At 43.1% G+C, this 72089-nt stretch overlaps 3 protein-coding genes and 2 pseudogenes across 3 annotated transcripts; 2 read left to right on the top strand and 3 right to left on the bottom strand.

The window, feature by feature from the left end:
• Positions 1–5334: 5334 nt before the first annotated feature.
• LOC149443719 (E3 ubiquitin-protein ligase TRIM39-like) lies at positions 5335–7199 on the bottom strand (annotated as a pseudogene).
• An 8176-nt stretch (positions 7200–15375) lies between these two features.
• Positions 15376–32188, bottom strand: LOC149443718 (C-reactive protein-like). The gene is made up of 3 exons (XM_089655367.1): positions 32131–32188; positions 30722–30783; positions 15376–16459 (listed from the first exon to the last, which is right to left on the bottom strand). Exons 2-3 carry the CDS (start codon positions 30777–30779, stop codon positions 15807–15809), a joined length of 711 nt encoding a protein of 236 aa, XP_089511493.1. The 5' UTR covers positions 30780–30783; positions 32131–32188; the 3' UTR covers positions 15376–15806.
• Positions 32189–39983: 7795 nt separating this feature from the next.
• LOC149443717 (C-reactive protein-like) lies at positions 39984–51222 on the bottom strand. Its single transcript, XM_089655366.1, has 4 exons — positions 51071–51222; positions 49446–49507; positions 41692–41937; positions 39984–40701 (listed from the first exon to the last, which is right to left on the bottom strand). The coding sequence occupies exons 2-4, from the start codon at positions 49501–49503 to the stop codon at positions 40052–40054; spliced, it is 954 nt and encodes a 317-aa protein (XP_089511492.1). The 5' UTR covers positions 49504–49507; positions 51071–51222; the 3' UTR covers positions 39984–40051.
• Positions 51223–54900: 3678 nt separating this feature from the next.
• Positions 54901–56789, top strand: LOC149443716 (E3 ubiquitin/ISG15 ligase TRIM25-like). The gene has a single exon (XM_089655363.1). It carries the CDS (start codon positions 54916–54918, stop codon positions 56482–56484), a length of 1569 nt encoding a protein of 522 aa, XP_089511489.1. The 5' UTR covers positions 54901–54915; the 3' UTR covers positions 56485–56789.
• Positions 56790–60922: 4133 nt separating this feature from the next.
• Positions 60923–61038, top strand: LOC149443715 (U2 spliceosomal RNA; annotated as a pseudogene).
• The last annotated feature ends 11051 nt before the right edge of the window (positions 61039–72089 follow it).

Here is a 72089-nt window from a genome sequence, read left to right as displayed (position 1 = left end):
GCCTACATTAAATTGATAGCCAAAAAAGACAAAGACCCGCTGGAACCGGGCTCGTATCTTCCTATATCACTGCTGAATCTCGATGCTAAACTCTTATCAAAAATCATAGCATCCCGCCTAGCATCTATCTTACCTGCTCTTATACACCCCTCCCAAGCGGGATTTGTACAAGGGCGCTCAGCAGCGTCAATATTCGGAAGGTGATATCCGCTTTGAATCAAGCCACGACAGACACACTCCCAGACGCGGCAATAGTTTCATTAGACACCGAAAAGGCTTTTGATAACGTTCGTTTTGAATGGCTTGTTTTAGCGCTCGAAAAGTTTGGATTTGAAGGCCCGTTTATGCATTTGATTCACACCATGTACTCATCTCCAACAGCCCGAGTTGTATCAGCAGGACACATATCTAACCCCATTTATCTTCATAAAGGCACTAGACGGGGGTGCCCACTGTCCCCACTACTTTTCATTCTAGCCCTAGAACTGTTAGCACGCTTCTTATTGTTTAAGTCTGATCTACTTGGCATCAATATTGGACAAGAGGAACTGAGACTCGCCTTGTTTGCGGACGATATTTTAATTTTCACCTCACACCCTTCCCTCGACTTGCCCTATATCCAACATATTTTCTCCTCCTTCCGCATTAATTTTTCACAAAGCGAGGTGCTTCCACTATTCCACTCCCGCCTCCCGGTATGGTCTCAAAATTTGCAATTCAAAATCGCTCCCAAATATATGACCTATTTAGGTATAAAGATAGGGAAACTTGCTTCATCCTTATACACGTTAAATTATATGCCAACAGTTACAAAGATTATTGGGGAACTGGACATGTGGAAGGAATTACCACTTTCCCTCCTGGGCAGATCACACCTCTTCAAGATGGTCATCTTTCCAAAACTCCTCTGCCCACTCCAAACCATACCTCTCCTGCTCAAACACAACAACATAACGAGGCTGAACAGGGCAATATCGACTTTCTTGTGGAAAGGCAAACGTCCCCGTATAGCATTGGATAAGTTGTTTCTACCAAGATGTGAGGGAGGCTCCGGTCTCCCGAATATCTGCATTTACAATCTTTCTTGTCTACTCTGTATAGGCCTAGAAAGGATCACCCAATCCTCCAAATATTCTAACTATCATTTGGAATCTACACTAGCATATCCTTATAATCTCTTGGCCCTGTTATACTCCAATGTTAATTCTCTGCCACCCCACTTAAAATATAACCCACTCATCCGCAACACCCTTATTACATGGAGGGAAGTCAGGCGTAAATTGGGGGTCTCTCCGTGGCTTTCACGCTTCCTTCCTATTCACCATAATCCCTCTTTCCCTCCTCCTCCATCTCACGATGCTTATGATGCTTGGCAATCTCAACAACTGACTTTGGTACAACAATTATATCACATCTCTACAGGTTCCCCGAAACCTCATAATAGTATTCTACAAACCTATGGACTTCCGGCACATCACTTCTTCTATATACTACAAGTGAGGAACTTTGTCAACTCCATGGCTCCCACTAAATCTACCAGATTTCAATCGACATTCATTGACGTCTTGGCGAACTCTCGCAAATACAACATCTCAACCATATATAGTCCGCTGAATCTTCTTTTTACCAAGCCTTTAGAGACATTCAATACAGCAAAATCCTGGGTCAAAGATTTCAATAATGCACTCACAGCTGACCAATTATTGTCAGGCTTCCAATCAACTTGTGCCTTTAATAGCAATGAGTTCTGGCATGAACAACAGCCCAAGATTCTGCATCGTGCCTACATACCATGTCTCTACTCCAAAACAAATCCGGCTCTGTCTACCTGCCCTCTGTGTGGAATTCAAAAACCATCTCTACAACACAGATTCTGGACCTGTCCTGCTATCTCTACATTCTGGCAGCAAGTGGTTCATTTCATATCCGTCATCACAGCTTTCCGACTACCCATCCACCGTTGCTCTTCGGATTTCTGGAACAGCCAGTCATTGGTCTCTTCTCTTCATAAACATCATCCTTCAAAGACAACAAATCCTGGATATCAACCTGTCTCTTAATTGCAAGACGTCTCATTCTCCGCCAATGGGTATCCAACTCCCCTCCAACCATGACGGATGTCAAACAAGAACTCAATTCTCTCTTACGCCTGGACAGGCTTCACCTAATCACCTCTCCGACGACATCAAAGGAATCTCATTACTTTAGAAAATGGAAATCATATATTACAGGCTCCCTATCCATACAGGAGCAGGCTTTCTATACCCAGATACGGACTCGCTATAACTTCATCTGTTAATCGGCCGTGTGCATTGTGTGCGTTGGCTATTTGTCTAATTGCTCTTGATTGTCTCTAGTTTTCACTATACTTTGACTCCATAATTATTTTCTCGATCTATGTTCTTTTACAAACTCGACACTCTTCTCACACCATAGACCCTCATTAGCCAGATGGAGAATGACATTTCCTTCACATCACATCACGCATGGTGGAACCTGTAATCATACTAGTACTAATACTAATACATATACAATCTATAATTATTTCATTCATAATTACTACTCTCCAATTTCTCTTTGCCACTTTCAAAATACGGATCACTGACCTGTATCTTTTTGCTCTTTTCATATCTCAGTCTTTTGGTCTCCTATTTCTCTATATTATCTCTACATCTTCGAATATAATCTTCATTATTTCTGTGAGTTTACTGATTCGATTCCATACCATCTTATCGCTTCCATTTTTCACATTCACACCAACTTCTTTAATTATTCACCAACTTCCCCCACCTTTCCTATTAATTTCTTTTCTCTTCTTTCTTCTCACGTTTCTTTTCTCACTGTCATTTACTCCCGCCACCCGATTCCTCAGATATTCTTCCCTGTACTGTATTTTGGACACGGTATGGGTGGTATACTGTGGACGTCTATGTACATCTCCATTGCTCAACACCAGCTACTGGCAAATTACACCATCGCCAGCTCATAGTCAGAATGTACAATCCCTACTGGATGTTATTATTTTCTCTACGCACAAACCTCTTCCTTCACACCTCCTCAAACTACTTTTCCTAACTGTTTATCATCACGACTAGTATACCTTAGTATCGTAATAACGCCTTTTCCTAACGGCTAGCACCGCTCTAGGGTTGTGTTCTGTTTATTTGCCATACTACTATATCCCGCTAGAATTGATGTCACATGGGTACCATAACTGCTTCATCATTTCTATGTGTTTGGAATTTGTTAAAACCTAATAAAATGTTTCTTAAAAAAAAAAAAGAACATCCATGTCCTCCATCTCTAAAGACGATTTCCAATATCTCATAGAATCCAACATCGTTTCTTCACGACTTCCCCCCCCCCCCCCACCAATTCTCACATTCCCCCTACATGTACCAATCACCATTGTTTTACTAGAAAATTATTTAGAACTCCTAAACATTATATATATATTAAGATGAGACCCAAGAGGATAAAATGGTGGGTGATGCAATTTTTTTTGTCACACGGTATTTACGCTGCAATTTTTCAAACGCAATCTTTTGGGAAAAAATACACTTTAATGAATCTTAATGGAAAAAAACACAATATATAACCAATTTTTGTAACATAAAAAGTAAATAGATACGTAACATGTTACACTTTAAAATTGCGTACATTTGTAAAATGGCGCCAAACTACGGAACTTAAAAATCTCCATAAGTGTTGATTTAAACATTTTTAGGGGTTACCAGTTTGGAGTTACAGAGGAGGTCTGGAGCCGCCATCATTGCTCTTGTTGTAACGTTTGTGGTGATACCTCACATGTGTGGTGGGAACAACGTTTACATATGTGGGAGAATGAATGAGATGTTCTATTACAGTCCATGCCAAGACAAAGACTTGATTTCTAGTTGTGGATGGTGTGGGGAAGGAGGAGAACCCCGGCTGGCTTTTCCTACTATAGGGGGCTCCGGGACAAGGAGTGAGGGCCAATCTGTACCAGGGACACAGACATAGAAAGATCTGACAGGGGCCCCAAACCTTCCCCTTCTTTACTCCACTAAACATAGGATTCTTATTTCACTCTGTGTTTCTGTTGGAGAGTTCCCCTCATTTCCTGTCTAGGAAAATGTTGTCACCGGCACAGGAAGTGAGGAGAAATCTCTCTAACGGAGCCCCAGATAGGAAACACCTGACCGGGGATCTAATCCTGACCCACTCGGCCTACAAACTAAGTCTTCAGTCCCACTGGATCCCACTTTGTAATCTGGAAACGTCACTTGAAGTCGCTCGATTCCAAAGTGGGATGTCAGTGCGACTTCAGGTGCGACTTGCAGGACATCTGTGTGACTTTATATACAAGTCTATGCAAGTCGCAGCTGAACTTGGAAAAAGTAGTGCAGGAAGAACTTTCATAATCGGTGCGACTCGGATGGAGGGGGATTTGTACCGGTATGACCGCTTCCATTGTGGGCAATAGAGTGCGACTTGTCATGTGATGAGAAACTATCAACTCACATGACGAGTCGCACCGCTGTGACCGGGGACTAAGAAACACAGTCTGGGCTCTCTGGTACATCAGATTATTTCTTTCAGTAGTAAATCTGTAGAAGACGTCTTCATATATTTCCTCTCAGATTGTTACATTTATTTCCATCTCTTTGTAGTATAGATTGTATGGAGGAGGGGGAGGGGCAGAGAGAAGAGGGAGGGGCAGAGAGAAGAGGGAGGGGAAGAGTGGAGAGGGAGGGGTGACCTCATCCTATCCCATCACAGTGACCGCACCCCACCCTCTATGTCTGATCATGTGCCACCCCACACAGAGGAACCACATGGGGGAGGGGCAGGGGGAAGGGGAGGGGCAGAGAAGAGGGGGAGGGGAAGGGAGGAGAGGTGACCCCATCCTATCCCATTCTAGTGACTGCACCCCACCCTCTATGTGTGATCATGGTGCAACCCCATATAGAGCGACCACATGGGGGAGGGGCAGTGAGGAGGAGGAGCAGAGAGGAGAGGTGATCCCCATCCTATCCCATCACAGTGACCACACCCCACCCTCTATGTCTGATCATGGTGACACCCCACACAGAGGGACCACATAGGGGGAGGGGCAGGGGGAAGGGGAAGGGCAGAGAAGAGGGGGAGGGGAAGGGAGGAGAGGTGACCCCCATCCTAGTGACTGCACCCCACCCTGTATGTCTGATCATGGTGACACCCCACACAGAGGGATCACATGGAGGGAGGGACAGGGAGGGGGGAGGGGCAGGAAGAGATGGCTGGTGTCACACTGTGATAACTCTGCTTAAAAATTACAAAGTATCATGTCAGATTGTCGATAGATGGATGGATGGATGGATGGATGGATGGATCGATTGATCGATCATATCATCATCATCATCATCACTGACCATTAGGACCAATGTTATTGTGACTCCAGTAATTGGACAGAAATTCTACCCAATCACAGAGATCGGTGACAGAGGAGAAATCTCACATTTATTTATAGTACAAATCTTGCAGGAAGCCCCGCCCACCTCTATATACTATTGGAGGAATATGAAATGAATTCCAATTCTTCATCTGACATCACCAGACTGTGGGCGGAGTTCTCACATCTCCCCCCTCCCCCCACATATCTTTATACAACCTCCCCATACACCTACCCCAGCATGGAGGGGCTCAGTGAAGGTGGTGGTGAAGGTGTGGAGGTGTCGGATCGGGTCACACAGATCATAGAAGGAGATCCGCCCGGCCTCATAATCCAGATATATCCTGACTCTGTTTCTGGAGGGATTGGGGGGTAATGGGGTCTTATCATTGTCATGTATCATTCACTGCATACTGATCACCAGACCTGTCCAAACTCCAGGACTTGTTATTCCATCCAATCAATGACCGCCCTCCTCTCCGGTCTATACTGGGGTAACACATCCCGACTATCCAGTACCGTGACCCCCCGACATCCACTTCCCAGTAATGTCTCCCTGAGGAGAACCTCTGACTGCTCATCACCTGAGGATATTGGAATCTCTCTGGTGTTTCTGGACGATTCTGGTCTATATCTGACCTGGACACAGTTTTCCCGTCATCTGATATCTGTAGATCATTACCAGCTGTGTTTCCATCCAGTAATATGTCTGCAGCCCCCTGTATATAGAAGGATACATTTACCCCTGTTATTATTTCAGATAAACCTGTGTGTAAGACCCCCGCCACATCCAGCCCCCCTCCATCATGGAGGAGGTCCTCATGTCTCTCTCTGTCCTCATCATCTCCATCCTCAGTATCACACAAGTCACCTGTGTCTGATTCCTGTAGGACAGTCAGTGGATCCGTCATGTTACACATCTCCTCAATGTCACGCATCTTCCTGGACAGCTCCTCCTTCTTTATTTCCAGATCCCGGATGAAGATGGAGACCCGCTCTGCCCTCCCGGGGATGTCCCTCAGGACTCTCTTCTCCAGGTCTTCCAGACGTCTCCTGAGGTCTATAAACAGGGCAGTGACTCTCTCGGTGTCACCAGCTTCTTCTTCTTCTACTTTCCTCCTGTGTTCCTGCAGACTCTGGACTCTTTCCTCCATCTCTTCTCTCTTTGTCAGAAGTTTCTGCAGAACATTCCTCAGTGTCTCCTTCTTCTTCTCAGAAGCCCCATCCAGTGACACCATCTTATGTCCTTTATGTCCTCCAATCACATAACAAGACATACAGGCAAAAGTCTCATCCTCAGTGCAGAAATACTTCAAGACTTCCTTATGGACGGAGCATTTCCTGCTCTCCATGGACAAGGTGGGGTCACATAAGATGTGTTCTGGGGACTTTATGTGGACTTTCAGGTGTTTATCACACAGAGAAACCTCACAGTGTAGACAGGATCTAACAGCAGGTACAGGAGAGTCCACACAGTAAGTACAGAAGACCCCGGAGTCCTCCTGACCTGGCTGAGCAGACAGGAAGTTCTCTGCTATGTTACGTAGTTTCATGTTCTTCTGCAGTGGAGGACGACCCGGAAACTTCTCTCTGCATTCAGGACAGGAATATCCTCCAGACCCCTCCTGTGTATCCAGCACACGATCAATACAGACCAGGCAGAAGTTGTGTCCACATTTCAGGGTCACAGGATCAGTATAAATGTCCAGACAGACGGAACATTCCAGCTCAGCTCTCAGAGCAGAAGACGCCATCGCTGACAGCAGAAGAGAAACGAAACTAAAAGTCTCTGACACCGGAGAGGAATGCAGTGGGGGAGGGGGGACACCCTCCTACACAGGGTGAGGCTGGGCTGGGTGAGTATTATAGGACATGGAGATCAGAGTACAGAAGGAAGAAGCTTTTATTTGCAGTAGTCATGATAATCGCACCTCCCAACATTGCAGGACAGAGAACGAGGGAAAGACGGATGTGGGGAGACGTGAGGAGCACTAAGTGCATTGAGATGGGAAGTGGAGGTGACTACATGATGCTGAAAAGGGATTCGGTTCTATAGAGTCTGAGCTCACACTATACACTGCGTATACTGCAGCCTGTGTACCCCCAAAACATGTCTTCATTATTGCACCCCAACATGCAGAGAGTAATGGGGGTAGTCACCCCGTCTAGGCAGGTGCAGTCTGTACTGAGCGCCCCCTTCAGTCTGAGGATGGGATATGTGGTTCCATTGGTGTAATATTACTATAGGGAAATGCCTTGTGGGTAAACAGCGCCCCCTTCAGTCTGAGGATGGGATATGTGGTTCCATTGGTGTAATATTACTATAGGGAAATGCCTTGTGGGTAAACAGCGCCCCTAAATTAGTGTACTACTGAATAGCAAACAATGTCCAGGACATGAAGGGGTTGGTTAGGGAATGCCCAGCACTATGACATGGAGATTGATCTCATGAAGTAAATGAGTGGTCCGTGTGGCACTGAGGATCCTATATTCCCATAATACCGGGAGATGCTGGGAAATCCTGGTTCTTGAAAATGATGACTGAGAGGGCTCCCCACCCCCACCAGGGTCTGATGGCAGGCAAGGTGCCCTGTCACTGGGGTTCAGCATGAGGATGGACAGGAACAGACGGCACAGGGGCAGGACTTATTGGAACTGCTGGTGCAGGAGCAGGTTAGACCACTATTGGTGCACAGTCTCTACCGTATCTGCTAGCATGGAGGTTTATTGGACTGGAACAACTGGCATAGAGACAGGCTCACTTGGAACTGCTGGCACAAAAACAGGCTCACTTGGAACTGCTGGCACAGAGACAGGCTCACTTGGAACTACTGGCGCAGAGACAGGCTCACTTGGAACTGCTGGCACAGAGACAGGCTCACTTGGAACTACTGGCACAAAGAAAGGCTCACTTGGAACTGCTGGCACAGAGACAGGGTCACTTGGAACTGCTGGCACAGAGACAGGCTCACTTGGAACTACTGGCACAGAGAGAGGCTCACTTGGAACTGCTGGCACAGAGACAGGCTCACTTGGAACTGCTGGTACAGAGACAGACTGACTGACTTGGAACTGTGGGCACAGAGACAGGCTCACTTGGAACTGTGGGCACAGAGACAGGCTCACTTGGAACTGTGGGCACAGAGACAGGCTCACTTGGAACTGCTGGCGCAGAGACAGGCTCACTTGGAACTACTGGTGCAGAGACAGGCTCACTTGGAACTACTGGTGCAGAGACAGGCTCACTTGGAACTACTGGTGCAGAGACAGGATGGATTTGGACTGCTGGCACAGAATCTGACTGATGATGGTGCTGAAAGACAGAGTGATTCAACTGACAGCAGAACTGAAAATATCCATACCCCTCATATATCCATACCCCTCATATATCCATACCCCTCATATATCCATACCCCTCGGAGGGGACGAAGTAGAAGAAGTTTTGTGAGACCACCTAGAGGAAATTGTGGGAATTTTTTAGGTTATCCCCACAGTAATGGAGAAATGGGGAGGAGTGGGGATATAGAGGCACCAAGAGAGGGAAGAAATGACAGGCTGGGCTGACGTGAACACCACCCAAGACAGTGATTTGCAAGTATTCGACCTATCTAAGGTGTCATTAACAATCGACCATCTAACAGTACTGAGGAGAGGATTGTCCTTTGTACCTACACAGGATTGGAACCTATTGGATGGGTTCAAGATATACATTTGTGTGCCAGGAAAGTGGCTCTGAAGAAGGAATATAAGGACACCCCATCTAATACTCCGATGGGTCTGACATCTAGAGATATGGAAGCCCTAAGTGTATTGGGATCATTACAAGCTGATAACAACAGTGGGGATGCCGAAATTCGGGGCCCTTTTCCCACATTTATACCAGGAATAACTATCCCCCGCCCTTCCCTCAGGGGAGCAGCACCCAACTCTTTGTAAGATTGGTGGAGAGAGATTTGAAGGATTTCTGGTTAGGAAGGAAGAGGAACAATAAGTGATATAATAGGACTTCTTCTGAATGGAAGGCATTGGAAGATCTGCGCAGTAATAAAGAAGTCGTTATAAAGGCAGCTGACAAAGGGGGAGAGATCGTCTTGGTGGGCGGAGCATTTTATTGGACGATGTGTTATGATTTATTAATGAGCATAACTATGAAATACTTCAGAATGATCCAACCCCCAAATACTTGACTGAGATGAACTCTAATGTGAAAAGTTCTGTTGAAGATGGGATCCTCTCCAAAGATGAAGGTGCCTTTATGATGAATGCACACCCAACTATTGCCACGTTTTATGCCTTACCTAAAGTACACAACATAAAGAGAAACCTCCTGGCCGCCCCATCATCTCGGGGCAATAACAATCTTACAGAAGGAGCAAATCTCTAGATGATATCATGCCTCCATTTGTATATAGTTTACCTTCATATATCCAACATACAGCAGACTTTGTAAACAGACTAATAGATATCACAATGGAAGATGATGTTTGGCCAGCTAGTCTACATGTGGAGGCTTTCTATAGTAATATCAGGCAGGATTTGGGTCTAAAAGCTTGTAAATCCTTTCTGGAGACTAGAGGCAAACTATGTGAGATCCATGCCACATTCACTCTACAACGTTTGCGGTTTATATTGGAACACAATGTTTTCCTGTTTGATGGTAAAGTATATAGACAGCGCAGAGGAACTGCGATGGGTACGTCTTGGGCACCTACGTCTGCAAATCTCTTTCTTGGGTGGTGGGAATGTACTATGGTCTTTGTAGAAGACCTAGAATGTTTCACATCGCACATTCTCATGTGAGTACGGTTCATTGATGATGTGTTTATATTACGGCAGGGTCAGAAGGATCTGTTCATGGAATTTGTAGCCACCTTAAATCGGATCAATATTGGGATGTACGTCACGAGTGAAATGAAATATGATAGCATACATGTTATGGACTTGGAGATTAAGAGGGGTGAAGGAGGCAATATTAATACAATTTATTGAAAACCGACCTCCAGGAATAGCCTGTTACATTGGGGAAGTTCACATCCAGCAGCCTTGAATAGAGGAATCCCCATTGGTCGAAGAGAAATTGCTCAACGGAAGGGGCATTCCAAACTGAGAGTCCAAAATAGTTTGAGAGATTTATGAGACGTGGCCATCATAAGACTGATTTGATGAAATCCTATGAGAAAGTGAAAGGGGTTCCGAGGGAATCTCTGTTGGGTCAGAAGACCATAAAAGTGGAGGACCAGCAAGGCGGGCGTATCATAGGGACATACTCCAATCAATCAGGGCAGAGATTTCACATCATAAAGAGATATTGGAAGATTTTTCATGAAGATAAATACCTATCACAGATCCTATCCAAAGACCCTAAGATCACCTACAGACGGGGGAGGAGTCTGAGAGACATGTTAGTACATAGTCACCTAGAAGAAACCTCTAAAACATCCATGAGACACACTTGGCTGCCTGAGAAACCAAAAGGTAGTTTCAGGTGTGGTCACTGCAAGGCATGGACTTTCTTCAGCAACATCAAGGAGTTTGTTATCCCTAAAAATGGGGAAATCATTCAAATAAGAGATTTCTAGAATTGCAGCACAGAGGGGGTGATTGATGCTGTAAAATGCCCCTCCCCCTAATATATGTAGGAAGACAATTCACCCCTTTAGGAGACGAGTTGTTGAACATGTGAAGGATATTGCTGGAAATGAGGACAGACCAGTAACAAGACATAGGATACAAAGCATGATGGTAAGGCCGACCTCCTAAACTTCTGTATCATTGACAAATATAATCCGGGTCCTAGAAAACCACACCCACAGAAATGGCTTCTGAAACTGGAAACAAAATGGATTTTCCGTATAGGCTGAAGGGCCCCTCATGGTTTATATGAAGGCTCCGCCTCCCTTCCTTCTGTGTGTAATTAGGGACTCTGTGCTTTTTCTTTGATTTGTCCCCATAAATGCTATATAATGGTATGAACTGTAATTTTGGTCCTTAACCGCTCCCTCCCTCCCCCCCATAGCAGAAATACTACTACAGGGCAGCGCGGGTGTGCAAAATGTACTGTATATATACGTGATTTTGTATTTCCGGGTAGGGGGCTCGCACCCTACCTGTGCCATCATTTGCGGCCTTGGCTGTCAATCACCAGATCCCAGCCGGTGATTACTTGCCGGCACCCGGTGATTGACAAGTATTACCGACGGGGGAAAGAACTGTATGTAATCAATACTGATCTCTCCCCTGTCAGCTGCTGCACACTGCTTTGTATGGCTCTGCAGCATGCTTACAGTGTAAAGCACAGACCCCGCCCCCTAGTAAAACACACAACACACAGTTATCCCTTTGATGGCCCCAAATGTTAACCCCTTCCTGCCCAGTGCCATTAGTACAGTGTCAGGGCTTTTTTTTTTTTCCATAAAGTTTATTAAGAAAGCTCAAAGCATACAAACTGTACAAGGAGATACAATGTGCAAAGAAAAATGCAGTAATAAACCAATAACAGATATCGTACAGTAAGAAATAATACGGTAGTCAGACTGAGAGAGCGATCTCATGTCGCACATAATGTTAATAAAGTTTGACTTGAAAAAAGAGTATATGTTCACAACAAGAATAGAGGCACACACTAATCATAACCATAATAAGGCGTAAAAAAACCACAAGACAGGCAGAGTAGTTTGTTTGCACCCCCATGTGTCTAACATCACAGAGTAGCAGGGTAGGGGGGCAGGAGGTATGAGTAGAGGTTCTGGGCCCCTTGTAAAGGAAAAATGGTGCAAAGGTCTACGGAGCTCGGTACTATCCAAGAGGCAGAACAGGGGTGACACTAAGGGGTTACCAATGTGTAGGGAGATGTCTTTGTGAATTAGAAGGGGCACATGTGCTGGTGTAGTATGGGAATGGTATCGGGTCGCCTACGAGTACGGGAGTCAGTGCAAATGTAGGAGGAGAAAAAGAGAGTGAGACACAGAAAATAGATAGGAGGAATTGATTGTGGGGGACAATGAGGAAGGAGTCAGGGGGGATAAGAAAGGTTGGGGGATGGAGAGCCAGAGAAAGAGAAGGGGAGGAGGGGAGAAAAAAAAAGGGGGGGAGGATCAGAGGGGGAGGAAGTTGGGGGGGGGGTGGATGTGCATATTACAAGTGTGGAAGTTCCAAGGACAGGACTGATGTGCTCAACCCCAAAGGGCGTGTAAGCATGAGTCAGGCAAATGGGTGCCAGTAAAGGGAGTTTCTCGCTCCAACCAGTGTAGGGGGTAGGAAAGAAAGTTGTTATCAACAGCCTAGAAAAGGGTCGGGGCTTTTTATTAGCACTGATCACTGTATTGGTGTCACTGGAGATGTCAGTGACACCAAGTCAGCCCCCCCCCCCCCCAGTGTCAGAATGCCCACCACAGTCCTACCATAAGTCGCTGATCTCCGCCATTACTAGTAAAAAAAAAATAATTCCAGTGTCTATACCACCATTTGTAGACGCGATAACTTTCACGCAAACCAATTAATTTACACGTATCGGGATTTTTTGTAGCACAGACATGGAGCAGAATACATTTTGGCCTAAATTTATGATGAAATTCGATTTTTTTACATTTTTTTATTGGACATGTTTAATATCAAAAAGTCAAAGATATTGTTTTTTTCTCAAAATTGTCGGTCTTATTTTGTTTCAAAACCGCACAGGTGAACAAATACCACTGAAAGAAAGCTCTTTTTGTAGAAAAAGGAGGTAAATTCCATTTGGGTGCAGTGTTGCGTGACCGCGCAATTGTCAGTTAAAGTAACACAGCGCCGTATCGCAAAAAATAGCCTGGTCAGGAAGGGGGGGGGATCCAATGGAGGGGGAGGGGTTAATTAGTGGGGTATTACCATTGTTTGAGCTCACCAGCAGTGTGTATTGTATTGTGGTTTGATATGCTGCTGTGGTGTTGTTTTTGTCCACAAGATGGCATCTGTTGAGGAACTGAGCATGTGCGGGGGGGGGGGGGGGGGGGCATTTTGATGACCAATACCTCTATATATAGAGGTGAAACAAAGGATAGGTGCCATTTTTCCACCATGTGAAGCTGAGCACAACTTTCAGTCACTGGACCTATTGTAATTCTTTACACCCCTGACAAAGCTCTGTTTTATGGAGCAAAACATGTAGAGTCTCTTTTTTTCTCTTCTTTGGGTCTTTCTTTGGGAACACTTTATGAATGCACATGGTATTTGCTCCTCCCCCCTCTTCCCTTGTTTTTTGGAGTGGTCTGTAGTGCACTTTATAGGGCATTATTTGCATTCCTGAAGATAGGGAGGTATGTTTGTCTGGATATGGTGATGTATGGGGCTTGTCCATGAGAGGCTGACATTGAGGCCCGTGGATGAGTGAACCCGTATTACATATCTGTAACAAGGCAGATTATAGTGCCCAGTTAGTTGTGTCCGTGGGGTGACTTTATCTCCTTCATAGAGATGATATATTCCATCTGATAGGCTTCTGATCAAACTACAATGTCTTCTTTATGCCGTCACTTCATCTAAAACGGTACGGGATCTGATCTGCTCTGCTGTTGTCAACCATTTGGGTGTCGGGTAAATATCCAGTCATACTGTTGTGCGCAGGACATTCCACTCCAATAGGCACCAATTACAGCTTGGCATACATTATATATCTCTGAATACAGGTTATATTTTAGATTCATCAATTGGCCAGTTGGTGTGTAGGGACACGCCCCCTTGTCCGGCATAGATTTAGCTCAATAGTGGACCAGTCAAGATGGTCAAAGATCTTCAACCTCAAAGATGCTAATGAGGGAGTAAATGTACACAGCTGGAATGGAGGTGAGTAGAGTCCCGCTTTAAAATATGTTCCTGTTCTTGGTAGACTGTGACTACAAAAACTCCCAGTGCTGACCACTCCCCTGGCTGTCATGGTCATCCTCTGTCATAAAGCTGAACTCCCGGGATGGATTTCCTTGCATATTACATTGGTCCAGCTTGGATCATATGCTGTGCCTGTGGAAGTAGAGAATCAGTGTAGTAGTTGGTGCTGTTACAGTGATCCTGCTGTCTTATGGGTCCATTCACAGATTGCCTTGTATTTTCCTCAATAAATGCAAGCTGTTCTCTGATTGGGCAAGGCATGGAGGCAGGTGGGTGACATCACAATCACCACTCCAATTCATTGAATACTGCCCATGCCATGAAGGAGGCCCCATGTGGTTGATATGCAGCAGGGTAACCACTCGGCAGGGGCCCCGGAAGGCATGGGAGAATGCTATATTAGAGGCGGTTACTACAGAGATTCTGCGCTCCCATAAGGATCCCACAGGTGTGACGCATGTACTGTATACTTTCATTGCTCCAAGCTGGACCAATATAACTGCAATAGAACCCATACCTGGACTTCAACTCTACACACTTTTGGAGTTACTATGTTGGAGAAGACATGCAGATCAGGTCACATGTTGTGTGTTTGCCCCGGCCAGTGACCCCAAGAGTTTTCATAGAGATGAGTTCATTCATTCCCAGTGGACATCAGCCAACCGACCAAACCTCACTTCACCTGGATGAGCGACCTGATAGCCCAAAACACCGGCACTGGCAGAATGACAAGAGGGCTACTCCATGGAGAAAACTCAGAGAAACACCCCACCTCCTGTGATGTCATCACCACCCCACCCCACCCCCGTGTGACATCACTACCCTAATAAGGAACTAGTATACCTTATGCCATCAGCAGGTAGTAAGGAAGCCCGCTACTTCATTTATAAGGTCAATGATGTAAAAGGGGTCAGTTCACTTTGGATCCATAATAAGTTGTTCTTCATTGGATCAGCAATGGTGGCCTGCTTATCATGGCTATGTGTTAGGATGGGGGGTTCCATGGAGGAGAAGGGTCCATATGTGAATATTGCACCTTAGATTCAGGTTATGATGCCACCTAAGTATACAAAGCTTGGAATAACTGTTGTCAGTGATCTATATTTGCCTGCTAATATTTTTAGTGCAGAAACCGAAGCCACAAAACCCACGCCAAGTCCCTGAATCCACCACCAATTCCAGTGTAGGTGAAGGCAAGACATCTTTTTAGCATTGGATGGAGTGTGGAAGGGTTAGACCCTCTACCAAGTTTTCATCGCTGTCCATGTCTCTGCTGGGGAGATTCACTCTTTTTGTAGGTCCTGGTGACCATTGTTTCAGAACTTTAGAGAGAAAAATGTGGGTGAAAATTTGGTGACAGAAGTTCTGGTGACTTTGTGGAGATTTCTTCTCATTTCCCATTGCTTCTCCAAGACAGAAAGTGAAGGGAAATCTCCCCAGCAGGATGCAGACAGAATAAATAACCTGATGTTGATTTGAAACCTTCCCTACTCTATCCAAAACCAAAAAAGAAAGTTTTGCCTATATATACACTTTAATAACACGGTGTACACACTGAGCTGATGGACCCCCCAGGCTTGCATTGAAGTTTGGGTTCAAGAAGAACTACTCCTTTCATTTCATAGACAAGAGACTTCCAACTAATGACATTTCCATAGCGGTCACCAGAAATTACTTTCTGGATTTCTCTTGGAGTCAGGACAACATCCCACATGTGAACATCACCTATTTCTCCAACCAATGACAGAGCAGAAGCAAAACTTCCCCCATAATTATTATAACTATAAGTCTGTCCCAGAACAATGCTGGCTTCACCATCGATAGAAAACCCCTTTGCCAAGACTTTTCTGGGGTAGAGCTTTCCATTGAGCCAAAGCTGTACCACTCCAGTGTCGGAGTCCCAGGTCACACAGATGTGCCTCCAGTTCAAGGGATCTGAGTCTGTCCTAATATTGAGTTGTTGTCCGTTTACAGCTACATGATAGTAGTCTGCAGAGCTTGAGTAGAAAAGAAAAGCATCTCTAATTGTTGGAGTAGCGAGAGAGAAGAGACTATAGGGACGGAAAAGATCACTGTAGAAATGTAGGCAGACGCTGACTTTCTGCAATGGCTTTGTAATTGTAGGTTTCAGAATGACATGATCTGTGTTGGGGTTGTTGGGGAAGATGAACACTTTACCCTCCAAGTCTGGAAAACAAAGACAAATATAAAACACATTACTGTTACAAATCAATGGGTATACTTTAGGGCAGTGTTTTTCTACCTTTTTTCTGCAAAGGCACACTTTTTTCATGAAAAAAATCACGAGGCACACCACCATTAGAAAATGTTAAAAAAATTTACCTCTGTGCCTATATTGACTACACTGTTCAACAAATTTTTATTTTTTGCCAGTTTTGGAAACAAAAGGATCCATTTCTTAATGAATTTCACATTCTGAGTTCAAATATAACAATGACATTTGTCAATTGGCTCTAGTTTTTCTGTAAACGGAAAGTTTTCTACTATAGGCGTAATGACTACATAATGCACAATAATTATATAGATAGATGTCTTTCCACAAATATAAAGCAAGTGATATGACTACATAACAGCCTAAATGGCATCATATATTGCATAGGATTACCAAGAAAAATGATAGCCATAAGCCAAGTTGAATCATTTTAATACTTAGGATTCTCACTAGTTTTGTCTTCAGTTTGTGTCGGTTTTGCTTCTCTTGGCTTTTCTCTTGTATTCGAGGAAAGGGCTATCTCTTACAACTGCACGTGACTACACGCTTCAGGTTCTTCCTCACTTGACTCAACCACGAAGGATTCTGGTGCTTTAGGAATTGGTAGCCCCTCTCCATGAGGAACTGGACGTATTGCCGATGGAATATTTGGATAGTGCACAGATAACTTTTTCTTCTTATTTAGCCCTTTTACAATTGGAGGCACCATACAAAAGTAACAATTACTAACATGATCTGTTGGCTCTCTCCAAATCATTGGCACAGCGAGAGGCATAGATGCCTTTTTTCCATTCAACCATTGCTCCAGTGCCGTCCCACAAGAATTGCAGCATATATGTGGTGCCCAGCTCTTGTCCTGGTCTCCTATCTTGCAGCCAAAATACAAGTTGTAGGCTTTCTTAATCATTCCTGTTATCCTCCTTTTTTGTGAGATAAAAGTTATTTCACCGCAGATATAGCAGAAATTATCTGCTTTATTCACACAAGTTCGAGGCATTACTGAGTAGCCTATATAAGCAGAAAACGAAATGTAAAGACGAACTCCAATCAGCTACAGATACTGCAGCTTCTATGCAGTGAAGTGATGCAATTAAAGGCTAATATTGCATCATCTCAGTATACAGGACATTTTCTATTGGTCACCAGTATCAATTGCGCAATATGCAGCTGAAGTTGCATCATCATTTTGAATGGCTTACGTCATTAGATGGGTGAATATATCATGGAAACTAGAGCCAATCAACATTTTTTAGGGTCATTTTCGTTTTCAGCACCCCAAAATTATGTAAGATTAGCTAATTTTATGCCCAAAACGTTTTACCTGTTGAACAGTGTTATATATAAAGTAATTCTCTTGAATAGGAATCAAACACAAAGAAATGATTTTATAATTACTTTATTATGAAACAATAAAGTATTTTATAATTGTTCATATTTCTGTTTACTTACTCAGTGCGAACCCTGGGCCTGTTTGGCTGAACACAAAGCTGATATTGTGGCAGGAATCGAAGAAAGACGCACACGTAGCTCTTCGTCAGCAGCTCTCAGTCTCTCTCTGTCTTTAGTTTTTATAGCAATCAGGCTTGAAAAGCTCATCTCACACAGATATGTAGTGGAAAATGGGAGCAATGCCAAAATAGCCAGAACGGGGAACTCCTTGGCAGTATCCAACCAAAAACTGTCCAAAGGTAGATCAGCAAATCTTAGCTTGAAACCAGGATTTTGTCTCAGTTCAGTTAGTTCCTCCTGCTCCTGTAAAGTCCTTTCCACCAACTGATGCTGAGCTATAAGGGTCCCTAACCCAGTCAAGGCATTCAGTGGAGACTGAAGAGAAATAAAATGACAACTTCTCCTCGAGAGTTTTTAAATGTTCAACTATTATCTCACCCAGTGCAGCAGTGTGAACACCTTGCCATTGCTTGGTGAGTGTGAACATTTCAAGATTGCCACTTTCCACGTGTTGATGCCAGAGTTGCACCTTTGAATGGAATCCATTTATTTTATCTGTACTTGTAAGCAGATTTTCATTTCGGCCTTGTATTTGTGTGTTCAGCTCATTCAGATGATGAAATATATCTGCCAGGTATGCCAGCCTTGCACACCACTCATCACTTGCAAGCAGCTTTGCGTCATCTGACCTCTCATTTGTCAGAAACACTTTAAGTTCCTCCCGCAGCTCATACACACGAACCAAGACCTTGCCACGTGACAACCACGGGACCTCCGTATGAAACAGCAAGGTGTTATGCTTCGCTCCCATCTCCTCACACAAAGCTGCAAACATGCGACTTTTCACGGCTCGTGACTAGAGATGAGCGAATCGAATCAGGCGAAGTGGAATTCGTTTCGAATTTCAGGAAAAATTCGATTCGCAGCGAATCCGAATTTTTGCCAACTTCGGATGGTCGAATCAAATTTTTCCTGATCGGCCGTTTTCATCCCTTCTACAGCCGGCAAAAATGTCCCTGCAGAGAGCTCCGCTATTTCTGACAGTTCTCTGACAGTTCTTTCACATTTCCAGCGGTTGAAACATTGTATGTATTTGTTTCCATTTAGGATACAGATGTTTTTATTAGGAAACAAATAGATACAATGTTTCAACCGCTGGAAATGTGAAAGAACTGTCAGAGAACTGTCAGAGATAGAGGAACTCTGCAGAAACACTTTTTGCTTTACTGGAATTATTCTTATTTTCATTCTTCTTTTCATTCTTTTCATTCTTCTTTTCATTCTTCTTCTTATTTTCATTCTTCTTTTCATTCTTTTCATTCTTCTTTTCATTCTTCTTCTTCTTTTCATTCTTCTTCTTCTTTTCATTCTTCTTTTCATTCTTCTTTTCATTCTTTTCATTCTTATTTTCATTCTTCTTTTCATTCTTCTTTTCATTCTTTTCATTCTTCTTCTTATTTTCATTTTTCTTTTCATTCTTTTCATTCTTCTTTTCATTCTTCTTCTTATTTTCATTCTTCTTATTATTTTCATTCTTCTTTTCATTCTTCTTTTCATTCTTTTCATTCTTCTTTTCATTCTTCTTCTTCTTTTCATTCTTCTTTTCATTCTTTTCATTCTTCTTTTCATTCTTCTTCTTCTTTTCATTCTTCTTCTTCTTTTCATTCTTCTTTTCATTCTTCTTTTCATTCTTTTCATTCTTCTTTTCATTCTTCTTCTTATTTTCATTCTTCTTTTCATTCTTTTCATTCTTCTTCTTATTTTCATTTTTCTTTTCATTCTTTTCATTCTTCTTTTCATTCTTCTTCTTATTTTCATTCTTCTTTTCATTCTTTTTATTCTTCTTTTCATTCTTCTTCTTATTTTCATTCTTCTTATTATTTTCATTCTTCTTTTCATTCTTTTCATTCTTCTTTTCATTCTTTTCATTCTTCTTTTCATTCTTCTTCTTATTTTCATTCTTCTTTTCATTCTTTTCATTCTTCTTTTCATTCTTCTTCTTCTTTTCATTCTTCTTCTTCTTTTCATTCTTCTTTTCATTCTTCTTTTCATTCTTTTCATTCTTCTTTTCATTCTTCTTCTTATTTTCATTCTTCTTTTCATTCTTTTCATTCTTTTTTTCATTCTTTTCATTCTTCTTTTCATTCTTCTTCTTATTTTCATTCTTCTTTTCATTCTTTTCATTCTTCTTTTCATTCTTCTTCTTATTTTCATTCTTCTTTTCATTCTTTTCATTCTTATTTTCATTCTTCTTCTTATTTTCATTCTTCTTTTCATTCTTTTCATTCTTCTTTTCATTCTTCTTCTTCTTTTCATTCTTCTTTTCATTCTTCTTCTTATTTTCATTCTTCTTTTCATTCTTTTCATTCTTCTTCTTCTTCTTCTTTTCATTCTTTTTATTCTTCTTCTTCTTTTCATTCTTTTCATTCTTCTTCTTCTCCTTCTTCTTCTTCTTCTCCTTCTTCTTCGTCGTGCCCCGTGACTGCCCAAATGAGTGAAGTGTGCGGTGATTCTAAGATCGACGGCACTCATCTGCATGTCATACTGACTGACAGTATTATTTCTCTTCCCCAGCAGACTCCAAGGACATTTCAATTAAAGGTACAGTGTTCTGCACTAATATAAAGGCTCTCTGAAGCCTAGAAACCCTTTTTATAAGTTAAATTTGCAGCGAATAAATTCGAATCAAATCGAATTTTTTCGGAAAATTCGGCGAATCAGGCGAATCGAATTTTTGAAAAATTCGCTCATCTCTAGTCGTGACTTTACAAAGTTTACCATGCGCACAACATCATCCAACACAGGAACTAGGTCTGCTGGTAAAGTCTTGGCTACGAGGGCCTCACGGTGTAAAAAACAATGCGTAACAATCACATCTGGATTTCTTTCCTTCACTCTGCTTACAAAGCCTTTGGTGCGCCCGACCATGGCTGCAGCTCCATCGGTGCAGACACTTGTGCAGTTTTCACACTTAAGTCCTCCTTGTTCAAGGTATTCTGATGTGACCCGAAAAATTTCTTCTCCTGTTGTTTTTTCTGGCAATGCCTTGCAAAAAAAGAAGTTTTCTCTAATTGCATCACCATCCACAAAACGCACATTGGCCAAGAGTTGAGCATGTCCACTGATATCAGTAGACTCGTCAAGTTGCAATGCAAATTTCTCACTGATACGGATCTTTTCCAAAACCACACTTTCTATGTCTGCAGACATGTCATTAATACAAAATAGAAATTGTACATATGAAGAAGATTATAAGACTCAGGCCATGATTTTGGAAAAAAGGTTTGCATCCAAAGGTTATGCTGTGTGTGATCTTGAGAGAAATAAACTTGAGGTGGCCAATATGGATAGAAAGAAACTTATCGGGAATAAAATAATAAATGACGATAAGGAGAAGACCGATCAGGTAGCGGTGATATTGGATTTTAATTTGCAATATAAAAAGATCCAAAATATTTTTAAGAAGTATTGGCCGATTTTAAAAATGGATCCTGTTTTAGGTAATATATTACCAGAACAACCTAAGTTTGTTTATAGGAGAGCTCCCACTTTGAGGAACAAAATCATGAAAAATGTACTAGATCCTCCTAAGGTTAATAGAGAAGGTACCCTGTTTAATGTTACAGGTTTTTTTCCCTGTAAAAAATGTAGTGTCTGCAAAGCCACTAAAGGGCAAAATTTAAAGAAAAAAGAGTTTGTGGCTAATAGTAATGGGTGTCGATTTGAGATTAATGATTTTATCACGTGTAAAACTGAAGGGGTGATTTATGTTCTAGAGTGCAACTGCGGTCTGCAGTATGTGGGACGCACTAAACGAGCTTTGTGCGTGAGACTAAGAGAACATGTGAAAAATATATTAAAGGGGAACCCAAAACATAATGTTTCTAAACATTTTGCTAGCCATCATGCTAATGACCCTTCGGGTTTGAAATTCTGGGGAGTAGAACGTTATAAAAAGCACTGGAGAGGCAGCCATAAAGTGAGAACAATTAGTCAGGCGGAGTCCAAATGGATTTTTCTTATGCAAACGCTGACACCTAGAGGCTTAAACATTGAATTTGATCTCAATTGCTTCATTAATGATTTTTAATAATATTTGGCTTAGGTTGTAAATTATTGATGATTCCATTTCTGTGAACATGTGGTATGGGTACTATACAGGAGCTCTTTTAGAGTTTTTTTGAGTTTTTTAGAATTTTAAAATTATTTCAGAACATGGCTTTTAATATTTGCAATATTTCTTCAAATTAATGGTTTAAATTTAAATACAAAAAACAATTGGAATCTATTACAATATTAAATTTACTTATGGAATGGTGTTTATGTATTTGTATACATTTTTTTATATATATATATATTTTTTTACTATTTTTGGTGTATATTTTTATATTTTTATATTTGTGTATATACAGTCATGGCCGAAATTGTTGGCACCCTTGATATTTCTCCAGGAAATCATGTATTTCTCACGAAACGTATTGCATTAACACATGTTTTGCTATACACATGTTTATTCCCTTTGTGTGTATTGGGACAAAACAAAAAAAGGGAGGAAAGAAAGCAAATTCGACATAATGTCACACAAACCTCCAAAAATGGGCTGGACAAAAGTATTGGCACCCTTTCACAACTGCGGATAAATAAGAATGTTACAAGCATGTGATGCTCCTGTAAACTCACCTGGGGCAAGTAACAGGTGTGGGCAATATAGAAATCACACCTGAAAGCAGATAAAAAGGAGAGACGTTCACTTAACCTTTGCATTGTGTGTCTGTCTGTGCCACACTAAGCATGGACAACAGAAAGAGGAGACGAGAACTGTCTGAGGACCTGAGAACCAAAATTGTGGCAAAATATCAACAATCTCAAGGTTACAAGTCCATCTCCAGAGAACTAGATTTGCCTTTGTCCACAGTGCGCAACATTATCAAGAAGTTTGCAACCCATGGCACTGTAGCTAATCTCCCTGGTCGTGGACGGATGAGGAAAATTGATGAAAGATTGCAACGCAGAATAGTCCGGATGGTGGATAAGCAGCCCCAAACATGTTCCAAAGACATTCAAGCTGTCCTGCAGGCTCAGGGAGCATCAGTGTCAGCGCGAACTATCCGTCGACATTTAAATGAAATGAAACGCTATGGCAGGAGACCCAGGAGGACCCCACTGCTGACACAGAGACATAAAAAAGCAAGACTACAGTTTGCCAAAATGTACTTGAGTAAGCCAAAAGCCTTCTGGGAAAACGTCTTGTGGACAGATGAGACCAAGATAGAGCTTTTCGGTAAAGCACATCATTCTACTGTTTACCGAAAACGGAATGAGGCCTACAAAGAACAAAACACAGTACCTACGGTAAAATATGGTGGAGGTTCAATGATGTTTTGGGGTTGTTTTGCTGCCTCTGGCACTGGGTGCCTTGACTGTGTGCAAGGCATCATGAAATCTGAGGATTACCAAAGGATTTTGGGTCGCACTGTAGGGCCCAGTGTCAGAAAGCTGGGTTTGCGTCCAAGATCCTGGGTCTTCCAGCAGGACAATGACCCCAAACATACGTCAAAAAGCACTCAGAAATGGATGGCAAAGAAGCGCTGGAGAGTTCTGAAGTGGCCAGCAATGAGCCCAGATCTAAATCCCATTGAACACCTGTGGAGAGATCTTAAAATTGCTGTTGGGAAAAGGTGTCCTTCCAATAAGAGAGACCTGGAGCTGTTTGCAAAGGAAGAGTGGTCCAAAATTCCGGGTGAGAGGTGTCAGAAGCTTATTGATGGTTATAGGAAGCGACTGATTTCAGTTATGTTTTCCAAAGGGTGTGCAACCAAATATTAAGTTAAGGGTGCCAATACTTTTGTCCAGCCCATTTTTGGGGTTTTGTGTGACATTATGTCATATTTGCTTTTCTGCCTCTGTTTTATATTTGTTCCAATACATACAAAGGGAATAAACATGTGTATAGCAAAACATGTGTTAATGCAATACCTTTTTTGTGTGAAATACTTGATTTTCAGGAAAAATATCAAGGGTGCCAACAATTTCGGCCATGACTGTATATACAAATTTAGATATATCTATGGATATGTCTAGATGGGAGGGGAAGTATTAAGAGTAGATTTATCCCCTGATTTCATTGTGTTTTTATTTTATTTTAATTATAACTTTGATCTTATGGGGTTTTTTTGGGTTTAGTATACTTACCTTATGTGGTGTAATAAAAGGTTTTTATGGGGGGTTGTTTGTACTTATGAGCCAGTTGTCCTATATACAGTGGGTCCCACGATAATATATATGCCCCATGTAGTAGTTTTTTATATATGGGTAATCCTTATGCCCTTTGTAGAGTCTGGAATTAGGGGAATCAGCGGCGGATCGCGGCTGTCTCTGTATAGTGGGCTCCATGAAAATGGAGGTAGTATACACGCCCCTTGTAGATCATGTAGAGGAGTTAAAAGGAAGTGCGGCCATCCAATACGGTATCCTGATGAAGCCACGTGACAGTGGCGCAACGTGTCGACGTAGGGGTGACGTACTTCCGGTTCCGGGTTCGGACGCCATCTTGGGACTCCTGTATATACCCATAGTATATGGGAAACTGCTTGTCAAATCGTGAGGACATGTGAGTTTAATGTTCCACTGCATTGGATTACCTTAATAAAACGTTGTTGCACTATGGAGGTCTGTTTTATCGTTTTATATGAATCGCTCTGAGCCTGAGTCCATTGTGTGAGGGGTATTGGATATTATTTACTGCCTGGAGGAGGATCTTGGTCGGAGGTGGCAGTGGAGGAGAGGTTTACCTGGCAAAGTGGAGTAATTGGAGAGGTACTTACTGCCTGGAGGTGGATTATGGTCGGTGGAGGCAGTGGAGAACATCTAACAGAGAGAGATATATAAAAAAGCTCTGTGACCCGCAAGGGTCGAATGTGGAAGGTGAGGGGGCATTTCTGCTATTGAGGGGAGTCACGTCAAGATTTACACGAAGAGCACTATTTGCAGCATGGAGTGACATTATTTTGAACACTTTGCCATTAATTTTCACAGTGTGACATCACCATTTATTTTAATCATTGTATTTCACTTTCTGCACAGTTTAAGAGATATAAGTTTTCACTATATCACCAGGGATATATATTTGTTATGTGTATGAAGATATTGCACTAGTTTTATTTAATATTTATTATTTGTATTATTGAGAGATATGATTTGTGTATTTCACTAGGGAATTATAAGTTGAGCGCTTCACCACTTATATGATTTGATTTCACATATCTTGCGGTATAAAGAACAGGTGATAGCAGCTTACTCACTAGGTTCTGTGGAGCGCAGGGGGATTTTTGTATTTTATGTCATTAATACGTCTGGAAATTGTGTTGTCTGAGAGAAGGACTTTGTCTATTTCCATAGCTGCTTCAGGTCCGAGCATCTCCTCTACAATAGCTTTGCAGGCGGGAAGTATTAATGTCTCTGCCACTGTGTGCCACTTTTTTGACTTGGCTATAAGTTCAGCAACTTGATAGCTAGCTTTAAGAGCTCTTTCATTTACCTTTGTGGTTTTTCTCATGAAAGTTGCCTGTTTCTCCGTGTTTTCACGCAGGTGAACAAAAAAGTCTGCATGCTTGTTTTGAAGCGAAGGGTGTTTCGTTTGGAGATGGCGTTTACGTTTACTTGGGACCATAGCACTGTTAGATAGCTTTTCACCACACGCCACACACAGTGGAGTTGGTTTCTTTGCATCTCCGGTGAAAGTAAATCCAAATGAAATATAGCTTTCGCTATATTGCCTTGTGCCAGAGAATTTCCTTGAGCTAACCATCTTTTCTTTCTTTTGATCCCAACTCATACTTGGGCTCTTATCTGGCTCCGAATTTTGTTCAGAGTCCAGTTCTTTCCTTTTCAAAAATTTGTCCATCACTGCAGGATCTGTTCCTGTCTCACTGTCACTCAGTACTTACTGCGCTTGTCTCCTCCAGATAGCCGCTGTCCGTCACACTCAGCACTCCATCCAGATCCATCAGTCAGCGCTCTTCTGCTCCTGTCTCCTCCAGATCCATCAGTCAGCGCTCTTCTGTGCTGCGTCCGCGATAATCCTCCAGAGTCCAGATCCTTCGGTGCTCTTCTGCGCATCGGCGATCTACTGCGATGTCTTCTCCTGTCAGTGTAACAGTGACACCGGAGCTATTTATAGTCCGTAACATGCGCTTCGGCTCACAAATAGACCAATCGTTAGATTCTAATGATTGGTCTATTTGTGAGCCGAGGCCACATGTTACGGATGAAATTGGAATTTTTCCCACGGCACCCCAGACAATATCTCACGGTACACTGGTGTGCCGCGGCACAGTGGTTGAAAAACGCTGTTTTAGGGTATCCAAAGCATGAACCTGTTTTTGTCCATCATGGATGGAGTGTGGATGGTTGAAGCCTCATGTCAGGATCTCTCTTCCTCTTCTATGGTCTGGAGATTTCTCTCAGCCTTCTGTTCCCGTCAGTGTAGGTGTGTGAGGTGGTGCTGGACCTCGCTGATGGGTGAATGGTTTACATTCCGAGCTGTATATGTGGATATTGTACAGATGGTTCTCTGTGTATAACCCAACTCTTGGAGTCCACAGGGGAGGTTGGTCCTTCAAAGCTCTATTGGTGAATGGGGAGTGCCATGAATAGTCATTTCAAACTTGAAACTGGTAAAATAACTGTGTGTACCTAACCCAGTGTAGGGATCTGCTGCCCTCTACTGTCTGTAAATGCCTGAGCTGCTGATATATTTTGCATGCATTTCCTGTCTCTGGGTTGTTGGGTTGAAAACCCCAGAAGGAGGAAGTGAAAAGAGGAGGGACCACAGGTGTCCTGTGCATGGAAAAACGACTGCTAGATCCAGAGCAGATAGCTAGGTCTGTGCTGCTGTACATGTGTAGTGGTCGCCTCCTAGTATACTAGTAGGAAAACCGGTTTATTGCAATAGAGTTTATATACCAATCCTGGTATTTCAATGAACCTTGTCTCTTCTGTTCTGGGATTCTAGAGCTAGTTTTAGCTCAGGGATCAATAGTCAGTAAAGACTAGAGCCAGGCTAGAAACATAGAAAAGGGATGGCAGAGAAAAGACCAAGTGCTCCATCGAATCTGCCTGTTTGTCCCAAGCATGTTTGAATCCACTTTCTGTTGAGTGACTCACTACCTCTGCTGGAAGTCTATTCCAAGCATCAACTACCCTTTCAGTACTTTAGGGTTTCCAAAGCTTAAACCTCTTTTTGTCCATCATGGATGGAGTGTGGATGGTTGAAACTTCATGTCAGGATCTCTCTTCCTCTTCTACGGTCTGGAGATTTCTCTCAGCCTTCTGTTCCCGTCATTATAGGTTTGTGAGGTGGTGCTGGACCTCGCTGATGGGTGAATGGTTTAAATTATGATCTACTGTATGTGTGGATATTGTACAGATGGTTCTCTGTGTATAACCCAACTCTTGGAGGCCACAGGGGAGGTTGGTCCTTCAAAGTTGTATTGGTAAATGCGGAGTGCCGTCATGTGTGTACTCAACCCAGCTTGATGTCTCCACTATTGATGGCCAAGTCCCAAGAGAAGCATGCCTACCTTACAGGACCAAATACAATATACTGCCTACGATGCCCATGTAGATTTTATTACATTGGACAGTTTGGATGCTAAATAGTAGAGAAGAGAAATATTTCAGGTCGGGTTAATATGGAGATTCCAGAACCTCGGTTATTGGAACATGTGTGAGGAGCTCATGAAGGTGAGATTTACCTGCTAGAAGCAATGGGACCTAAGGCTACTTTCACACTGAATCGCCTCAAAATCACAGCAAAAACGCTGTGCTCTCTGAGCATTTTTTAAAGTACATGTGACTTAAAAATTGCACCAAAAACACTTCTCAGGCATTTTTCAGCCATTTTCCATTGATTTCAATGGGGAGAGGCATACTTTGGGCGTTTTTATTTTAACTAAACAAACATGCTCCAAAGATGCTGCAAGCGGGAGTTTTTACACCACAAAGGAAGTGCAACAACACACAAAGACATACATAGGAAAGCATTTTTCTTGAGCTTTTTAGGCGCTTTTTTCTTTTTAAATCAAAAGTGCTTCAAAAACCCCTCAGTGTGAAAGTAGCCTAACAGTGACATTTAATCAGCTTATATTGTTCCTCCCCCCCACCCCCATCAATGTACTAATGACCCTTTTAAATAAAACCTTTCCATTCTCATTACATACCTCATTTAGGACTAAGTGACATCATCACTGGGTCTCTGTGCTACTCTGTGCTGTGCAGGCAGATCATGGCTAGTGGGAGGGACTGGCAGAGCGCTATACATAGCTTTCTGAAAACTTTACAGCACCCTGCCCCAGCACTGCTTTCAAGAGCCCATATCCATGATACAAGCAGTGGGCGGGCTCTTGGGAGGAGTTATGCGAACACCATAATGTGTGTTGGGTGGATGTTGCTCTGGAGAAGTGGATGTTCCTAGGCAGGCAATGTTTGCATTCAGACTGTCCGCATCTTATTCTAACTCCCCGGGATTAAATGATAGAAATGAACTAGGGTCTTCTCAGTGACACAATTGTTTCCGGTGAAGTCATGGAGCTCCAATAGATGGAATGGTTAGGGTTCCAAGATGGATTCATGTATCTTTCAGGAGGAATTCTGTATTATATGAGGATAGAAAGACTGAGCTTGGACAGTTAAGTGTTAATATTATAACTCCTTAAGAGTTAAAGAGATGAGCAGAGGAAGATCTGAACACCCTGAGAAAGCACTCCGGACACATGAAGTGGTCGGCTTTACCTGTTCTTAGCCTGGAAAACAGCCAATCTGAGAGTGCCCGGGTCAGCTCTATCTTATAAAAGTCAGACTACTTTGCACTTCTGAGGGCTCAGTCTCCTCCCCTTCAGGGTAAGTGGTGTCTCTGGACAAAAACAGATTTCCTACCACTTCCCACACATGTCCCACACACGTCCCACAACCTCTTAGGCTTGGCCATCTGTAGGATCCAACCAGCACCACCATCAATCACTGGTGACTCAGTTGGGTGGAGATCAATGTTCTCTGCTCTCTCTTCTTCTCATGAGGAGTCCATGCAGTGTGGTCCCATCATTTTATGATACCATAATAATCATGGCTTCTGGTGCCACAGCAATCAATCATTTGATGTCAGCCAAAGGACACTTTATATAGAGTGCTCAGTAGAGGGCTCGGGGCCATTAAAATGAATACAATGATGGCATGCAGTGGAGAAAGGTTGTCAGGGTCAAACTCCTAACAATGAATTACCTTCCATGGAAGAGCCAAGTCCTTATCACAGTCGTCCATTTTGGGACACATTGGCTGTTAGGGGGGGTTGCTGCCATACATAACTGGGTAATGAGGTTTGAGGTGAATGTAGCTGTATTAGTGTGCTTGCAACAGAAACAATTGAGTACTGTCCATGAGACTTCTTTTTTGCACTAACATACAATTTTTTGGGACAAGCTTTTTTTTTTGGGGGGGGGTCCCCCTTCCTCAAGGTCCAAGCAATGGGTAATGAGGTCTAAGCTATTGGTTGTTGAATAAAAGTCTGGAGAGATGCACTATGTTCTCCACCTCCCTGCAGGTTATGGAGAGCCTCAGCACAAGCGGTTGTAGCACTCACCTCCGTAAAGGCTGCTGATTTGATCCAGGTTCCTTTCCCAGATTAGTACAACAGCAGCCAGACACACAGCAACAACCACTCTATGGGGCTCAATGAATAACCTAGGGGATGACCTATTTATTTATTTATAGATGAGGGGGCCCCGTACACCATTTAAGCAAGAGAACACTGGCATTCTCCTCATATCTGTTACTTTATCTGCACACAGTTGTGGACATCGCATTCAGTTATCACGTGTTTCGGCCTAATTCCCATAGCCACTACTGTTGAAAACATTTGCAGCACATTCCAATCATCAGAGCTGACCACAGTGCACGCCTTCTGCAGGCCACATCACATCAATGCTCCCATCACCATTGGCTTACCCTTCTAGAGGAACTTCTACCACCATTTCCATCAGTTATTACAGTCCAGAGTGGAGTTGCCCTTTGCCAACAAGCTTTATTGACAATTTGATACTTGGTACCTGGGGAAGGTGTGGATGTCCTCTGGTAGTGATGGGGTGCTATTTGGGCTTCCTAGTGATCTGTCTCTCATGGCAACCAGGAGAACACCAGCATCACAGAAGTCCCTATCCTGTCTAAAAGGTACCCACAGAAGAAGTTAACATAGGACACGTATGGGACCCGTGTTAGGTGTCCGGCTGGGTTTCATTCCGTTACTGGGTAACAGGTAGCAAAGATACACTGGCGGGTGGATGTAGCGTGGGTCAGACCACTACTACAAATGCAACACCTGTACACACTGAGAGTAGAGCAATGGGACAGCTCTTGGGAATAAGAGACATGGCTTTATACTACTTTCAGTGTCATCTCATCTCTGAGTCGGGAGACTGCCTTAACTTTAGACTTTAACATGACCGCAGCTCCCACCTGGTCCCAGGCATTGGTGAGCATACCTCTGGCAAAGGTATCCCTAGTGCTCAGACGTGCTGGGCCCTGTCCACAAAATGGTGCAGTTGGAGAAACTGGTATAAATGACTTCATTTCCCCCAACCTGCCTGTAAACTACCTTTCTGTGCCAGAGACCCCAGGATCACCACCAGTAATTGTGGGCAGGTCAAATCACCTACCTTCCTGTGCTAGAGACTTAGGATCAACAACAGCAGTTTTGTTCAAGTCATATCACCTACCTTCCTGTGCCCAAGATGCCGGGATCACCACCAGAATCAGCAGCACATGCAGCTCCATCTCCCTGAATAACAAATATCAATTATTAAATGGAATGGTGTGAATATCAGCTCAGCAGTATTTTTATATCAGCATTATAGAGAACTGAGTAGTACTGGATACGGCCAATCAGAAATTCAAAACTTTGCTTGATATTTAGATATAGCCAACAACCAACATGGTGGCCAAGGTCCACAGTCAGATACCACTCTACTCACTCCACCCAACCACAACCATCTTCCCCTCTTCCCCAAACCCTTCACATTCAATCTCAGCTTTGTTTCCTCATGGTCCATGATCAGACCATAAACTGCCTCCTTTCTCCTCTGTCCAAGGTAAAATCTCACTCTAGCTACTTTCACCCAGACCACAATTATCTTCCACTTGGTTTCAAATCCATTTTAGCCTTCCTTTGTCTATTCTCCCCATGGTCTATAGTCAGATACCACTCCACCTACTACACATATCCAAGACTACCCCCTCTTTCCCCAACAATGTTCATTATCCCCTCAACCACTTCACCCCATGGCCCATGGTCAGATACCACTCCACCTACTACACCCAACCAAGACCCCCCCTCTTTCCCCAACAATGTTCAGTACCCCCTCAACCACTTCACCCCATGGTCCATGGTCAGATACCACTCCACCTACTACACCCAAACACAGCTATCTTCCCCCCTTCACCTAACCTTTTTCTCATGGTCCGTGGTCAGACCATAAACTGCCTCCTCTCTCTTCTGTCCAAGATAATATCTCACTCTACCTCTTTTTACCCAGACCACAATTATCTTCCACTTGATCCCCCACCCATGCTAGCCTTCCTTTGACTATTTTCCCTGTGGTCAGATCCCACTCCACCTTCTACACCCAACCACAATCATCTCCTCTTCCCTCAAAGATTTTCATCGCCCCCTCAACCTCTTCTCCCCCCCATGGTCCATGGCCAGATCACACAATGCCTCCTCAGTCCTCAATCCAAGATCTGATATCACTCTACCTCTTCTCCCCATGGCCCATGATCAGATCACACAATGCCTTCATAGACCAAGATCAGTTCTCTCTCTGCCTCTTTAACCCTGGCCATGATCATCTTCCACTCAGTCCTCATTCATGCTAAGACTCTCTTCTCTTCTATTTTTCGCCATTGTCCATGGTCAGACCACATTCAGGACATTCTCTCCCCTGTCCACAGTCAGCTTCTGCTCCACCTCCTTCTGGTCCAGCCACAATCATCTTCCCTTCTGACTTTTCTGCAGGAGATCTGCTGACCAATGGAACTTTATCTATCTGTCTGTCTGTCTGTCCTCAGATAAAAAAATGATACTAGGCAAAGGCTACAGACAATTCCTCCAGATAAAACGACATCTCACCTGGAAATCAGACAGCTGGAATACGGGGCTGTAGAGCAAAGATCATACACACTTCCCTTCCAAGTATTTAAGATGCGACTAGGGCCCCTCCTAGAATGGAACATTCCTCCAATTCCCTTTTAAGACAAACCTATCATGTCTCTACTTGTTGTTTTCTTGCATTAAAAATCAGAAATGTTTTACTGCAATGTAATCCAGTTGTGGACCTTGAGAATATAGGGTATGTCTAAACAAAATTTCACCCAAAGTCTTTAATAAGCCTTAAGATACTCCCATCTGGTTCTCAGCATTTGCAAATGCATCTCTATGACTAGCTGAGTCCCCACTACCTATGTGCCAAATCTCCAGTGTCCCTAGTAGTCCTGTTGTTAGGGATCCGGGTATGACCAGAAATTTGTGGACTGACACAGGGAAACGCAGGCTTCAGGTATAGTAAACAATATAATTTATTAAAGGTACAACACAAATACAAACGCACAATATAACAAAACCAACTGATAACAGAATGTACACAGACAAGGGCAGTCAGGGCTGGAGAGGTGGAGCGGTCAGGCAGGCCAAGCCCACAGCACGGATTTACTCAGGGCGCGGGGTCTAAGTCCCAGCCTGCTGTGCACCAGGGCCCCTGATGGTGGGGATGGACTTGGTGCAGACTGGAACCAGGTCGCGACCCCTGAGTGCGTCCGGCTGTGGTAGAGAGTATTGGCAGGGGAGTGCGGGAACGGAGTCTGATGGGAAGAGGCAGGCAGACTTACTGAAGTGATCCATGCGGGATGGATGGATCGTCGGGTGAAGTGAGCGTAGTCAGGCAGGCCGGGTCAGTATCGTGCGGGCAGCGAGGTACAATGAGCAGGCGGAAGCGTAGTCAGGAATAGCCGAGGTCAGGACAGGCAGAGTTCATGCAGAATCAGAATTAAGCAGAATCAGGATCAGGCAGGAAGCAGACAGGATGCAAGTACAGGGGCTCATGGGAAACAAACACCAAGGCCCTGAACACAGGCCTGGCCATTCCTTAAATACACCTGTGTAATTAGTTTCAGGTGATGGCTCATTGTAGGAGTGAGTCTCTGGTTGCTGAGAGCACCCGCTGGCCAGCCCTGGTACTACAACCCACAAGGCAGGTGAGTCCCACCACTATTGGCGAGTCCATTCCTGACACCTGTGCCTCCAGTGTTCCTGGGTTTCCAGTGGTACCGTGTCTTTAGCGCTCCTGTGACTCTGGTGACCCCCAGTGTTTCCAGTGACCCTAGTGCTTCTGTGCCTCCAATGACCTCAGTGCCTCTATGGATCCCAAAACTCCTCTCTTTAGTATCTTTTGTGTCTTCCATGATCTCAGCATCTCAAGTGACCTATGTACGCCTTTGTCAGTCCTGTGTATCCAGTGACCTCAGGGTATCCTGCATAACCCTTGACCCCAAAGCAATTTTTTTACTTGCAGTGACCCTAAATAATCCTGTGACTTCTAGTGACCCCAGAGCATCCTGTGACTTCCAATGAATCCAGAGCATCCTGTGATGTATTGAAAAAAATGACCAATGACCAAATGACATCCAATAACCTCAAAACATCCTATGACTTCCAGGAACCCCAGGGCATCCTATGACTTCCAGTGACCCCAGAGCATCCTATGAAGTTCAATGACCTGAAAGCATTCCATGACTTCCATTGACTCCAGAGCATCCTGTACCTCCCAGTGACCTTGTAGCATCCTGTAAATTCCTGAGATTCCACAGTATCCCATGTCACCCAGTGACCCCAGAGCATCCTGTGACTTCCAAGGACCCCAGAGCATCCTATGACTTCCACTGACCCCAGAGCATACTATGACTCCTAATGACGCCAAAGCATCCTATGACTTCCAGTTACCCCAGAGTATCCTATGAAGCTCAATAACCTGAAAGCATCCTATGACTTCCAGTGACCCCAGAGCATCCTGTGACTTCCAGTGACCCCAGAGCATCCTGTGACTCCCAGTGATCTTGCAGCACCCTGTAAGTTATAGAGATTCCACAGCACCCCGTGTCACCTAGTGACTCCAGAGCATCCTGTCTCACATGGTGACCCCAGAACATTCTTTGTCCTCTTGAGCCTCCACTACACCCTAAGTAGGGATGAGGGCAAAAAAATGTCAACATCCCACCAGAGGGCTCTTGACAAAAGGCTCCTGCGTGGCTTTGAAATGTTATTTTTTGCTGTTATGTGATCATTCAATAAAGCGTTAGACCCATTTATGGAGTTCTCTGGTGTGCTGGTGACATATTTTTTGCCTTGAGTCATTCTGGTCTCCAGTTGATGGTTCTTACAGCATTCACAAGCTGTTCAGCCATTCTCAGGAACATGTGTGTTGGGAGTATTGCTTTGGATATAAGTAGGGATGGGGATTGAGAGATGCAGGATTCACTTCAATCTCTAGCTGCTCATGCTTTGGAGAATGGGTGAATTAATGGTCTGTTTGCATACTTGCTGCAATGGACCTCCGGCTGTGCAGGAAGTTATTCATTGGTATCAGTACCACTAATTTATTTATTTCAGGTACTTATATAGCGCCATCAATTTACACATATATACAGTATATTGTACATTCACATCAGTCCCTAACCCTCAAGGAGTGTACAATCTAAGGTCCCTAACTCACATTCATACATACACATATTAGGGCCAATTTAGACAGGATCCCTTTAACCTACCAGCATGTCTTTGGACTGTGGGAGGAAACCAGAGTACCCAGAGGAAACCCACGCAGGCACATGGAGAACATGCAAACTCCAGGAAGGTGATGCTGTGGCTGGGATTCAAACCAACAACCCTAGTGCTGCCAGGTGGAAATGCTACCCATTTAGCCACTGTGCCACCACAAATGAAGGAAAGCTCCCTGTTCAAGGCTGTGGTCACCAGTCACCAATGATACATCCCTGGTCCCATTCAGCAAAGAGTGGGGTGGGGAGTTCTGGATGAGGTCATTGAATGGGGCCGGGGATGCATCATTGGTTGAACCGCTATCCCGCTGTGAAGGACATCATTGAAGTGTTGCTGTCATTTGGGCAAGAAGATCATTATTTTTGGACATCTTGAGAAATCATTTTTTGGACATCATAGGACATTGTTTTAGGACATCATGGGACATTATTAATATTATTATAATTTGTATTATTTTTTTTATTATTAATATTGATATTTTATGAAAGGACTTTATGTACAATATGTCTATATGTGTGTGCTATATTACTCTTTCATTTTTTTGTGAATGAGTAAACAGGGCAGTCCTTCTCTCCGAGCAAGGGATAAGGCCCTGGCTCTCCTTCGTATGGGGAAGAGGAGCGATGCCAGAGGACCTTCATGACGAAGCATCCTCCCATGTTGAGGGTGGGATGAGCTTAAGGTTCGGTGTGAATCAAGTTACAGGCTGAACCTTGGCTGTTTGGCTGTTTGGATGAATGTCTGAACTTACCAACAAATGCCCAGAACTGTTTTTTAGCATTCAGCACTCTATTGACTACCGGGGGTTCAACACCTGGACTTTAGTCATGTTTACAACATAAAGAATTGCAGGGAAAATGGATTTATTTCAAGCACTCAGAAATACATTTTTAACAACTTTATTGATACAAATATTGGTTTCAAAACATTAAAAAATCACCCTCATATATATGTAATGTTCTCATATTAAGTTCTCATATTGAGTCCTAAGACTTTAGACTTTTTCCAGCACTTTGTTGGCTACTAGGGGGTTCGGCTTCGGCACCTGAACTTTAGTCGTGTTTACAATATAAAGAATTGCGAGGAAAACATGGATTTTTTTAGGCAATCAGAAATGCGTAAAACTTCTAACAACTTTACTGATACAAATATTGGTTTCAAAAAAGCTCCCTCCTATATCGAAATGTAACGTTCCCCTATTAAGTCCTAAGACTGTAGATGTATTAAGTGGGTCTTCAACGGTCCTTCAATCAGTAGCTGGAAATGTTTCATGGTGATCCGCTTCTTCAGGAGTGTCTTGGGTACTGGATTAGTTACAACATGACATATGCATACAAGGCATACTTCATTAGAGATACAATTGTGTCTTTACACACTATAATATCAATATATCGCACTTCATGAAAGATTCAACACACTTACATGTAACATGAAAATACATGCAGAGCCATGCGGCAAAAATTGGTCCCCAGGCCGGTGTGAGGGCATACACACAAGACAACAAACAATTCTCCAGGTAGCCTAGACATATAATAAAAGGTGCCAATGCAAGGCAAGCATACCCTATAATATACAATCCACGCCAAATCACGTTCATGTACATCATTTGACTTTAAGTGGGTATATCGGGATGATGACTGCAGCTACAGGCATTATCCTGGTATTGTTTTTACAGCCGGCGCTTGATGGTTTTTACAGGCGGTGTGAGGGAGGGGAGGGGTGACCCACGGTGAGCCTATAATAAACGTTGTCGGCTTACCACACGGGACTGGAAGGTCTCCAAGGGCTCTATGATCTCATAAATTGGAGGCAACAAGCATTTTAGTCACTTCAGGTTTCTCAAATTTAAAAAGCGCCATTTGTACATCTGGAAAGTATCTGATCACTCCTATATTGGTGTGATCAGATGCTTTTTGTCAGGAATGGACTTGCCAATAGTGGTGGGACTCACCTGCCTTGTGGGCTGCAGTACCAGGGCTGGCCAGCGGGTGCTCTCAACAACCAGAGGTTCACTTCGGCAATTAGCCATCACCTGGGGCTGATTGCAGGTGGTATATTTAAGGGATGGACAGACCTGCAGTCTGGGCCTTGGTGTGTGTTTTTCCATGGGCCCCTGTATCTTGTAACCTGCATTCCTGTTCCTGTTCCTGCCTGACTTGTTGCCAACCCTGCCTGATCCTGACCTCTGCTGACTTCTCCTGTTTGATCCCTGGCTTGTGACCCTGACCATTCTCTCCGCCTGCTCCTCCCGTACCTACCTGCCCGATAGTTATCGACCCGGCCTGCCTGACTACGTTGTGCTCTATATGTGTATGTACCTGTGTATCTATACCAGTTTAGGTTTGGGTTTGTTTCACCTTGTTGTATGTATTTGTGTTAGCTTGGGGTTTGGTGCACTGCGTTTATGTTTGTATTGTTAGTCTCAATAAATTATATTATTTACTATATCTGAAGCCTACATTTCCCTGTGTCAGTCCACACATCTCTGGTCACACCCCCATCCCTGACACTTTTAAGGGCAGAGGGGACATCTGGGGTCTAAAAGACCCCAGTAGTGATGGGCCGAACACCCCTCCTGTTCGGTTCATGGTCGAATATCCGAACCTACAGAATGTTCGACCGTGAACTTCGAACACAAACAATTTACTGAGCGTATCTTCCTGCATCTGAGTATGTGGTAAGATAGCGCTCAGTGACTACAATCCGGCTGAGTATATATTATGTATTTTAGTAGTGAGACATTCATTCATGTCTCAGCTGTCTGTGGGGTTCCCAGCTAACAGCTGAATGGGAAAAGAATTGCCAGCATTGCTCGACAATTAAAACATTTTTAAAAAATGGTGTTGGTCCCCCGTCCCATCCATGCCAAGCCCTTTGGGTCTGGTATGGATTTTGAGAGGAATCCCATGCTAAAATAAATAAAATGGCTTGGGGGTCCCCCCCAAAATTCATACCAGATCCGTATCCAAAACTTGCAGCCAAGCAGGTCAGGAAAGAAGGGGACAAGTCAGTGCCCCCCCCCCCCCAAACCATACCAGGCCACATGACCTCAACATGGGATGGTGCTTTGGGGCAGGGGGGCTCCCCCCAAAGCACCTTGTCCCCATGTTGATGGGGACAAGGGCCTCTTCCCCACAACCGAGGCCAGTGGTTGTGGGGGGCTATGGGCAGGGGAATTATCAGAATCTGGAAGCTCTCTGCCGGCAGACCCCCACAGCCACCAGCCAGGATTGTGGGGAAGAGGTCCCTGCTCCAAAACACCCCACCATGTTGAGGGCATGTGGCCTGGTATGGGTCAGGAGCGGGAGGCGCTTGCTCAACCTCCCTTTTCTGACCTTCCAAGGCTGCATGCTCCGATAACGGTCTGGTATGGATTTTGAGAAGAACCGCAGCCATTTTCTTTTTAATTTGGCATGGAGGTTCCCCCCAAAATCCATGCCTTTTGGCCTTTTGATTACCAGCAGTTCTATGTTTTACATTTAGCTGATGACTCATCAGTTGTTAAGGACGTGCCAGACGGCTGCTCCTTAACAACCATATTGATTACTGGTTGGTAAGGATGCCAGCAGCCATTTGCTCCTTAACAACCAGCTATTTATCGTGCTGGATAAGGACACCAGCTACCGCCGGTGGTAAATTACTGCAGGCTTTCACTACTGAAATACTACGTGACTTCATGAAATAGCACAAGTGATATTATAGTAGCGTTTTTTAGTGAACGCCAAAAAAAATTTAGAATTTTGATAAATGCTATGTGAATGGAGCCCATCATCACTAAGTTGAAGTGCCAGACCAGGGGTAGGCAACCTTCAGCTCTCCAGCTGTTGCAGGACTAAAAGTGCCATCATGGCTCCGCAAGTCATAGCTGTAACTGTCAGTTTTGTAATGTTACAATGCCTCATGGGAAATGTAGTTCCACAACAGCTAGAGGGCCGCAGGTTGCCTACCCTTGTGCCAGACTCTTGCAAGGTCACCTGACACTATGGAAATATGTTATGTGAAAGACAAAGAGCCAGATCTTGTGCATACGCCAACGGAGATCTAGTGCCGTGTCTTTTACATTACATGTTGCCGTGTTGGACAATCCCATGAGAGTTTAGCACTTTCAGCTCAGCAGCCTTCTGGGATGTGTGATGTGTATCCCAGGAGATTGTGGCAGAGATCTTCTGACACAATGACAACACGTTGTGGGAGACATGACTCCATATCTCTTCAATATATACAATTGTGTCAAATGAGTGAATAGGAAGTAATGTTATGCAATATGGAAAATGAGGTTGGTGGTTCACTTTGGGTTCATACAGTAGGGGAGTTTCCAGGCCGAGCAAAAATGTATTGGTTGGGTTAAGGTGAAGGGATTGGCCTAGGGGTTACATTCAAGTTAACTATTACATTAAGAAGTTGATGGTTCAATACAAGAGGGTTAGGAGGGCCCTGATCCTGGGAGCTTACAATCTAAGAGTTTAAGTATCTAGACTAGGTGGATGTTATGCATACCTCCCAACCATCCTAGATCATGTGGGACTGTCCCGGGATTTCACCAAATTCTCAGTATGCCACAGATCCTGTCTGTTTCCTGGAAACCAATGCCTAATTCTAACTCTAACTTAGGTCGCCATCTTCCTAAAGTGTTCCTCATGCTCAAGTTCAAAAGTTGTGAGGTATGGTTGTGGTTGTGTGTTAGTTTTAGGGGTTCCACTGAGGAGAATGTTCAATAAGTGACTATTACATCTTCAAATATGATCAATTCACGTTATGGTGATAGCTAAGTATACAGAGTTTGAAGTAGCTGTTACCTGTGATGGATATTTGTCTGCTAATATTTTTAGTGCAGAAACCGATGCCAAAAACCCATGCCCATTTCCAGAATCCGCCAAGTGAACACAAAGTTTTGGATGGAGTGTAGAAGGGTTAGGCTCTCTACCAAGTTTTCATTGCCGGCTGTGTCTCTGTAGGGAGAGCCACTCTTTTTGTTGGTCCTGGTGACCATTGTTTTAGAATTGCCATGAGAGCAAAAGGTGAGGGGAGACCTTCCAATGGGGACCAATGTTCTGGTGACTTTAAGGAGATTTCTTCTAGTTTCCCATTGCTTCTCCAAGACTGAAAATGAGGGGAAATCTCCACAGTAGGATACAAGCAAAAATAGTAACACAATGTTGATTTTAACCCTTCCATACTTTATCCAAAAGCAAAAAAAACAAGTTTTTCCTATACATGCGCTTTATTAGCACAGTGTACATAACGAGCTGACAGAACCCCCAGACTTGCACTGAAGTTTGGGTTGAAGAAGAACTTCCCCTTTCATTTCATAGACTAGAGACTTCCAACTAATGACATTTCCATAGCGGTCACCAGAGATGACTTTCTGAATGTCTCTTGGGGTCAGGACATAATCCCACATGTGGACATCACTTATTTCTCCAACCAATGGAAAAATAGGGTCAAAATTTCCCCCATAAGTATATTTATTATGAGTCTGTCCCAGAACAATGCTGGTTTCACCATCAATAGAAAACCCTTTAGCTAAGACTCTCCTAGGGTAGAGCTTTCCATTGACCCAAAGTTGGACCACTCCAGTGTCGGAGTCCCAGGTCACACAGACGTGCCTCCAGTTCAAAGAATCTGAGTCTGTCCTAATAACGATTTGTTGTCCATTTACAATTATAGAATAGATGTTTGGAGAGTTTGAGAAGAATATAAAAGCATTTGTACTGGCTGGAGTAGCGAGAGAGAAGAGACTATAAACATATAGAAGATCACTGTAGGAATGTAGACAGACGGTGACTTTCTGCAATGGCTTTGTAATTGTAGGTTTCAGAATGACATGATCCGTGCTGCCTTCTCTGGGGAAGAGGAACACTTTACCCTCCAAGTCTGGAAAACAAAGAAAAACATAAAACACATTACTGCTGCCAATCAGTGTATATGTATTAGGTGTATCCAAAGCATAAACTTGTTTTTTGTACATCATGGATGGAGTAAGGATGGTTGAACACCTTGTCAGTGTATCGCTCCCCCTCCCCCCCCCGTAGAGGCCGCTGGATAGGATGGGTTCTCTGTTCTCAGCCCCTCTGACACACTAAGTTGAGTGTACAAACATACAATGTTACCGGAAATCACTGGAAGTAATACTTAGAACCCAATATTAGTGCTACATCACAGAAAACAGGCACCAAACCAGGTAGTAAACGCAAACTTAATATATTGTCACCCAAAACTGTTGGTAACTAGACAAATATAACATGGATTAATAATGGTAATAACACAGCTTGGCATACAAAGTGATTACAGTTTGGACTCGTCATAAGAAGATATTTGGCATCAACATAAACAGTAGCAAGGCCATCTCAGTGCAGCAGTGAGGAGTAGCAATGTTTAATCTACCGAGTGCTGGAACTATACTGCCAGGATGCCTTTATGGCAATGCTAGATCTAGACCAACTGGGTATGCACTGTCCACAAAAAAAGGAGGATGGTAGCAGAGGGGGCAGGGGAATAAAAGGGGGCTTGCAGTATAATTATTATGGGAGGGGCAGGCTTTTGAGATGTTATTCTGGTGGCTAATGGTTGGGCCCTTTAACAGCGTCTTTGCACTTAACAACAGTCCCAGTTAACCTGCATACAGTATAGACACAGGATAGGTATGGTATTGTCTTGGCACAGGTGCAAGGTAGGTGTGGTTCAGACTCGATAAAGGTTTGGGATAATGCGGTATAGGGTTGCTCTAGGTGCAGTCTAGGTTTGGAATAAGTGTGGTATAGGGTGCAGTATGGGTGTGGTATGGATTGGATATCCTTGGTGCCAGTGCTCTCAGTAGCTCAGTTCCTGCTAGCAGTATCAGCATAAGGTGAACGGCCCTCTCACCAGTTTCCGGAATGCTGTGGTATCTTCTTGCTGTAGAAAGGGGGCCCCCTTGGCCTCTTCCATGAAAGCCTATGGTGACCAGTGAGGTGGGAAGCAGAAGGTGAGTGGACACTCCAGTCTGCAGCCATGGTGCAAGTGCTGTGATGGGGGAGGTTACTCCTAGTCTCAGGCTCAGATTTCTGTTGTAAGATGAATATCCAGACAGAGGTGCTTCTTCTCTCTTTCTCTCTCTCTCTTTAACTCCCTCTGTGCCAAAAAGAAGAACCTAGCTGAGCAGCCTTGAAAAAGCAGCTCCACTTCTCCTTTGTGCCTTAGTGGCTCTTGGGAATTACAATGTAAGGATTCCATTCATCCCATTATATGGCTGCTATCTCAAACTACAACTCCCAGGATTCTCAACGCTCTGCATAGAAGTCTATGGGCCTTTTGGCATTAGCTCTCCCCCCACTAGCCTGGAGGAGAATGGTGCAACATAACATCAGTGTGTCAGTAGAGGGAGAGAAGAATAAAGGGCAATGTCTCCATCTCCATATTGATGTAGCAGACCATCTGGCTACATCAGGAACTCTCTTCCTCTTAGACAGGAGATTTTTTTTATCCTTTTGTCCTTATCAATACTGGTCTCTGAGCCTGACCCCTGACCGTGACACACTGGAGACTCAGTTGGGTAGAGATCTGTGCTCTCTGCTCTCTTCCTCTCATGATGGGTACATGAAGTGTGCTCTAATCAATGTTATGGTTCCAAAATAATCATGGCTCCAGGTGTTACCTCAACCCTTCCCTTATTCACTCTGCTACTGACTGCTTTTATGACAAAATCCCACCCCAGACCTGGCCACTTCTGTCTACAACACTCACTCCTGACTTCATACACAGAACCAGGCCTTGCCTGCTACAATCCTGGCAAACAGATGACACCAGAAGTCTCAAAAGACGCAGCTGTGCTCTGGAGCGACTGTGGCAAAAAAACAAATGCTGCAAGACTTCTCTCTACAAATATTCTGAAATACAACTCTTGCCTTCATGCTGATAAACAAACCTACTGTACCACTCTCATCAAATCCCTCTCATTAAATCCTTGTCAACTCTTTTCTATCTTTAATTTCTTACTGGAACCCCCACTACCTCCCCCCACTAGCATACTGCCCAAGAGATTGCCAGACGTTTCTAGAACAAGATCAATACAATTCGTGATGAGATCTCCAGTGTCCAGCTTTCTCCTCCAACCAACATACCAGGTCTACCACTAATCTCAACACTTTCCTCCTTCAACCCAATTACCAAATGTACCAAAGTTGCCAAACTCCTTTTTGAGGCCCACCTCATCACCTGACCCCTAGACCCTGTCCCCACACAACTACTACAACCCCCGTTCCTGTTCTATTCTCTCTAACACACATCTTCAATCTATCCCTCCCCGCACAAACATGCAGTGTTACCCCCATACTCAAAAACTCTTACTGGACATCACCTGTTTGAGCAACTTAAGATTCATCTCTCTGCCTCCAAGCCTTTTGAATGCCTTGTACACAACAGTATGAGTAGCTACCTCACTGAAAACAACCTTCTCGGCCCCCTACAGTCTGACTTCCACCCACAACATTCCACTGAAACCGCCGTACTAAAACTCACTAATGGAGGGGCACATGCGGGGCCGGCTCCGGGAATGGCCGCTCCTCTTTACAGCTCCAGCATCCCTCCAGCGCACCTAGCGGCAACAAGCTGACCCACAGGCTCTAAAGCCCACATAAACCGACACATATACTCACTGGTACCTCCGGAACCATGACTCAACATCGGAAGGCGCCGGGACACCCACAAGTGCTGACGAGCTTCTTCCCACCCCGAACAACTAGCAGCCAAGATGGCACCGACTGCATGCAAGACGGTCCCTCAGCACAGAGAGAAGGACAGTCCGCCTACACACCGGACCCCAGGCTTAGAAGATCACTATATGAAGGTGACCCTGATGAGTCCTCTCCTCCCTTGTCATCCTCCACTAGTAGCCCTGAAAAATTGAGGCCACGCATAGAGAATAATGATAATTATGACACCTCTGACCTACAATCTCCTCTCTCATCTCCACTACCTATTCCTGCACCTCAAACTATTATTGATTCATTCCCTGCTTCTGACCAACCTATATCAGAACTGTCTATGAAAAATATGCTTCTTTCCTTACAACAAGCTCTGCATAATGACTTAACCTCAGCAATTTCTCAAATCTCTAACACGGTTCAAGAACGTGACCACCGCATGCGCCTTATTGAACATAAGATGAGCGACATGTTCACAGCCCACAACGACATAGCAGACGCTCACGCAGACCAAGAAAATGATTTGGAACAAATAAAACAAAAATTATCAGACCTAGAAGACCGCTCCAGGAAAAACAACATTAAATTCTGAGGCATGCCTGAATCCATTGCCATGGATGCCATAGTGCCCTACCTACAACAACTAATGAAACACCTCCTTCCATCAATCACAGACCTAGAACTTGCTATAGACCACGTGCACAGAACCCCTAAACCGTCATTCCTACCTGCATCAGTACCAAGAGATATACTAGCGTGTATACACTTCTACCATGTGAAAGAAGAACTCATGAATGCAGCCAGAAATACATCCGCACTTCCCGCATCACAATCTAATATCAAGCTATTCGCAGATCTATGGAAAACATCACTACTTATCCGAAAGAAACTAATATCCATAACAAAAGCACTACGACACAATGGAATTAGATACCAGTGGGGATTTCCCATAAAACTCACTATTAAACAACAAGGAAGAATGTTCACAGTCAGACACCTAGAAGCAGGCCTCGACCTACTGAAAGAATGGAACATCCTACCCGCAGATGACCACCCGCCCAACCAGAATCGTCCACAATGGATGGACGCAGAATGGACCTGAGGGAAGTCCCACTAATATCAATGGTACCATTATAATTAGCCCGCATTCACTTTCTCATCGAAAGCTGGAACCACAGCTGTGGAGGAACCGTTCTGCCCGGGCTTCCTCATGCAGAGCAATGAGTCTCAGCCAATGGTCCCCTTGTCCTGCAAGTCTTCCAGTGCTCTGCTAGGGCAGGTATTAGAGCTCAAAACCAATCCTTCCCTGCTATCCCAAACCACAAGTCGGAACTTTGTGTAGGGTGAAATGAATCAATCTTTATTGAACACAGTTCAGTATATACAGCTTCACCCCCACCCCCACCAGACAGCCTGGCACCGTGTTTTCTCCACCCACAAAAAAACCCTACAACCCAACAATACAGTATGAACTCTATAGAAGGGAAAGACTACAAGGTCACATTTCCCCAAACAGTGTAAAATGTCTGTCTACATAACAGCTGCTAAATATATACAGCTTTACCAAGGGGAGAATGGGAAGACCACTTAACAAGGGGAGAACGGGAAGACCACTTAACAAGGGGAGAACGGGAAGACCACTTAACAAGGGGAGAATGGGAAGACCACTTAACAAGGGGAGAATGGGAAGACCACTTAACAAGGGGAGAATGGGAAGACCACTTAACAAGGGGAGAATGGGAAGACCACTTAACAAGGGGAGAATGGGAAGACCACTTAACAAGGGGAGAATGGGAAGACCACTTAACAAGGGGATAAAACGAGAACAGAAAGGGCAAAATGTTATCACAAAGGGACGGTCGTCACAACAGCCTTCATCAAGAAATAATGAGAACCCATGTTCACTACCAGCATGACAACCTCCCTGAGTCATGCTTGCTCGACCACCCCCATTTGAAAGTAGCATTAAATGCTCGTCATGCAGGGGCGGACTGACAACTCATGGGGCCCCTGGGCAATAGGAGATCATGGGGCCCCTGTGTTCTTGCCCAAACTCAAAAAAGCCTATGAAAAAGGTACCAGGGGCATCTCATGGGGCCCCCTACTGACCCCAGGCCCTCGGGCAGTGCCCAAGTTTCCAAATGGTCAGTCCGCCCCTGTCCCCATGTTACTTGTATTTTTCACAAGTTCTTTTTATCCCCCTTTTTCCCAAATTCACCAAGCTCACCTTGCCAGTCTCCACCACCCCAAGTATCTCTCCTACACACTTGGCAATCCTTTCAACAACAACTACTGCTAAATGACCACACTGATCCTTCTAGGCCCATACACCTTCCTAGACAAGAGTGACCATATACCACCACCAAATCTCAAACCACAGCTGCTACCACACACCACGAATCCAATATACACATGATGATTAAAATACATCACTCAATGTTCGAGGCCTCAATTCTCCATACAAGAGATCATTAGTCACCAAAGAAGCTCGTTCACTGCAAGCAGACATCCTCTTCATCCAGGAAACTCACTTCACCGCATCTAAAACACCTCACTTCACAATGAAGCAATTTTCCTCACTGTTCATGGCACCGAACACTAAAAGGAAAAATGAAGTCCTCACAGCTATAAGAAACTCACTTTCGTTCCATCTCCGAAACTGCAGACCCTCAAGGCCGTTACCACATCGTCATATTCAAAATTAACGACAAACTATACACACTGGTCAACATATATGGACCCGACTCCAAGCAACTTCGATTTTGCAAGAGACTTAACACCTTAATATGCTTCTAAAAAAAGGACATCTAATCATTGGAGGAGACTTTAACGCTGTAGTGAATCCTCACCGACACATGCTCAGGCAAACGCTCATCCAACCAATCGTTAAACCACTTTTTACATACCAATGACTCATATGACATCTGGAGATGTCAGCATGGAACTGAACGAGACTACTCTTACTACTCTCCATCCCAACTATCATACTCCAGAATTGACCTACTCATCACAGATAAGTGGGCTCTGCAACATATCACCTCCTCAGAGATCGGCACCATAACAGGGTCGGACCACGTCCCAATCACTATCACCATAGACACTCAACAACACTCTCCACTCCCTCGCATGTGGAGATTAAACTCAACACTTCTGAACAGGGGCAGACTGACAACTCATGGGGCCCCCGGGCAATAGGGGATCATGGGGCCTCTGTGTCTTTGCCCACACTCAAAGCACACCCAAAAAAGCCTATAAAAAGGTACCAGGGGCATTTCATGGGGCCTCCTACTGACACCCTCGGGCAGTGCTGGAGTGTTTGAATGGTCAGTCCGCCCCTGCTTCTGAAGGACTTTAACCACAGAAAACATATTCTAAAAGCACATTCAATGTTTTTTTAAACAAATGACACACCTGACATATCTATTACCACACTTTGGGCAACATACAAAGTATACATGAGAAGAATTCCAATAAAATTAAATTCCCAGATCAATAGACAAAGGAGCCACCAAATTGACAAACTCTTAGCCTCTATTAATCTGAAAGAGGAACTTAACGAAAAAAACCAAAACCTTACAAACTGCGCTCCCTATTACTATACAAATACGACCTTAACCTACAAAAAATTAAAGCAAAATATTACTCCCTAGGCAACAAAGCTAGCTCTCTACTAGCTAAAACAGTTCAGCATCAACGTCTTAAATCCAAAATTTCCTCAGTCCACCATCCAATCTCTAATATCCGAACTACAAACCCACTAGAGATAGCAAATGCTTTTGCTGACTTCTATCAATCCTTATACAACCTCAAAGACGACCCAGAAACTATCCAACCAACCACTTCTTCTATGCAACACTTTGTACAATCACTGAAACTACAACTTTCACCCTCCCAACTAAATACCCTCTCCGAACAGATTTCAACTAAGGAAATCAAATTGATTACTAAAACCCTTCCACTAAACAAATCTCCCGGAGGAGACGGATATACAAACGAATATTACAAACAATTTGTGTCAGAACTGTTGCCTTACCTAGCTAAACTCTTTAATCACGCTGCCAATTCTGGCTCTTTTCCCACAGAAATGTTGCGATCCATAATAATGACCATACCAAAACCCGGTAAGGACCCCCAGCATGTCCAAGACTATAGACCCATATCTTTAATTGATACAGACATAAAACTCTTCACAAAAATTCTAGATAACAGACTACTCTCATTTCTCCCTAAACTGATCCACACAGATCAAGTAGGATTCATACCAGAAATTTTTTCTAAAAAGAATCATCCAACCCACCACTAGTGAAAAATGACCCTATTCAAAGAATATATTATAAACAATACGTGCCTTTCAAATGATAAGTGTCCTAACACATATAATCATACACACTATATCCATAAGTGTCCAGTGTCTTATAGTCCAAAAAATTTAAAATTAAAAACATTTTTTAATAAAATTAAAAAATGAAAAATGAATACGTCCCACTTGAAATCACTTCTTTGTACTGTTGAAGATCCTCAAAGGCCAGCTTCCGCAGAGACCCTCAAAGAAATAAAAAACTCAACATAGTGCATTACCTTAATAACTTAATATATAATATTTACTTAAGTAAATAAGTAATACTTAATATATATAAAACAGTAATGTGTTCCACTCAGTCTATTCACTTCAATGGTGTATCACTTCTAGTGCTTATAGCATATATACCCTTACCAAAATAAAAATATCAAAATCGCTGTAAGGTACAATATGGGGAAGTCCACAACACTATTCAGCCTCCTTGCCTCCACTCCTGACTTTAAAATCTCATCCCCTCATGGTATCACCAGCCAGTTCCCTGGTCATTCAGATCCACGCAGGATGTATATGAGACAATAATAGTGTAATTCCGCAACATACCATGGAATAAACTTTAATAGATCTGCTTACATGTATATAGTAAAATTAGCGCATTCCCTTAAGATTAAGTCCCGGATGTGACGAAACGCGTCAGGGAATGTGACGTCGGACATACGGAGCAGAAACCGGAAGTGATACGGCGGCCATCTTGGAGTTGGGAATCGCAAGGATATCCACCCAGAAGCTGCTTGGTAATCCCCAGACTGTGGGGTCTTTTTTCAAACGCGCTTATTTTACTATATACATGTAAGCAGATCTATTAAAGTTTATTCCATGGTATGTTGCGGAATTACACTATTATTGTCTCATATACATCCTGCGTGGATCTGAGTGACCAGGGAACTGGCTGGTGATACCATGAGGGGATGAGATTTTAAAGTCAGGAGTGGAGGCAAGGAGGCTGAATAGTGTTGCGGAAAATTACCAACCTACCTCTGCTAACGTGGATAACCTGAGGTGTCAGTGGTGCTGAGGCATTGACCAAAGTCAAGGTAACAGAGGACCTGACATTACCAGCGGCTCCTGCAGGGGTGGAGCTACATTATTGGTCTACTGGCAACACAAGCAGTTGAATTTTGACATCCATTTGTGCCACAAAATCCTACAGGACTGAGACTGCCCTTATAAAAATTCCCACCAGTAGTAGTTTTCACACAGGCCGTTGCAACTACCTTCCTATTCCAGAGACCCCAGGATCACCAACAGTAATTATGTGCAAGTCATATCACCTACCTTCTTCTTCCAGAGACCCCAGGATCACCAACAGTAATTGTGTGCAAGTCATATCACCTACCTTCCTATTCCAGAGACCCCAGGATCACCAACAGTAATTGTGTGAAAGTCATATCACCTACCTTCTTCTTCCAGAGGCCCCTGGATCACCAATAGTCACTTTACTCAGCTTATATTACCTACTTTTCCCTTCCAGAGACAACAGGATCACCTTCAATAATTTTGCTCAAGGTGTATCACCTACTTTCTTCTCCCAGAAACTCAGGATCACCAACAGTCATTTTTTCTCAGGTGATATCACCTACCTTCCTGTGCAAGAGATGCCGAGATCACCACCAGGAGCAGCAGCACACACAGCCCCATCTCCCTGAACAACAAACATCATATATTAGAAGAAAATGTGTGAATCCCCTCTCAGCAATATTTATATATCAGCAGAACAGAGTGCTGCCTAGTATTATGTTTGAATACAGCCAATCAGAAATCTGAAATTCCAGGGGAAGCTTAATATTTAGACAAAGCCAACAAACAACATGGTAGCCATGGTCCGCAGACAGATACTACTCTGCTCTCTCAACCCAGCCACAACCATCTTCCCCTCTTCCCCGAACCATACTCAGCCATTTTTCCCCTTCTTTTCCTCGCAGTCCATGGTCAGACCATACAATGTCTTCTCTCTCCTCTGTCCAAGATAAGTTTTCACTCTACCTCCTTTCTCCCAGACTACAACAATCTTTCACTTGATCCCAATCCATATTAGCCTTTCTTTGTCTATTCTCTCTATGGTCTATGGTGATATACCACTCCAACTACTTCACTCTACCACAACCATCTCCTCTTCTCCCAACCATGTTCAGCCCCTCTCTTCTTCTACCCATGGTTCATGGTCAGATCTCTCCTCTGTCTAAGATCAGTTCTCACTCCAACACTTTCACTCTGGCTGCAAATATCATGCACTCAGTGCCATCCATGTTAGCTTTCCTTTGTCTATTCTCCTGATTGTTCATGGTCAGATACCACTCCAGTTCCTCCACCTAGTCACAAAAATCCTCTTCCTTCGGATATGTTCTTCTCATCTCTACCTCTTCTCCCCATGGTCCATGGTCAGATCACATGTTAACTTTTCTCTCCTCTGTCCAACTTTAGTTCTCCCTCTGCTTCTTTCACCCGGTCCATGATTATCCTCCACTCAGTCCCCATCCATGCTAAGCCTCTCTTCTCTTTTATTTACCACCCGTGGTCCATGGACAGATCACACTCAGAATGTCCACTCTCCTGTCCACAATCAGCTTCTGCTCCATCTTCTGCTTCAGCCACAATTATCTTCCCTTCTGTCTCTTATCTTGGCCAAATCCTCATACTCTACTCCCCCGATGGACATATTTATTAGTCTAGTTTATATTTATTAGTATTTAAATATAAATGACCCAATATAGACAATCACAGAGTTCAATGATCTAACATAGAATTGTTCCAAGGTTCCCTCGGATTTGCACTATGCCTTCAAAAGAAACCTGAGGGCAATATAGAGGCTGACCTTCTGAAATGCAAAAGGCATGGCTGTCATTCTGATCCTCTGGCTTTAATGTGTTGAGTTGCTGACTTGGAATAAGTATGACCTTTCTCAGAAAATAGGGAGCCAATATACAGCCAGTCAATCAGAATTTTTAAAAGAAGAGGTCAGCAGTGGCTTGGTCCTGTATCTTCTAATGATAGTATCCTGCTCAGTGATCCTCTCCACCAGATAATCATCATCCTCATTTAATTGTCAGCACACCTCCATGTAGATGAATGTTCTGCAGGAGATCTGCAGAGCACTGGAGCTCTGTATGATCTATCTATCTATCTATCTATCTATCTGCTTCTACAGAGATAAAATGCTAATAAGCAAAGACTATGTAAAAGTTTTCCAAATAAAGTAAAATCTTACCTGGAAATCAGACAGAATACGAGACTGCGGGGGAACAAACACACACTTCACCTTCCAGATATTTAAGATGTGACTCTCTTGCCCCTACTAGGATGTACATTCCTCCAGTTCTATTATAAGATGTCACTCTGAGGCCCCTCCTTGGAAGGACATTCCTCCAGTTCTATTATAAGATGTCACTCTGAGGCCCCTCCTTGGAAGGACATTCCTCCAGTTCTAATATAAGATGTCACTATGAGGCCCCTCTTGGGATGGACATTCCTCCAGTTCTATTATAAAATGTCACTCTAAGGCCCCTCCTGGGATGCACATGCCTCCAACTCTGTTATAAGATGTGACTCTCTTGCCCCTCCTTGGAAGGACATTCCTCCAGTTCTATTATAAGATGTCACTATGAGGCCCCTCCTTGGAAGGACATTCCTCCAGTTCTATTATAAGATGTCACTATGAGGCCCCTCCTTGGATGCACATTCCTTCACTTCTAATATAAGATGTCACTATGAGGCTCCTCTTCGGATGGACATTCCTCCAATTCTAATATAAGATGTCACTATGAGGCCCCTCCTAGGATGGACATTCCTTCAATTCTATTATAAGATGTCACTATGAGGCCCCTCCTTGGATGCACATTCCTTCACTTCTAATATAAGATGTCACTATGAGGCTCCTCTTCGGATGGACATTCCTCCAATTCTAATATAAGATGTCACTATGAGGCCCCTCCTAGGATGGACATTCCTTCAATTCTATTATAAGATGTCACTATGAGGCCCCTCCTTGGATGGACATTCCTTCACTTCCAATATAAGATGTCATTATGAGTTCCTCTTCGGATGGACATTCCTCCAATTCTAATATAAGATGTCATTATGAGGCCCCTCCTAGGAGGACATTCCTTCAATTCTAATATAAGATGTCACTATGAGGCCCCTCCTGGGATGGACATTCCTCCAGTTGTATTATAAAATGTCACTCTGATCAGTTGTAATCAGTTGTGGACCTTGGTGATACGGGGTACATCTAAAAAAGAAAACTTCACCAAAAGCCTTTGATAACATTTAAATGTCTGTATTCTCACTTCACCAGTCAATGTGGTGCTCAGCACTGGACAATGCATCCCTATGCCTGGCCAAGCCCCCCACTACCTGTGTGCCGAGTCTCTACTGTCTCTAGCGGAGGTCGTTGGTCTCCAGTTTTCCGGTGTCTCCTTTGTCTTCAGTGCTCCTGTGACTCCAGTGACCACCAGTGTTTCCAGTGACCTTAGCGCTTCTGTGTCTCCAGAAACCACCGCATCTCCATGGATCACCAAACTGCTGTCTTCAGTGACTACTGTGTCTCCTGTAATCTTAGCATCTCAAGTGACCCATGTGTGCCTATGTGTTCAGTAAATCCCGTGTTTCTAGTGACCCCAGGGTTTCCTCTGTCACTACTGGGGGAATAAATGGTGGAGAAGGATCTGGGGGGGTCAATGATGGAGAAGGATCTGGGGATTCTGGTAGATCACAAGCTTAATAATGGCAGCAATGCCAAGCTGCGGTTTTGAAAGCGAGCAAAATCCTCTCTTGTATTAAGATAGGTATAGACTCCAGAGAAAAAGATATCATCCCCCTCCCCCGGGTACAAATGATTAGTAAGACCTCATCTGGAATATCCAGTTCAGTTTTGGGCTCCAATTCACAAAAAGAACATTGGGGGAATGGAGAAAGAACAGAGAAGGGCAACCAAACTGATACGAGGCATGGAGGAGATCAGCTATGAGGAAAGAATAGAGGAACTGAATTTATTCTCTACTGAGAAGAGGAGATTAAGGGGGGATATGATCTCCATGTATAATACATAAGGGGGATATGATCTCCATGTATAATACATAAGGGGGATATGATCTCCATGTATAATACATAAGGGGGGGTATGATCTCCATGTATAATACATAAGGGGGGATATGATCTCCATGTATAATACATAAGGGGGATATGATCTCCATGTATAATACATAAGGGGGGATATGACCTCCATGTATAATATATAAGGGGGATATGATCTCCATGTATAATACATAAGGGGGGATATGATCTCCATGTATAATACATAAGGGGGATATGATCTCCATGTATAATACATAAGGGGGGATATGATCACCATGTATAATACATAAGGGGGGTTATGATCACCATGTATAATACATAAGGGGGATATGATCTCCATGTATAATACATAAGGGGGATATGATCTCCATGTATAATACATAAGGGGGGATATGATCTCCATGTATAATACATAAGGGGGGATATGATCTCCATGTATAATACATAAAGGGGGATATGATCTCCATGTATAATACATAAGGGGGATATGATCTCCATGTATAATACATAAGGGGGGATATGATCTCCATGTATAATACATAAGGGGGGGATATGATCTCCATGTATAATAAATAAGGGGGGATACGATCTCCATGTATAATACATAAGGGGGGATATGATCTCCATGTATAATACATAAGGGGGGATATGATCACCATGTATAATACATCAGTGGTTCATATAGTGAACTCGGTGTAGTTATCCCCCCAGAGGTCATCACAGAGGACAAGGGGGCGCTCTTTATGTCTGGAGGAAAAGAAATGTAATCTCCAAACACGGAAAGGTTTCTTCACTGTAAGAGCTGTGAGAATGTGGAATAGACTCCCTCCAGAGTTGGTTGTGGCCAGCTCAGTGGATTGCTGTAGGAAAGTCCTGGATCCTTTCTTGGATACACAGAATATAACTGGATATAACATTTATAGAGAAAGGTGATCCAGGGAATATCCGATTGCCTCTCGGGGGATCAGGAAGGAAGTTTGTTCCCCTGCAGGAGCAAATTGGATCATGTTTTGCTGGGATTTTTGCCTTCCTCTGGATCAACTGTGAGTGTAGGATTATAACTTTTTTTTTTAAATGGTGGAACTGGATGGACTTTTGTCTTTTTCCAGCCAGACTAACTATGTAACTATGTTGGCGGTAGCTGACCTACCCTTTATAAAGCCAACCTGAGACGTGTGAATGAGTGAGGACATGATGAGAGCGAGGGGCGATGCTATTATTTTCAAAGGCATTTTAATAACGATGTTTAAAAGTGATATCAGGTGATAGGATCCCGCTTTGGTAGGACCCTTATCCTTCTTTGCGATTAATTTAATGTAGGCTTGGTGCCCCGATGGGAGACATTGTCCCCTCTCCCAAATGCCTGGCTAAACAGATAGAAGGGTAGCGGTCCGGGACCAGAGCTTTACCATTGGCCAATGAAGATATTGCCGTCTTGACGTCTCGTAGCGATATACAGTAGGGGCATTAAGTGAAGGGAGGAGGGTCGAGCACCACCTGCAGTAGGGAGCACAGACTGCACCTGCCTTCATCAGGATATGGAGCCTTGGCCCAATCCAGACTCTAATGGGACTACCACCATTACTCTCTGCATGTTGGGGTGTTGGAACAATAATGAAGACATGTTTTGGGGGTACACAGGCTGAAGTATACGCAGTGTATAGTGTGAGCTCAGACTCTATAGAACCGAATCCCTTTTCAGCATCATGTAGTCACCTCCACTTCCCATCTCAATGCACTTAGTGCTCCTCATGTCCCCCCACATCCGTCTTTCCCTCGTTCTCTGTCCTGCAATGTTGGGAGGTGCGATTATCATGACTACTGCAAATAAAAGCTTCTTCCTTCTGTACTCTGATCTCCGTGTCCTATAATACTCACCCAGCCCAGCCTCACCCTGTGTAGGAGGGTGTCACCCCTCCCCCACTGCATTCCTCTCCATTGTCAGAGACTTTTAGTTTCGTTTCTCTTCTGTGGTCAGCGATGGCGTCTTCTGCTCTGAGAGCTGAGCTGGAATGTTCCGTCTGCCTGAACATTTATACAGATCCTGTGACCCTGAAATGTGGACACAACTTCTGCCGGGTCTGTATTGATGGTGTGCTGGATACACAGGAGGGATCTGGAGGATATTCCTGTCCTGAATGCAGAGAGAAGTTTCCGGGTCGTCCTCCACTGCAGAAGAACATGAAACTACGTAACATAGCAGAGAATTTCCTGTCTGCTCAGACAGGTCAGGAGGACTCCAGGGTCTTCTGTACTTACTGTGTGGACTCTCCTGCACCTGCTGTTAGATCCTGTCTACACTGTGAGGTTTCTCTGTGTGATAAACACCTGAAAGTCCACAAAAAGTCCCCAGAACACATCTTAACTGACCCCACCTTGTCCATGGAGAGCAGGAAATGCTCCGTCCATAAGAAGATCCTGGAGTATTACTGCACTGAGGATGAGACCTGTATCTGTATTTCTTGTTGTCTGATTGGAGAACACACAGGACATAAGATGATGTCACTGGATGGGGCTTCTGAGAAGAAGAAGGACACACTGAGGAATGTTCTGCAGAAACTTCTGACAAAGAGAGAGAAGATGGAGGAAAGAGTCCAGAGTCTGCAGGAACACAGGAGGAAAGTAGAAGAAGAAGAAGCTGGTGACACCGAGAGAGTCACTGCCCTGTTTATAGACCTCAGGAGACGTCTGGAAGACCTGGAGAAGAGAGCCCTGAGGGACATCTCCGGGAGGGCAGAGCGGGTCTCCATCTTCATCCAGGATCTGGAAATAAAGAAGGAGGAGCTGTCCAGGAAGATGCGTGACATTGAGGAGCTGTGTAACATGACGGATCCACTGACTGTCCTACAGGAATCAGACACAGGTGACTTGTGTGATACTGAGGATGTAGATGATGAGGACAGAGAGAGACATGAGGAACTCCTCCATGATGGAGGGGGGCTGGATGTGGCGGGGGTCTTACACACAGGTTTATCTGATATAATAACAGGGGGAAATGTATCCTTCTATATACAGGGGGCTGCAGACATATTACTGGATGGAAACACAGCTGGTAATAAGCTACAGATATCAGATGACGGGAAAACTGTGTCCAGGTCAGAGAGAAACCAGAATCGCCCAGAAACACCAGAGAGATTCCAGTATTCTCAGGTGATGAGCAGTCAGAGGTTCTCCTCAGGGAGACATTACTGGGAAGTGGATGTCGGGGGGTCAGATGAATGGAGAGTCGGGATGTGTTACCCCAGTATAGCCAGGAGAGGAGAGGGGTCATTGATTGGAGATAATAACAAGTCCTGGGGTTTGGAGAGAATTGGTAATCAGTATTTAGTGATACATAACAATGATGAGACCCCATTACCCCCCAATCCCTCCAGTAACAGAGTCAGGATATATCTGGATTATGAGGCCGGGCGGATCTCCTTCTATGATCTGTGTGACCCGATCCAACACCTCCACACCTTCACCACCACCTTCACTGAGCCCCTCCATGCTGGGATAGGTGTAGGGGGAGGTTGTATAAAGATATGTGGGGGGAGGGGGAAGATGTAAGAACTACGCCCAGTCTGGTGATGTCAGACGAAGAATTGAAATTCAATTCATATTCATCCAATAGTATATAGTGGTGGGCGGGGCTTCAGTCTCCTGCAGGTGTTTCCATAATAACTAAAGTTGAGATGTATTACTGATCCCTGTACAGTATTACTGGAGTAACAGTAACATGTTCCTATTGGTCAGTGAGGATGGGTGTGGCCTATCTATTATCAATCTATCTATCTATTATCTATCTATCTATCTATCTATCTATCTATCTATCTATCTATCTATCTATCTATCTATCTATCTATTATCTATCTATCTATTATCTATCTATCTATTATCTATCTATTATCTATCTATCTATCTATCTATCTATCTATCTATCTATCTATCTATTATCTATCTATCTATCTATCTATCTATCTATCTATCTATCTATCTATCTATCTATTATCTATCTATCTATCTATCTATTATCTATCTATCTATCTATCTATCTATCTATCTATCTATTATCTATCTATTATCTATCTATCTATCTATCTATCTATCTATCTATCTATCTATCTATCTATCTATTATCTATCTATCTATCTATCTATCTATCTATCTATTATCTATCTATCTATCTATCTATCTATTATCTATCTATCTATCTATTATCTATCTATTATCTATCTATTATCTATCTATCTATTATCTATTATCTATCTATCTATCTATCTATCTATCTATCTATCTATCTATCTATTATCTATCTATCTATCTATCTATCTATCTATCTATCTATCTATCTATCTATCTATTATCTATCTATCTATCTATCTATTATCTATCTATCTATTATCTATCTATCTATCTATCTATCTATCTATCTATCTATCTATCTATTATCTATCTATCTATCTATCTATCTATCTATCTATCTATTATCTATCTATTATCTATCTATCTATCTATCTATCTATCTATCTATCTATCTATCTATCTATTATCTATCTATCTATCTATCTATCTATTATCTATCTATCTATCTATCTATTATCTATTATCTATCTATTATCTATCTATCTATCTATTATCTATCTATTATCTATCTATTATCTATCTATCTATTATCTATTATCTATCTATCTATCTATCTATCTATCTATTATCTATCTATCTATCTATCTATCTATCTATCTATCTATCTATTATCTATCTATCTATCTATCTATTATCTATCTATCTATTATCTATCTATTATCTATCTATCTATCTATCTATTATCTATCTATTATCTATCTATCTATCTATCTATCTATCTATATATCTATTATCTATCTATCTATTATCTATCTATCTATCTATCTATCTATCTATCTATCTATCTATCTATCTATTATCTATCTATCTATCTATCTATCTATTATCTATCTATCTATCTATCTATCTATCTATCTATTATCTATCTATCTATCTATCTATCTATCTATCTATCTATCTATCTATTATCTATCTATCTATCTATTATCTATCTATCTATCTATCTATCTATCTATCTATCTATCTATCTATTATCTATCTATCTATCTATCTATCTATCTATCTATCTATCTATTATCTATCTATCTATCTATCTATTATCTATCTATCTATCTATCTATCTATCTATCTATCTATCTATTATCTATCTATCTATTATCTATCTATCTATTATCTATCTATCTATCTATCTATCTATCTATCTATCTATCTATCTATGTATCTATCTATCTATCTATTATCTATCTATCTATCTATCTATCTATCTATCTATTATCTATCTATCTATCTATCTATCTATCTATCTATCTATGTATTATCTATCTATTATCTATCTATCTATTATCTATCTATTATCTATCTATCTATCTATCTATCTATCTATCTATCTATCTATCTATCTATTATCTATCTATTATCTATCTATCTATCTATTATCTATCTATCTATCTATCTATCTATCTATCTATTATCTATCTATCTATCTATCTATCTATCTATATATCTATTATCTATCTATCTATCTATTATCTATCTATCTATCTATCTATCTATCTATCTATCTATCTATCTATCTATTATCTATCTATTATCTATCTATCTATCTATCTATCTATCTATCTATCTATTATCTATCTATCTATCTATCTATCTATCTATCTATATATCTATTATCTATCTATCTATCTATTATCTATCTATCTATCTATCTATCTATCTATCTATCTATCTATTATCTATCTATCTATCTATCTATCTATCTATCTATCTATCTATCTATCTATTATCTATCTATCTATCTATCTATTATCTATCTATCTATCTATCTATCTATCTATCTATCTATCTATCTATCTATCTATTATCTATCTATCTATTATCTATCTATCTATCTATCTATTATCTATCTATCTATCTATCTATCTATCTATTATCTATCTATCTATCTATCTATCTATCTATCTATCTATTATCTATCTATCTATCTATTATCTATCTATCTATCTATCTATCTATCTATCTATCTATCTATCTATCTATCTATTATCTATCTATCTATTATCTATCTATCTATCTATTATCTATCTATCTATCTATCTATCTATCTATCTATCTATCTATCTATCTATCTATCTATCTATTATCTATCTATCTATCTATCTATCTATCTATCTATCTATCTATCTATTATCTATCTATTATCTATTATCTATCTATTATCTATTATCTATCTATCTATCTATCTATCTATTATCTATCTATCTATTATCTATCTATTATCTATCTATTATCTATCTATCTATCTATCTATCTATCTATCTATCTATCTATCTATCTATTATCTATCTATCATAGCGAGAGAAAAATTTATGTTGCTCTGTAACTCTAAACTGGTAACCTCACTAATGAAGATTTTTAGGTACCGTCATTTGGCGCCATTCTACGAGCGTCCACACTTTTAAATCGTGACATGTTAGGTCTTTATTTCCTTTTATATATTACCAAAAATTGGGTTATATATTGTGGGGTTTTTTTGCATTAAAATTAATTAAAAAGTACTTTTTCCCCAAATTTGCATTTGAAAAATCTCAGAATACTATGTGACATAAAAGAAACGCAACACCCACCATTTTATTCTCTACAGCCTCCACTTAAAAAAAAAAAATATATATATATACACATATAGAAATACTATATATAATGTTTAGGGGTCCTAAGTCTTTTTCTAGTAAAACAATGGTGATTGGTACATGTAGGGGGAATGTGAGAATCGGTGTGGGGGCGGGAAGTCGTGAAGAAACGATGTTGGATTCTATGAGATATTGGAAATGGTCTTTAGAGATGGAGGACATGGATGTTCTGAATCTATCTCTGCTTTCATCTTAGAATTTTCCTCTTTCTAGTACTTGCCCGTGTTACACAAGATAGCTATGGAAGGGGGCTCCTTCCAGCATTTCTATGGAAGAGAAGGATCATCTTAGAGGGCGGGGCTAGCCTCGGCCCCGTGTTGGTCCCCCCAATAGAATTTCCTATCATGGTGTAGCGCCTCCCCTGGTGGTTTCCAGGTATCTGCAGCCACAGCATGGGCACTCTGACATTGTTGTATACAAATGTAGCAATCTATACATTTCTGTGTTTTCTTCATTTTTGGAACATTTTGTTGTGTTGATTCTTAAACAATCCTCCATTATTCTTCTCCCTGAAGAAGTGGATCCCAATCCAGGAAACGTGTCGAGTTCAGTCATAGAATAAAAATGGGAGGAGTTTGTAGAAATGAATGTGTGGAGGTGGAGATGACCATACGTTCTGGAAATGGATACATTATGTACAAATAATTATGGCAAATGGAGGTTATCTGAAAGCTTTGTTCTCAATGAATTTATAACTTCATGATTCTTCTGGAATAAAGTATATGAAATGGTAATATAATATATTTTGTGTGAGTTGTGCCTCAAAAATCCTTCCATTCTGCCTAGATTCAGACTGTGAACCGCATGGGAATCGCACTGCATTCCTGTGCAAATCACTTGCTATTCAGAGTGGTGTGATTTGAGCCCGTTAATTTTTTATGGTTCAAATCACCCTGCATCTGCACCAAACACGTGCCGGCACCTTCTTTTTAGCATCACTAGAACTGCAGTTCAGGCAAACGCACTGCGTTAGCAATCTGCTTTTGGGGTGTCGATAACTTTGAATTGACAGCCTCAGCAGATCTCAAAATGCAGTGCAGTGCAGAGAACATATAAGGTTTGCAGCATTTCCCACATAGCACTAGTGTGCACCAGGGATTAATTGACACTTTCTCTATATACACACTCACACCGGCATGCCAACAGCCTGAGCCACCGTGAGCCCCTCGTGTGTGGGAACCTGGAGAAGTGCAGTCCAATCGCTGGGCTGTCTGTGCCCACAGCAAGGACTAAAGGCTTCTCGGCCTTTTGGCTAAGATCAAGTGTAGTATCTGTTCTTATCAGTGTCCAGTGGGGGTGCTCCCGGCCATTCTAGCTTTGCGGGGATGGCTGTTGTATAGTACCCTCACTGGTATGATGGGGGTCCGGAAGGCTAGTACCGGAGGGACAGAAACCGGGGAGCGCCATGATTCGTTCTGGGGCCTCGGGAGTAATTCCTCCGAGAAGACTGGAAAGACCCAGTACCTCCTGATTTGGACGGATCTACCTTGGTCTGGCCAGGGGCTGAGGATGCAAAAAGTCCGCAAACTCAGTGCCCCCTGAGTAGTCGCCTCAGGGGTGTCACTAGTAACACTTGGGTGTGGGACCCCACGGTGTGAAGATGGCACATGGTCACTGTTTTTCACTCTTTTTGCACAGCGCCCTAAGGACCAGGCCTTTTGGCTAAGTCCAGGGCAATTTTTGCTACGGGCCTCAGGGCCTGGTCTGTGCACAATTTGGCACGGTACCACTTTTTAATTTTCTATTTATTTATTTATTTTATTTATTTACACCTCCCACGTTTGTCACTTTTTCTTTCGCTTATGTGTGTGTTTCACGGATGGAGGGTGTGGGCCCTCGGGCCTACCCTGAAGTCTAGGGGGAGGATGTGTGGCCTTTTGGTTCCTTCCTCCCCTGATCCCTAGGGGGCTTTTCTTCGGGAGAGCCCCCTGACCAAGTACTGTGTGTCTGGCTTCGGCTGGACACAAGGAACGGTGGTCCACCAGGCCTTTTGGCCAGGAGAACCAATTGGGAACCTTGTCCCCGTCAGGAGCTTCGTGCCCCGGGGGATCAGGGTAAGTGGTCCAAGCCCCTTTAGGGGTAGGACACAGCACACCCCTAAGTGCACTTTTTCGTGTGGTGTTTTGCACTTGCACTTTTTTTGTGAACACTTACGGGTTTTTTCGTTATAGTTGCACGTTTGCGGACTTAAAAAAAAAAAAAAAAAAAAGGACTAAAGGACTGAGGGACTGAGAGTTCTCCTGTCATGCCGGAATCAAATGCTGGAGAGACCTGCTCCTGTGTGAGTGACTACACCAGAGCTGAGACACTGAGCCACCAGGATCTGACTTCAGAGAACTGCAGATTGCCAAGTGATCTGAATCAGATTTCTGTGTACAAGGAGAGGTGAGCTGACCATCCGTGTTCATCCCAACACAGTTAAGGCAATAGAGACTGCTTTGTTCAGCACCCCACTAGCCATGTACTGCACACCCTAAAAGAGACAGCTACACATACACCACCTACAGAAGGGCCCCAATAAAAGCTGCCCAACACTGACAATTAGGCTCCAATACGTTATAGCCACCTCCAGGGGTACCCTTTCATCACAAACACATATGCTCACCCACTAATGGGGGCTGTGTGGATGGTGTGCACACAAGGACCTTTATTTTCTCGATTTAGTTGATGCCAATACTTTAACCCTAATAAATCCATTACAATTTGGTTTAACATTGCTACGGTTAAAGTTATATTCAGCCTACAGGGTATTGCCCAATTATCTAGTACAGCATCCTTAACTCCTTACAATAGACTGGGTGGGAGCCCCATGGGCAACACTCCGGTGCAATCTATCACCTGTTATGTCCACCGCCCTGCTGCCGGTAGCATGTGATCACTGTGGCCTATCACAGCAGATCATATGACAATTGTACACAATGAATGGCTTTGTTTCATATCATCCACTGTGTACCATTGTGATGAACTCTGTGATTGGTTACAGTGATCACATGGTACAGACAGGGCCAATTACAGTCAAACATAGTGTGTATGTAGAAAAAAAAGAACAGTATTGCTTTGGTCACTGTATGTTAAAAAAAAAAGTTAAAAAAAGCAAAATTTATAAAAAAAAAAAAAATATTAAAATTATTATATTATAATAATAATAATAATAATAACAACAACAATAATAATTTTATATACTGTATATATATATATATATATATATATATATATATATATATATATATTTTTTTTTTTTTTTTTTTTTTACATCCTGTCACCAGACAGTGTCCCTGATCAGCGCCACACCAGTTATATGATGACACTTTACTGCACTGGTGACATTTTTAAAAATTGTTTATCCCGTGCTTCCACGGCCATGTGAGTGAATAGGGTCATTGATGCCTCTGGTTGATAAAGGGGTATGAAAGGTTCCGCTTTATTTTTATATAACAAACATGTTATACTTACCTGTTCTGTAATGGTTTTGTACAGAGCAGTCCTGATCCTCCTTTTCTCAGGTCCCCCACCTGCGCTCCTTGCCCCTCCCTCCTTGACCAGTGTCCCCAATAGCAAGCCACTTGCTACAGGAGCACTGGCACAAGCTCACTCCCGAGCCTTCCTCTATGCAACCATAAGACACCTGGAGCCATGGCTTGGCCCTGCCCCCCACCCCGTCCTCATTGGCTCACTGGCTGTGATTGACAGAAGCGGGAGTTAATGGCTCTCACTGATGTCTCAACCAATAAGGAGAAGGAGTCCCGGGGCAGTCGAGGCTCTCATGCACATCGTTGGACCAAGAAGGAGCTCAGGTGAGTATTGGGGGAGCTGTGGTGGGAGGCCGAGGTTCGATCAAGGCCTGGGTTCAGACATAACCTTAAGCTCATCCCTACCCTCAAAATGGGGGGATGCCTTGCCAGGAGGGTCCTCTGGTAACGCACCCTTTTCCCCATGTTGATGAGAACAAAGGTTTCATCCCCACAACCCTGACCAGTGGTTGTGGGGGTCTGTGGAGGGGAATAATCCCCCACTTCATGCATTCACAAATGTAGCGCCAACCCCCTAGAAGCCGCTGGATGGTGCCTGTCTTCTGGTGCTGCCTTCACCCTCTGAAGTCCTCAACCCATCTGACACCCTAGGTTCAGACCAATAATACTCACCAATACCGTCCAGCCAGGGGCAGACTGACAACTCATGGGGCCCCCGGGCAATAGGGGATCATGGGGCCCCTGTGTCCTTTCCCAAACTCAAAAAAGCCTATAAAAAAAGGTACCAGGGGCATCTCATGGGGCCCCCTACTGACCCTGGGCCCTCGGGCAGTGCCCGAGTTTTAAAATGGTCAGTCCGTCCCTGCACCCAGCACAGAATAAAAGGGGCAATAGTCCAAATCATTCATTAGTACAGTTGTATGAAATACCTTATTGATGCTCCAGTAGGGGGGATTACAACCCATTGTCAGTGATGCACAGAATTTGAAGTAGTAAGCAATGGTAACACAAAGTGGATGTCAATGCTTAACCCCTTCCTGCCGACGTCACACAAATCTGCGTCCTCACAGAACCGGGCTTTTTCCGTGGGGCCGCATATCTGCATACCTGTCCCTCTGCTGGGAGCGCACCGCACAACGCATTCCCAGCACAAAGACCGCGGTGTCACTGAGAGCCCCGGATCCTATTCTAACTATCAGGACCTGGGACTGCCGATTCAGGGTCACATGATCGCTGTGATAGCCTCTGGTAGGCTATTACAATGATCAGTCATTGTACAGCCCGGCCCCCTTGTTTTTTTTTTCTTATGAATGGAGGAGAGAGACACATTGTATCTCTTACCTTCCTTGCATAGAGGAAGAAAAAAGTTTGTAAAAAAAAAGATAATAAAATATTAGAGAATAAAAGAAAAAATTAAAAAAAAAACTAGATCAAGGTTTGATCTAGTTCAGTGCCAGGGTTAGTGTTTGGGTCAAGGTCAGGGTCAAAGGTCAAGGTCAAAGGTTAGGATTTTATTTTTTATTTAAATTGGTATCAGTGACAGTTAGTGTCAGTGTGTTTTTAGGAAAACAAAAAACAAAATGCGCACTCTTGTTTCTGGGCCGTACTCCGGGTACAACAAATAACCTCCACATATATGGTATCGCTGCGATCGTAAAGAGCTGGAGAATTTATTTTGGGTTGTTCTTTGGTAGTATGTTACGGTAGTAGCAAGAAACACAGAGAAATTTAAAAAAATATATTTATTTTTACTATTTTGGCCCAGTTTTCCTTTGATAATAAAAAATTCAGGAGCTATCCATTCCCATTTACCACCAAATGAACGCCCAATTGGTCCTGAAAAAAGACACAGTATACAGTTGCAAGAAAAAGTATGTGAACCCCTTGGGATTATGTGGAGTTTTGCATGAATTGGGCATAAAATGTGCTCTGAACGTCATCTAAGTCACAACAATAGAAGAACACAGTCTGCTGAACATAATACTACACAAACATTAGATGTTGCCATGGTTTAATTGCACATAACATGTAAACATTCACAGTGCAGGGAGGAAAAAGTATGTGAGCCTTTGGACTTAATAACTGGTTGACCCTCCTTTGGCAGCAATAACCTCAACCAAACGTTTCCTGTAGTTGCAGATCAGACCTGCACAACGATCTGGAGTCATTTTGGACCACTCCTCTTCACAAAACTGTTTCAGTGTAGCAATATTCTTGGGATGTCTGGTGTGAATCGCTCTCTTAAGGTCATGTCACAGCATTTCAATGGGGTTGAGGTCAGGACTCTGACTGGGCCACTCCAGAAGGCGTATTCTGTGCTGTTGCAGCCATTGTTTTGTCGAATTACTTGTATGCTTTGGGTCATTGTCCTGTTGCATCACCCATCCTCTGCGGAGCTTCAGTTGGCGGACAGATGGTCGTACGTTTTCCTGCAAAATGTCTTGATAAACTCTGGAATTCATTTTCCCATCAATGACAACAATCCGTCCAGCCCTGAGGCAGCAAAGCAGCCCCAAACCATGATGCTCCCTCCGCCATGTTTCACAGTGGGGATGAGGTTTTGATGTTGGTTTGCTGTGCCTTTTTTTCTCCACACATAGTGTTGTGTGTTCTTCCCAAACAACTCAATCTTGGTTTCATCTGTCCTCAGTATATTCTGCCAGTAGTGCTGTGGAACATCCAGGTGCTCTTTTGCAAACTTCAAACGTGCTGCAATATTCTTTTTGGACAGCAATGGCTTCCTCCGTGGTGTCCTCCCATGTACTCCATTCTTGTTTAATGTTTTCCTTATTGTAGATGTGTCAACAAAAATGTTAGCATGTGCCAGAGATTTCTGTAGGTCTTTAGCTGACACTCTGGGAGTCTTCTTTACCTCATGCAGCATTCTGCGCTGTGCTCTTGCAGTCATTTTTACAGGACGACCCCGCCTAGGGAGAGTAGCAACAGTGCTAAACTTTCTCCATTTGTAGACAGTCTGTCTTACCGTGGACACATGAACATCAAGGCTCAAGGAGATACTTTTGTAACCCCTTCCAGCTTCATGCAAGTCAACAATTCTTGATCGTAGGTCTTCTGAGAGCTCTTTTCTGCGAGGCATGGTTCACATTAGACAGTGCTTCTTGAAACCAGTAAACCCAAAACAGGTGTCAGCAACACATCCAATATCATCACACTGATTGGAGTCAAGGTTGGCTCACTCCTGGCTCCAATTAGCTTTGGGAGAAGTCATTAAGCTAGGGCCTCACATACTTTTTCCTCCCTGCACTGTGAATGTTTACATGTTATGTGCAATTAAACCATGGCAACATCTAAAGTTTGTGTAGTATTATGTTCAGCAGACTGTGTTCTTCTATTGTTGTGACTTAGATGACATTCAGAGCACATTTTATGCCCAATTCATGCAAAACTCCACGTAATCCCAAGGGGTTCACATACTTTTTCTTGCAACTGTAATCCACCCGGATGTACGAAGTAGTTGTGATGATATGGACAGTTTTACTAACACGGGTCAAAGTTTCAAAATTGTGCTTAGGCGTTAAGATTTGTTTTACCCTCAGGCATGAAGGGGTTAAATAATATCAGCAGATTGCGCATAACCACTGTGCATCAATGGTGCCTATTGGGAGGGAAGCACTGGTTGTGGACGAGAGACTTACGAAGGCAGCCTGCTCCCTTGTGACCACTGGTACAATGCAATGGGAACACATGAATGCCTTTCTAGAAATGTTGGTATTGAGGGGCGCCCCTTTAAATACAATGAGCACTTGTGGATATGGAATAGTCCATCCAAAGGTTGGGGATAGTATCCTCTGCTAGCAGATTGGGGCCCTTTAAAGGTGAAGAGTAAAGAAGAATGGCAGACAGAACTGAGAGGACAACAATTCAAGGATTCTCTGATAGATTCGAATCATCCAATGTCGGCTAGCAGTGTCTTTGTGCAGCCTTGTAAAAGGTAGGTGGGCAGCTGCCCTCTGACCAATCATGGTATAGATGTCATCTCTGGCACTGCAGGGGGCGCTGTGCAGGTCCTGTGGTCTCCGCTGAGAGAAGGCAATGGGCACACAGCCGGCTGTAGTGGATGAGGGGAGAGGAGCTGTGAAGAGTGCAGGATGATGGTGAGCGGCCGTGGACCCCCGACGTGGAGATCTGTGACACAGCTATGCAGATACAGCAGATGAGCCTCACTATCCCGGACTGTGGAACGGCAGCCTCCATCCATCCTGTCTGAGCCCCCCGGGCCAAAAGAGAGAGCCAGAAGCAGCCAAATATATCATCTCCCCCATCATTGTGCGCTGGATCAGCTTTCTGGGATTTGTAGTTCCGGAGGAGCTAAAAAATAGAGAGAGAGATCCTGTCCATGGGAAAGTTGTCGCTGAACCCAGACCAGAATACAGGGATTACTTGGCAAGTGCTCCTATCTTTAATAGTTTAATATTGTTGCCTATAGCTTCTGGGTGTACAGATACAGTTGTGTTCAAAATAATATCAGTGTGTTGAAAAAAGTGAATAAAGCTGAAAATCCTTCTAATAGCTTTTATTTCCATCCACACAAATGCATTGGGAACACGACACATTCTATTCCAAATCACAACATGTACTGCAGACTCATCAGACCAGGGAACGTTTTTCCAATCTTTTGTTGTTCAATTTTGGTAATCCTGTGCGAGTTGCAGCCTGTTTCCTGTTCTTAGCTGACAGGAGTGACACCCGGTGTGGTCTTCTGCTGCTGTAGCCCATCTGCTTCAAGGATGGATGTGTTGTGCGTTCAGTGATGGTATTCTGTATACTCTGGTTGTAACGAGGGGTTATTGGAGTTACTGTTGCCTTTCTATCATCTCCAACCAGTCTGCCTATTCTCCTCTGACCTCTGACCTCAACAAGGCATTTTCCTCCACACAACTGCTGCTCACTGGATATTTTCTCTTTTTCGGACCATTCTCTGTAAACCCCAGAGATGGTTGTGTGGGAAAATCCCAGGAGATCAGCAGTTTTTGAAATACTCACACCAGCCTATCTGGCAACAACAACCATGCCCCGTTCAGAGTCACTTAAATCCCTTGTAAGCTCCCAGGATCAGGCCCTCCCTCTTAGATTGTAAGCTCCCAGGATCAGGCCCTCCCTCTTAGATTGTAAGCTCCCAGGATCAGGCCCTCCCTCTTAGATTGTAAGCTCCCAGGATCAGGGCCTCCCTCTTAGATTGTAAGCTCCCAGGATCAGGCCCTCCCTCTTAGATTGTAAGCTCCCAGGATCAGCCCCTCCCTCTTAGATTGTAAGCTCCCAGGATCAGCCCCTCCCTCTTAGATTGTAAGCTCCCAGGATCAGCCCCTCCCTCTTAGATTGTAAGCTCCCAGGATCAGCCCCTCCCTCTTAGATTGTAAGCTCCCAGGATCAGCCCCTCCCTCTTAGATTGTAAGCTCCCAGGATCAGCCCCTCCCTCTTAGATTGTAAGCTCCCAGGATCAGGACCTCCTATCCCTCTTGTATTGATCTGTATTGTTGCTGTATTGTCTCCCGTTGTATTGTACAGCGCTGAGGACACTGTTGGCGCCATAAATCCTGTATAATAATAATAAATTCCCTTTTTTCCCCATTCTGATGCTCGGTTTGAACTTCCGCAAGTCGTCTTCACCACGTCTAGATGCCTAAATGCATTGATTTGCTGCCATGTGATTGTCTGATTAGCAATTTGTGTTACCAAGCCATTGAACAGGAGGATCCAATAAAGTGGCCGGTGAGTGTAATCTTCCAGTTTCAAAAAACAAGTAAGACCAAACCATTCCCCGTCTACCACTCCGAAAAACTCTCAAGTTACTTGGATTTAAACCTAAGATAGTAGAAGATACCCTTCTGGGGGCCGCTTATGTGCCCAGTAGACGAAGGAAGGGCCGATAATCCTGATTACACTTGTACCACCTACAATGAATCAAATAGACGTGTTAGGACTTATGTATGATCTCCAACAATTGGATTTACATCTTCCGGCTTTTTCATAATATTATCTTCCAAACCTAGTTGAGATCCTTCAGTGGACGCCCTAAAGGAATGTGGAGATAAATGAGGTCCAACTTCAATTTTTTATTACATTTTAAAAGACTCTAATAAACTGAAATCTGGTAAGTGGGGAACCATTTCCATGACTAAAAGGCAGATCTCTGCGATCCGGTCTGTTTTTTAGGTTTTTAGTCTTTTCTAAGCTGCACAGGACAAATAGGGGAACGAGGGAAGACGTGTAACGTAACCCAGGTACCCTTACCTAACTGATCTGCTTCTGATTTTCCTGTAGTTTAATGGCCTGCTCTCCAGTGACGGGTCCTTTCACTCGGATGCCGGAGTCATCATTTTTGTTAGAAGAGACTATTTCTGAAATCCTTAAAGCAGCAAAAAAGGGCAACTGAAAAAAACATCCCGAAGCAAAACTGCTTCAAAATCAGAAAAAACAACCGAGTTTGTAAATGTAAACAGCTGAGGGGTAACAGCTTGTCCAGAATCAGTATGAGAATTACTTTTTCTATGACCTTCGAGAGCCGAACAATAAAAAGGCTAAAACAAGAAGGCGGAGTGTATAATCTTAAAAAAAAAAAAAGGAAACCCCGGAACGGATTTTGTAAATGTTAGCCCATGGATATTTGTTACTCAAGAGGGAATTTCAAAATAACAAATACTAAACCCTCAGAAAAAGAATTCCAAAAAAACGATATCCGGAGAAAGCAGGCGGACCGATATCCCACCCATGTTGAAGGAGCCAATGACTGCTTTGTGTTGTCAGTGACCGGGTTCAAATGAGGTCCTACAAGTGGGAAGGACAAACCGTGCCTGTTGGGTTTGCTTCTGGGAATAGATGGAGGAAATGTGTCATCTGGAACTGAGAGAAAGAATCTGCCAAAACATAACTTTTACCATGAATATGTTTGGCTTTTAGCCATAAATTCAGTGGAAGACATTTGTAGACCAGATATCGGCACAAAACAATGACTGGCGGAGACTTTGATGAGAGACACTTAGCGGCGTATAATGCTCCTTTGTTGTCCGTACGTAAGAGTATACACCGATTACTGAAGCTTTTCCCCATAACTCAATAGCCACTTTGATGGGAAAAAGTTCCAGAAGCACAATATTTCTCAGAAGCCTTTAGAGCCAAGGCTCGGCTCACCAGCGTGTTCAAAATGGCCAAAAAAAACAAAAGGATCCCGCAGCATCGGTGAAAAGGCAAAAATTCCCATCTGAAATGAACTCCTGCTGCCAAACTGCCCAGCCATTAAAATGATCTAGAAATTGGTACCAAACTTACATATCTTCTCGCCTGTCATGGGTGACCCGCACATAAGAAGATGGACATTTTTACCACTTCAGTGACCCCTTCCTGCCCAGGACAATTTTCAGCTTTCAGCGCGCTCACATTTTGTATGGCAATTGCGCGGTCATGCGACGCTGTACCCAAATGACTTTTTTTTTTTCATTTTGTTCACACAACTAGAGCTTTCTTTTGGAGGGGTTTAATCACCACCGGGAGTTCTATTTTTTGCTAAATTAACAAAAAAGGACCAAAAGGTTTGGAGGAAAAAAAACACGTTTTTCTTTGTTTCTGTTATAAAATTTAGCAAAATAAATAATTGTTCTTCATAAATTTAAGCCGAGATGTATTCTGCTACATGTCTTTGGTGAAAATAACCCAAATCAGTGTTTATTATTTAGTCTGTAGGAAAGTTATAGAGTTCACAAACTATGGGATAGATCTGAAAATCGATCAATCCTGAAGTACTGACAGCCAATCTAATCTCTTGAGGCTGAAAAATGTCAGAACAGTACAGATATCCCCCCAAATGTCAGGACAGGACAGATATCCCCCAAATGTCAGGACAGGACAGATATCCCCCAAATGTCAGAACAGTACAGATATCCCCCAAATGTCAGGACAGGACAGATATCCCCCAAATGTCAGGACAGGACAGATATCCCCCAAATGTCAGGAGAGTAAAAATCCCCCCAAATGTCAGGACGGTACAAATACCTCCAAATGTCAGGACAGTGCAAATCCCCCCAGATGTCAGGACAGTACAAATCCCCCCAAATGTCAGAACAGGACAGATATCCCCCAAATGTCAGGACAGTACAGATATCCCCCAAATGTCAGGACAGGACAGATATCCCCCAAATGTCAGGACAGGACAGATATCCCCCAAATGTCAGGACAGGACAGATATCCCCCAAATGTCAGGACAGTACAAATCCCCCCAAATGTCAGAACAGGACAGATATCCCCCAAATGTCAGGACAGTACAGATATCCCCCAAATGTCAGAACAGTACAGATATCCCCCAAATGTCAGAACAGGACAGATATCCCCCAAATGTCAGGACAGTACAGATATCCCCCAAATGTCAGAACAGGACAGATATCCCCCAAATGTCAGGACAGTACAGATATCCCCCAAATGTCAGAACAGGACAGATATCCCCCAAATGTCAGGACAGTACAGATATCCCCCAAATGTCAGGACAGTACAGATATCCCCCAAATGTCAGGACAGTACAGATATCCCCCAAATGTCAGGACAGTACAGATATCCCCCAAATGTCAAAACGGTACAAATCCCCCCAAATGTCAGGACAGTACAGATATCCCCCAAATGTCAGGACGGTACAAATCCCCCCAAATGTCAGGACGGTACAAATCCCCCCAAATGTCAGGATGGTACAATCCCCCCCAAATGTCAGGATGGTACAAATCCCCCCCAAATGTCAGGACGGTACAAATCCCCCCAAATGTCAGGACAGTACAAATCCCCCCCAAATGTCAGGACAGTACAATCCCCCCAAATGTCCCAAATGTCAGGACAGTACAAATCCCCCCAAATGTCAGGACAGTACAAATCCCTCCAAATGTCAGGACAGTACAAATCCCCCCAAATGTCAGGACGGTACAAATCCCCC

This window comes from Staurois parvus, unplaced genomic scaffold, assembly GCF_062004578.1.
Source record: "Staurois parvus isolate SC_StPar_1 unplaced genomic scaffold, SC_StPar_1.0 ptg000837l, whole genome shotgun sequence".
Taxonomy (NCBI): domain Eukaryota; kingdom Metazoa; phylum Chordata; class Amphibia; order Anura; family Ranidae; genus Staurois; species Staurois parvus.
Note: the sequence above shows the minus strand (reverse complement) of the source record. Positions and strands in the feature narration are given on the sequence as shown.

Excerpts from the sequence above, each read along its gene's own strand:
- LOC149443716 (XM_089655363.1), top strand. The coding sequence starts at position 54,916 with ATGGCGTCTTCTGCTCTGAGAGCTGAGCTGGAATGTTCCGTCTGCCTG.
- LOC149443718 (XM_089655367.1), bottom strand. The coding sequence starts at position 30,779 with ATGGAGCTGCATGTGCTGCTGATTCTGGTGGTGATCCCGGCATCTTGG. Across the intron at positions 16,460-30,721 it reads GGCATCTTGGGCACAGGAAG|ACTTGGAGGGTAAAGTGTTC; the intron begins GTAGGTGATATG and ends TTTGTTTTCCAG.
- LOC149443717 (XM_089655366.1), bottom strand. The coding sequence starts at position 49,503 with ATGGGGCTGTGTGTGCTGCTGCTCCTGGTGGTGATCTCGGCATCTCTT. Across the intron at positions 41,938-49,445 it reads GGCATCTCTTGCACAGGAAG|AGGGAGTTAAAGAGAGAGAG; the intron begins GTAGGTGATATC and ends TTTTTGGCACAG. Across the intron at positions 40,702-41,691 it reads CCACAGCATTCCGGAAACTG|ACTTGGAGGGTAAAGTGTTC; the intron begins GTGAGAGGGCCG and ends TTTGTTTTCCAG.